The sequence below is a fragment of the Dromiciops gliroides genome, chromosome 1 (assembly GCF_019393635.1).
Source record: "Dromiciops gliroides isolate mDroGli1 chromosome 1, mDroGli1.pri, whole genome shotgun sequence".
In the NCBI taxonomy this organism is placed as follows: domain Eukaryota; kingdom Metazoa; phylum Chordata; class Mammalia; order Microbiotheria; family Microbiotheriidae; genus Dromiciops; species Dromiciops gliroides.
In genome coordinates, this window is record NC_057861.1 from 680,507,359 (window position 1) to 680,568,306 (window position 60,948).

A 60,948-nucleotide genomic window follows, 5' to 3' on the forward strand; every position below is an offset into this window, starting at 1 on the left:
TTGAATTTCAAGTTCAAGGAGCTGGGTTCAAATCCTAGTTCTATCATCCCTAGCAAGCCAAGCTTTCTGGGCCCTGGTTTCCTCATCTGAAATTCAGGATTGGATGAGATGACCCCTGAGGTCCCTTTCAGTGCTGAGTCTATGACCTGATCCTCTGCCCCAAATTCTAGGCTCTCTCCATTCAAAGACACTGGCTCTGTTGCTGTCATGTAGATTCCAGGATCAAGGGCCACTTTGTATTTGACGGTGCCTTTCTTTCCAGCCACTTTAGCAATAGCACCAGGGATTTCTGACTCAATGACTTTCTGTGAGGGCACTTGGTGAGCTGGTAGCACAAGGCATGGTATGAAGAATGTTGACAGAGCTGGAACAGACCTTATAGAGTCTCTGGTCAAATGCCTCAATTTGATCCCAGAAAGGGAAATGAATTGTTCACAGTCACAGAGCTAGATAATGACATAATGAAATTAGAATCCTTATTTTGTGGGCTAGTAATCTTTCCATGACACCAAATTACTATTTGGCAAGCAGAGAGCCCAGGAAGCATGGGACCAAGTCTGTCCTTGTACCTGGTGCCCATGGGAGTAATTACTTGGGGAACTAATGGGGAAGTTTTTCTTTTTTTTTCTATTTTTTTTTAGTGAGGCAATTGGGGTTAAGTAACTTGCCCAGGGTCACACAGCTAGTAAGTGTTAAGTGTCTTAAGCCGGATTTGAATTTAGGTACTCCTGACTCCAGGGCCGGTGCTCTATCCACTGCGCCACCTAGCTGCCCAAATGGGAAAGTTTTTCAATCCCAATTCCAGTGCCAGAAACAAATTCAATTGAGGGGAGTGGTGGGTAAGATGTGATCTGTGTATGGTTGAATTACATTGGAGACAAAGGTTGAAGAACTGGGAGACCAGGCTGTTCACGAAGGGGTAGAAGGGACTGGGGAAGAGGGAGAGTGCCCTGGTTGGCATTTCGTAGAAGACAGCAATAAGGGGCCAGACTGGGTGGGGAAACCTTGAAGGGAGAAGTGCTTACCTAGTGATCATGGCAGACAGGGGCTCTGAAAGTAGAACTGGGCATTGAGAAGTACTCATCCAATTCCTTTCCCCACTCTATGTCTCAGGATGAGAGGGAAGGAACAGCCAGCCTTGAAGAGGCTACCAAGAGATGTCCTCAAGGGAAAGACAGGTTTCTGTGAGCAGCAGACACTGGAAAGTATGGAAAGAAAAGATCTAGGAAGAAAGGGAGCTTTTTAGCAACAAAGGAGTTCAGAGGCCACAGTGCAAAGGAGGACAGAGGAGGTTCAATCAATCACCAACTACAGTTATCCCTTCCATATCCCTGGGGTTAGGAATGCTGTGCCCTCTGAAATCCGGAAAATCCGAGTAAAATATTTTGGCCCTCTCTTCAGATCAGAGAAGTCTGATTCTTTTCTGTTTCTTTTATGGGCTGTTTACAGGACCTTATTGTCAAATTTAGGTTAAGTATTTGGTCATATTTGGCTCTGTGGCGTCTATGGCTTCTGCAAAGCTCCCCCCAAATTCCCGTTCAGTTTCTTATGCTGACCCAGTATATATCAAAACCATGATGGAGAAAGTTGCAATGTGGAAGGGATAACTATGTACTAGGCATTCTCCTGAGCACCTGAGATAATAGAGGGCTAGGGATGAGTTGTAGAGGGATGAGAGTGTGGGGAGAGAGAACTGGAAGGGGTTTTTCAGAGTTACAGGACTGGGAAAGCAGTCTGACTGGGAGCAGCACAGGGCAGTGCCCATTTGCTCCTCACCTCCCCTGACCTCCCACTGACCCTGCTCCCTTGCTCTCCCTCATCTCCAGTCCACTGGGGGCACAGGAGAGCAGAAGTCTGTGAGATGTGAGGCTGGAGAGGATGGATCTCCTGAAGCAAACATCACACCACCCCAACTTCACTCTGACAATTTAGGAAAAGCCTTGTCCTAGTTCCCTCTGAGCTGGAGGAGGGCTAACCTGGAAACTTTCTTAGGGGCAGGGAAGTATTAGCTTGGCGTCACCTTGCTTTATAAGTAGACTCCCCGGGGCCTGCTGGGAGTTGTAGTGCTACCTTTAGGATTACTGGAGCTGGACGAGTCAGGCAGCGTGCATGGAGCTCTTTAAAAAAAAAGGATGTGCCTTCAAAGCCAGGCATCACCATGGCAACAAGGCTACCTGGAGGTTACCTGTGTTTTATGGACCACTGTATGTGGGAGCCAGCTGGCAGGGAGGGAAGCAGCTCTGCATTGTGGATGGAGGGCTGGGGCTGGAAAAACCAGCCTTGGGTTCCTGGCCTGGCTCCAATGCTCATTAGCTCTGTGCCCCCTGTTGAGTCACTTTAATTCTCTGATCCTCAGTTTCCTTGTCTGTAAAATGGACTGACAAACAATTGGGGGTGGGAACAAGAAACAGGCTTAAATGGATTCCCCTGCTAGAAGAGGCCAGTCTTCTTAGAGAAGGTGAGGGGAAGGAGGCCATGGATCAGAAAATAGCAGCAGCAGCTTATGTAATTGAAGAGCACTTTCCTCACAGGCTGGTATAGCAATGTAATTAAAAGATATATCGGTGATGGGGAAACTCACTAGGCTATTACATTAATCCAGGTAAAAAAGGATGGGGTAGGGGCACCTAGGTGGCACAGTGGATAGAGCACAGGCCTTGGAGGAGGACCTGAATTCAAATCCTGCCTCAGACACTTGACACTTACTAGCTGTGTGACCCTGGGCAAGTCACTTAACCCTCATTGCCTCACCCAAACAAACCAAAACCAAAACCAAAAAAGGATGGGGTAGCAATGGGCACATCAACAAAGGGTTCATCTAAGAGACTTCTGGAAGGAAGAAATGACATAATTTGGTGAGTAACTGGACATAAGGGATGCAGGAGGGGAAAGAAAGATGAATTCAAGGCTGTGGTTCTTGTTATCTTAAAAAATAAAGATGGAGCGTGTGATGTGGGCTTTGTCAGCCTCCCAGTACTCTCAAGTACTCAGATGTAATCTCTCCTGCATGGCTGTTCTCTCTAGTGACGCAGATGGTAACTCATCCATGCCTGCTCATCTTGTAGTTCTTTTGTCTGTATTCTCCCATAAGGTTGGCACAGGGGGCAGTGTCTTTCTCAGCTTATCTTGACATGAGGAGGATATCAGTGGAACACATAGGACATCTAAATATTATTTCTCTGACCCCTTGATATATAATCAACCCATCTTCATTCTGATCATATATTTCTTTCATGATGTTCTTTTCTCCACTTCTTTTTTCAGAGTTCCTTATTCATAGGCTGCCGGAAATATTTAATAATGTGTGTTTAATTGACCTAATAGGACAGGCATTTTAAGGCAAGGAGTCAGGAAAAAGAGAACCAGGATCAAGTTGATAATCCACTTTAAAAAATATTTATCTATTTATTTTGATAATCCACTTTTAAGAGGAATTAGCTCCTTCTCCACTGCCTGCCCTCCACTTTAACTGGAAGGGAACAGTTGTTTTCTCCCTGTGCTACTCAGGGACTTCCCTGCAAGCAGGATACCTCCTTGCCCTCTCCAATCCACTTAAGGGATTCAGGTACATTCAAAATATCTCCTCCTCCAACAAGTTGGGGCCTTTGCAAAAGGAGATAATCACTCTCCAGAAGGATTTATTTATTTATTTGTTTGTTTATTTTTTTGTGGGGTAATGGGGGTTAAGTGACTTGCCCAGGGTCACACAGCTAGTAAGTGTTAAGTGTAAGAGGCCAGATTTGAACTCAGGTACTCCTGAATCCAGGGCCGGAGTTTTATCCACTGTGCCACCTAGCCGCCCCTCTCCAGAAGGATTTAGAGGGAAATATTTTTATTAAAGTGATAGATTTTGTCCAGGGGTTGGGGGGGGCAGGCATGAAAAAGGGGATTTTAAAAATAAACTTAGACTAAACCTCACCTTTAATTATATTAATCTGGTCTAAGGTTATGTACATAGAGAATACAGTGCTGTGTAAATGTGATGTTCTCTTCATTATTAATGCAATAATTCCACATGTAAGGGTAACAACCATTATACTAATCTACTGTAGGGATGGAAATCCCCTAGAGTTTATGCAGACTAACACAGTATTTTGCACATAGTAGGTACTTTATAATTAATAAATGTCAGTTGAATTGACTTGAATTAATAAAAGGCAACATAACTGGTCTCTGACATCATGATGATGACCCTTGTTCTCCTGTAGGTGGCGCCAATTAACCACCTGTTAAAAACCCTTCCCAAATGAAATGAAATGAAATTTGGTTAGCTGATTTGATTCAATGAAGATTTCTTTAAATGCTTACTACGTTCCTTGTGACAGGTGCTAGGGATACAAAAATTAAAAGTCCCTCCCCAGGGAATTTACACTTTCTAAGAAATGTATAAAAATAATCAGCACATAACTTAGAATGTTATAAGGGCTTCCAGGGGATGGAAGGGATTAGGGAAAGCTTCATGTAAAAGGTGGTATTAGAGTGGGCTGGGCCTTGCAGGAAGGGAGGAATTTGAAATTATTATTATTATTTGTTTTATTATGGATTTTTTGTTTTGATTTTAAATTATCTTGTTTTTATTACAGCCTAGACAAATATCAACAAAAGCACTTCCATATGCAAAAAAAGGATTGCATGTGAAATTATGAATATTATTATTGTTGTTATTTTCTTTAATTCTATTTTAAGCATATGTTAAATTTAACACAACAGAGTATGCTTGTCTCTATTCCCTTCTGAACTTACTTTTCTCTTCTGTGTGTTCATTGAGACCCTTTTCTTTTCTTTCTTGTCTTCTCTTTTCTTCTTTTTTTTCTTCTTTTAGTATCACAACCTCCACCTTACACCACTTCCTAAGTCTACACCCTCACCCAATTAAAGCCCTCTCTTGTAATATATAGTCAAGCAAAACAAACCCACAAGTTGTCCATGTCTGAAAGTATTTGCCTCAATCTGTACCTCTAGTCTAGGCCCATCACCTCTCTGCCAAGAGGTGGGAAGCATGCTTCATCATCGGTCTCTGGTGTTGTGATCAGTCACTTCACTGATCACAGTTCTTGACTTTGGAAGTTGTTTTCCTTTATGATGCTGTAGCCATTATGTCAGGGCAGCTAGCTGGTACCATAGTGCATAGAATACTGGGCCAGGGAGAGTCAGGAAGACTCACCTTCCTAAGTTCAAATCTGGCCTCAGACACTAGCTGTGTGAACCTGGGCAAGTCACTTCATCCTGTTTGCCTCAGTTTTCTTATCTGTGAAATAAGCTGGAGAAGGAGATGGCAAACCACTCCAGTATCTTTGCCAAGAAAACTCCCCATGGGGTCATGAAGAGTCATACATGACTGAACATCAAGAAGCCATTGTATTAATCTGTTCATGTTACTTGGCATCAGTTCATACAAGTCCTCCCAGATTTTTTCTTGTTCTTTTTTTTTTTTTGGTGGGGCAATGAGGGTTAAGCAACTTGCTCAAGGTCATACAGCTAGTAAGTGTCAAGTGTCTGAGGCAAAATTTGAACTCAGGTCCTCCTGAATCCAGGGCCAGTGCTTATTCACTGTGCCATCTACCTGCCCCCTCAGATTTTTTAACCTATCCTTTTCATCATTTATTATGGCACAATAATATTATATTACATTTGTATGCCATAAATTTAGTCATTTATTCCCCAAACTGCTAGGCACCCCCTTTATTTTCTAGTTCTTTGCTACAACAAAAAGGGTTGCTATAAACATATTTGTACACATGGATCCTTTCCTTTTTACTTTGATTTCTTTGGGGGTATATGGCAGAGGTATCACTGGGTCAAAGATTATGCACAGATCAATGACTCTTTGGGTATAGTTCCAAATTGTTTTACAGAATGGTTGGACCAGGTCACAGCTCCACCAACAGTGCATTAGCATGCCTGTACCCTCAATCTTTCCAATAATTGTAAATTTCCTTTGTGTTATCTTTGCCGATCTGATGGGTGTGAGGCAGAGCCTGGGTTGTTTTCATTTGCATTTCTTTTATTATTAGTGATTTGGGACATCCCTTGATTTTCTTCTAGATGAACATCTCCTTTGGCAATTCCCCTTCATGCACTCAGTTCCAGTCACAATGGCCCTCTGGCCATTACTCCCAGACAACGTTCCATCTGACTTTGCATAGGTTGTCCCCCATGTCTGGATTTACACGTGTTCTTCATCTACACCTCAGAGCATGCCTAGCTGCTTTTCAGAACACAGTTCAGGTGCCATGCCCTCCAACAAGCTTATCAGATCCTCTCCTCCAGTCATTAGAGCTCTCTCCCTTTTGAAACAACCTTGTGTAACTTCGCATAAATGCCCGGTATTTGCTTACCTCCAGTGGAATGGAAACTCCTTCAGGGCAGCCCCTTAGGGCTGTTTCCTTTGGGGATGGCTCTATGAAATGTCCTCAATTCGACAATGAGGACATTTCATAGAGCTATTGAGAAAGGCTGTCAAATGGCTGGCTTGCTGAAGTCAAGATATGCTGCCTCTAAGATAATTGATATCAAGGCTTCTTAAACTGTGGGTCAAGTCCCCATATGGGGTCAAATAACTGAATGTAAGGGTCATGAATAATTTGGCAGTGGCAAAATGGGCAAAAAGGGGTCAAGAGTGGAAAAAGTTTAAGAAGCTCTGATCTATACTACACACTTGACAATCACATGTTACTCTCAGCCTTCTATTGTCCTAATAGCATTGAACTTTTCATGTGCTTGTCTGGGGACCCCATAGTGAAGTTTCCTCTGACCCCATCCAACATCCAGCACAGGACCTGGTGCAGGGGAGACAGTCATCATTTCTTCATTAGTTTGGATAATCACAGTCAGTAGCATTAATAATTTTAGTACTTAATTAGATATTCTTTGGCTCTCCAAGGAATTCCTCTATTGATGTCTAGTTTTCAGAAATTATAAAGTCCCTCAAGATCTGAAAACCAGCCTGCTGTCTCATTTGTATGTATTCCCCCTAATGCCTAGCACTTAGTGAACACTTAATGACCAGCATAGACTCTTGCCCCACTTCCCTCTAGTTACTATATCTGGAGCCATTTGATCTTCAGCTGTGGATTTAGATCAGGGGACTAGCCCAGCATTTATACTAGACCCACCCAAGTGTAAGGGGCTAAAATGACCTACCTATACTACTGTCTAAAATTATCTAATGAGTGGTCGCCAATAAATTAGAAGCAAGGATCTATTGTTCAATCTGATCAATCAATCAATCCAAGGCACTGTGTTAAGCCTTGGGGATACAAATACAATTAATAAAACAGAATCCTTACTACCAAGGAGTTTAGGCAGCTTGGCATTCTTAACCTTTCTATTCTTCCTTTGACCTTGGTATATTATGTTCATGTCTTGGGTTCTTTCTTGCCTTGTTCTTTTTTGTTTGTTTGTTTGTTTGTGTGGGTTTTTTTGTTTGTTTTTGTTTTTTGCAGGGCAATGAGGGTTAAGTGACTTGCCCAGGGTCACACAGCTAGTAAGTATCAAGTGTCTGAGGTGAGATTTGAACTCAGGTCCTCCTGAATCCAGGGCCAGTGCTTTATCCACTGCGCCACCTAGCTGCCCTTTGCCTTGTTCTTCATGCTCCAGCATTCACTTGTCCTTGCAGTTTGAGCAAACTGGAGTCATGTCTCATTCTCCCATGCCCCAGAAACCTAACTTGTTAGCCTGGGATCCTGGCCCTATCTTATTCAGATCTTTGCTTCCTGTGGAACCCTAGTCGCCATGTTTGGATTCCTGTTCCCAATTGCCAGATACCTCTGACCCCAGCAACCTGCCAGTCCCAACAAACTTAATGACAACCTAAGTATGCTACTCTACTCCACAACTGTTCTACTTGGGCACATTTCTTTTCTTTTCTTTTTTTTTTTTTCAGAGCAATGAGGGTTAAGTGACTTGCTCAGGGTCACACAGCTAGTAAATGTTAAGTGTCTGAGGTCAGATTTGAACTCAGGTCCTCCTGAATCCAGGACCGGTGCTTTATCCACTGTGCCATCTAGCTGTCCCCACATTTCTTTTCTATGATCACTGCTGGGATCGTGCCAGGCTCACTGCCATAACCTGGCATATCTCTCTAGTCTCTGGATCCCATTCATCCCTTTTCTGGCCTGACTAGCTGCCAAATGAGCCCTGGTACTGCCAACACTCAACAAATATTCAGTAAATTGAATTCAGTTAAGGGAAAACACTATTGACTGTAGAGAGTAGTTGGTGAAGGTGTCATAGAGGCTTGACATGGGCTTTGCAGGGTACTTATAATTAATTAAGTTTGGGAAGGAGATTGGTCTAGGCAGCATGAAGAAAGTTGAAAGAGTATGTCATGGTGAGGGAAGGAAGGGAAAGCAGAGGGATCTTGATAGAATGCAGACTGCATGTTGAGATAGAGTGAGCAGATGATAAATTGTATAGGTAGGTTAGAGATGGGTTATGACAGGCCTTGAACATCAGACAGGAGAATTTGGATGTGATTCAACCAGAACTCATTATTAGGCTGTAAGAGTGCTGGGGTAGGGACATCGGAGCAGTTAGTAGCACTAAGGCAATGTTTGGCCAATGTAGGTGTGTGTGTCAGCTTTAAATGGTGACATTTGACACAGTCATTCTCAATCTTCTGGAATGTAACTGTTACATCATTTCCCTTCTACCCATTCCCAGTGTTGAATGTAGCTTTTTGAGTTTTAAAAATTTTTCAAATTTTATATTTTTTTTAATGTAGTTTTGTGTGTGTGTGGGGCAATTGGGGTTAAGTGACTTGCCCAGGGTCACACAGCTAGTAAGTGTTAAGTGTCTGAGGCCGGATTTGAACTCAGGTCCTCCTGAATCCCAGGCAGGTGCTCTATCCACTGTGCCATCTAGCTGCCCCTGAATGTAGTTTTTTTTTTTTAAGTTTTTTTTTCCCTGGGTCAATGGGGGTTAAGTGACTTGCCCAGGGTCACACAGCTAGTAAGTGTCAAGTGTCTGAGGCCGGATTTGAACTCAGGTACTCCTGAATCCAGAGCTGGTGCTTTATCCACTGTGCCACCTAGCTGCCCCCTGAATGTAGTTTTAAAAAAAAGTGAATCATTGAAAATCATTATCAAGATTCTTTGGCGATCATGATTCTCCTTGAAAGAAATTAATAATTTCGGGTGAGTTATGAACTTGGACTAGGTGTCCATACACTTTCCAGCACTTTTTTTTGGGGGGGGTGAGGCAATTGGGGTTAAGTGACTTGCCCAGGGTCACACAGCTAGTAAGTGTCAAGTGTCTGAGGCCAGATCTTAACTCAGGTCCTCCTGACTCCAGAGCCCGTGCTCTATCCACTGCGCTACCTAGCTGCCCCTCATACACTTTCTAAAGTCTCCCTTCCCTAGTGAAGAGACCTACTGGGATTGGGGGTGTTCAGGTTGGTGAGTTACCTACTGAAAACCCTAAATTTCTTTGAACCAGCTTAGGCTAAGTTTAGAGTTAAGAGCATCTATCTGCATTTCTATTTTCCTATTTCCTTATCTTTGATTTTTATTAGTTTCACCTTTGTTGTTTAATCAATTCCCAAGTAATAAAATCTGATCCTTTTGTGAACTAAAACTTAGAGGCTCCTTTCTTAATGGCCTGGGAGAAATATCTAAAAAGAATAGTTCAGAGGGGAGATTAAACCTAAAAAGGTCCCTCATATTTCCGGAACCCCAATATTAAGGCGAGTCACCCAAATAATGCTCAGTATATCTAATTTTGGCCTTCACAGGGGAAAAGGTGAAGATATTCAGCCAATTCAGGCAAATGCAGGGATCTTGTTGAATGTCCCAAGAAATTATGATAACCACATTATGACCCTAAATATGAGACCTACAGAAAGCACAGTGCAAACAAGATAATAGTCTTAAGAAGTGGAAGAGACCATAGAAACATCTAGTCTAACTTCCTTCCAAGCCTGCTGGGTCAGAGAGTTACTGTAGTATACCTTCTTTTCTTAGGAAAATCTTTAGGGTTTGTCGACCTCCTAGAGAGAAAATGACCTTGCTTCTGAATCTTATTCCATAGTCTGGTTGTGCAGGAGTTCTCAACCTGAAGTTCATGATTTTTTTTTTTTGAGGCAATTGGAGTTAAGTGACTCGCCCAGGGTCACACAGCTAGGAAGTATCTGAGGTCAGATTTGAACACAAGAAGATGATACAGCCTAATAACTACTTCATCTTCCCCAGATTATCAGGCATCTTGTCCTGTCCATAAGGTAGGGATTTTTTTTTCTGAACTCTAATGAAGAGTCCCTTTTATTTTATAATAGCCTATACATATTCCTTGTATTTTGTTTCCCTAAATTCTCCTTCTATAAGCCTCATTTTTTCCCATTTTCCTTCACCAGGAGACAGAATCAACTCTTTGCTGACCATCAACAAGTTGAATATCATGTCTTAGGGAACTTCTGCCCACAATCCTTCTTCCCAAGACATAGCTTTGAATCTAATAGAGTCTTGATTAGCTCTGGATAGAGATTGATATTTGTGACATGAAAACATTTCTCATTGGATTACTAGAAAGAAATAATCAGCTACAACCATGCCAAGCCCAAATCACCCTAGTGGATAATGATTTTTATGACTCTCATTCTACAAAAACGAACACTCATTTGGCCTTTAAAAGTTCACAATATTCTGGGTTCAGGTCTCAGCTCAACCCCTTAGTAACAGTCTAACTTTAGAAAAGACAATTAAGCTCTGTGAATCTCAGTTTTCTCATTTCTTAAATGGTCATTATCATACTTCTACTACCTACTTTGTAGGAGAGTATCAAATGAGGCTGCATTAAGTGATTTGTAATACCGAATCACTGTATGAATGGGATACAAAGTTGTAAGAAGCAGCTAGGTGGCATAGTGGATAGAGCACTGGGCCTCAAATCTGGAAGACCTGAGTTCAAAATGATTATAATTTAATTGTACTTAATGCAACTAAAATGAATTTGGGCTTTAATCAAGAAGTATTATCATACTTTTGTGTTGAACTAAAAATTAGAAATGAATCATGATGAAAAAAACAGACTAAAAATGGGATGGAGAGGGGCAGCTAGGTGGTGCAGTGGATAGAGCACCAGCCCTGGAGTCAGGAGGACCTGAGTTCAAATCCAGCCTCAGACACTTAACACTTACTAGCTGTGTGACCCCAGGGTAAGTCACTTAACCCCAATTGCCTCACTTAAAAAAAAATGGGATGGAGAAGAAGCTAGACAATCTAGCTTTAACATAGGCACGTAGGAGAGGAAAAGCAATAATCTCTCCCAAAGAAGGAAAAATAGCCAACCTTAATACTGTTTTCTATCCAAAGAGATTTTCTGTGTAGACCTCCTTTCTCTCTGATCTTCCCTTCCAATTAGGGACAGAGGATCAATACCTTTGTAAAAAGAGATAAATAATTGGCCATCTACCATGCTGCAGCAAAACTACCCTTTTTGTGACTCCCTCTACAAAATGGATGCTCATTTGGCCCTCAAAAACTTGCATTATTTTGGGCCAATTCTCAGTTCAACCACTTACACCTCAACAAAGGAGAAGTCCATACAAGTGGAATTCATCTTTCTATTAAGTTTAAAGATTGACAGAAATAGACTTTATAGAGAAGGGCTGACTCTCTCCTTGCTATCTCCTTCCAGATAGTTTGAAGTTTTTAGCCAGAACTAAAAAGGAACCAATCCTATTCTTGAGGCCACAAGGTCTAGAGTTGGATTAACTCCCTGTTTCTGTTTGCCTGTGAGAGGGACATAGGGATATGACCCTCCACTGAGATGGAAAGTGCCCCCCCTTTGGCCTAGTGATCTGATCTCAAAGTCTTAAAGCCCTTTACAGCCCCCTATTTCTCTCCCTCTATTTTTTTCTAGAGAGAGGCAATAATGGGAAGCTACTATCCCCCCTTTCTAAATATAGGCCTATCAACTTAAAAATTGTTTCAAAGAGTCTGCACCGAGACATTACATAGACATGATAAAGTTGTTGCAGAAACTGAAAATGTTGCAAAATAAGTAATCGCTGAACATTCCAGGAGAATGATTTATTGCTGAACCCAAGTACCGCATTTTGCTCAAATTAGATGTCTGTAAAAAGTATAAAAACTGCTTGATTTCTAATCCCGGTGTGTCACACCTCCTGGTTGTCCCAGTGAGTGTGGTGCACCTTTCTTTCGAAAGAAATAAAATTAATGCTTCGGCCTCCTTTCTCCTCGAGTCTCTATTACAGGGGTCAGTGGGTGTACTTCCCATCCCACTCACCTGTGATTACAAACCCATTATTCTTTTAGACTATTTTCCTAAGAACCAAGGGACAGAAACCTAAAGTCTTATAGAGAACTATCAAATATCAATGAACTAATCTCCTCATCTTTTCCTATCTTCTTTCAGCAGAAGTGACCACAAAATAAGCAGCTAAAAATAAGTCAGTAAATTCAATATGTTTGTATAGTTGCTTTTAAAAAGTGAAATATTTCATATTTAATTTTCCCTAGAATTACCATTCCATTCGACCCATATAGATTACTTTCATTTATTTAATCATTCATTCATTTATTTATTTATCTGTTTATTTATTTGCGGGGCATTGAGGTTAAGTGACTTGCCCAGGGTCACACAGCTAGTAAGTGTCAAGTGTCTAAAGCTGGAGTTGAACTCAGGTCCTCCTGAATCCAGGGCTGGTGCTTTATCCACTGTGCCACCTAGCTGCCCCTCCACCCCCCCAATATAGATTACTTTTAAAAGCTGGTTTCCTTACATTCACATGCTAGACAAGGTTTCTTCCTTGGAAGGGATTTGTGACGCAACAGCCAGTCCTTTCTGAATGCACTTCTCAGATTCATGGCAGGTAAACCGAGTGAGTTCTTAAGTGGCTGGGGAGTCTGGGTTTTTCTGTGCCTTTCTCACAATGTGTGCTTTTATATGGTTTCTCTTCTGTGTGAGTCCTTGGGTGCAGAAGCAGAGCAATGCAGCTGCTACCATTTCTTCCACAATCAGAGCGTTATGTGTGACGCACTCTGTAGTTGCTGGTGAATATTTTGGCCTATTTAAAACTCTCTCCAATGTGCAGCTTTTTCTGAAGTCGGGACGTGCATTTGGCACTTTCTCTGTGGAAGCAGACAGCCTTTGACCCGCGCCACCTCCCCCAGGCTCAGTTCAGCTGCCCACCTCTCTTTCTAGGGAAATTAGCTGACTGTGTTTCAGACTTCCTTCGGCTCTCAGATCGATACCCTCACCAGGGAGGGGCAAGTATGTTTCTTCTGACTTTTCTGAAAATAGCCCACACTGTGGCGGGGATGGACTATCTTCAACACAATTCTGAACTTCAGTTTTGATCAGGGTGCCACCATCTGTTAGAGTACATTGATCAACGAAGGGTCCTCTGTCCTGTCATTCAGTCAACAAACATTTATTTATTTATTTAAACATTTTTATTGAAAGTTTTGGGTTCCAAATCCTATCCCTCCCTCCTTCCGTTCCTCCCCTCCCTGAGGTGGTAAGCAATTATATATAGGTTATACATTTATGCAATTATGTAAATTATGTAAACATTTCCATATCAGTCATTTTGTAGAAGACTCTAATAAAAGAAAAAAATGAAAGCAAGTGAAAAATAGCATGTTTCAGTCTGTATTCAATCAATATCTGTTCTTTCTTTGGAGGTGGATAATATGCTTCATCATTAGTCCTTTGGGATTGTCTTGGGTCATTGTACTGCTGAAAATAGCTAAGTCATTCACAGTTCTTCGTCGAACAGTATTGCTGTGACCGTGCACAACGTTCTCCTGGTTCTGTTCACTTCAATATATGGCTTTTCTGAAATCATCCTGCTTGTCATTTCTTATAGCACAATAATATTTCATCACCATCATATACCACAGCTTGTTTAGCCATTCCCCAGTTGATGGGCATCCCCTCAATTTCCAATTCTTAGCCACCACAAAAAGAGCTGCTATCGATATTTTTGTACAAATAGGTCTTTTTTTTTTTTTTAAAGTGAGGCAATTGGGGTTAAGTTACTTGCCCAGGGTCACACAGCTAGTAATTGTTAAGTGTCTGAGGCCAGACTTGAACTCAGGTACTCCTGACTCCAGGGCCGGTGCTTTATCCACTGCACCACCTAGCTGCTGCTCAAATAGGTCTTTTTCTCTTTTGGGGGGATGCCTTTGGGATATCATCCTAAGCAGTGGTATTGCTGGATCAAAGGGTATGCACAGTACTATCGCCCTTTGGGCATATCAGCAAATATTTATAAAGCACATTCTATGTGCTAGGCACTGTGCTAAGTGCAAGAAAAAGTACAATCCCTGCCCTCAAGGAGCTTACATTAAAATGGGGGACACAATATGAAAGCAACTAGGTAGATGGCTATACATAGAGAGTAGATGGAAGGCACTCTGAGAAGGGACATCAGGGGACTGGGAAAGGGCTCCTGGAGCAGGTGGGATTGGAGCTGAGTCTTGAAACCAGGGAAAACAGAGGCTGAGGTGAGGGGATGGAGTACTCCAGGCATGGGGAAGGCATGGAGCAGGAGGGGAAGTGATAACCTTTCCTGATGACCTTCTAAGTTGTCTTTGGCTGGAAAATTATTTCTCCATCCTTTTGTGGGTTCTGTTGCTCCAGGAATTGTCTTATGGCATTATTTGAAGGGGTCTTGACTCTGCTCTCCTCTAGAGGCATATAAAGTCAGGAAAAGTGGGGCTTACCAGAGGGTAGGAGGTGTCTTGTGAAGCACTGGTGTTTTATATTTTCTGTGATATGTAAAATGTTACCCAGTGTTTGAATGAGGGAGACGTAGGACCCTTCTACTCCTCTCTGTGGAGAGTAACATGAGCTAGGTGGGGGCAAAACAAACTAACAAGATAAGATTTATTGGGCAGTCCCCCAAGGTCAAACTCAGTTCAGGGAAATCTAGATTTAAAGCCTTGTATTGCTTTCTAGTTTCCTGGATGTCTAGTGGTTTCCCCATCAAGATTATAAGCTAGAGAAGAGCAATGTCTTCTACTTCTGTGATGGCTCCCATTCATACAAGGTTAGAGTCTTAGTAGATGCTAAATAGAGACTTATTACTTGGTTGATGAATAGTCCTGTTTATCTGTCTGCCCTTACCATTAAGAGCTATTCTGGTTTACAAATAAGCCTCTGACTTCAGTTAATTAGATCTCTTTCCTGCTTTTTCTGTGACGCACTGGAAACTGCTGTGTCTGGAACTATTTATTTCTCAGAAGTTATGATCTCCAGCTATGGTTCTCACCTCTGTAGTGGCCTATGGATGCATCCCTCCTCAGAATCCTGGTGATTCCTGAAAAAGAACTCTTCCTCTTGTTTCATCTGGGGTTTAACATCAAGTGTGGTGGCTGCGTAGCCTGTTTCAAGATCAAAAGTCAGAGAAATGAATGTGTAATTTTGTCTAATGGTGCTCTCAATGGAGATGAAGAAATAGGTTGACAAAATCTGTGTTAAGGGGAAGTAAAATAGCTCCCCTTACTGTAATAAAAAAACCAATATGAAGACTCACATGAACATGAGTGTCAATCATTGTTCTTTCTTATTTTCTAATCAACTATTTTTTTCCCCCCATGAGGCAATGAGGGTTAAGTGACTTGCCCAGGGTCACACAGCTAGTAAGTGTCAAGTATCTGAGGCCAGATTTGAACTCAGGTCCTCCTGAATCCAGGGCCAGTGCTTTATCCACTGTGCCACCTAGCTACCCCCTTAATCAACTTTTTTTTTTTTTAAGTGAGGCAGTTGGGGTTAAGTGACTTGCCCAGGGTCACACAACTAGTAAGTGTTAAGTGTCTGAGGCCGGATTTGAACTCAGGTACTCCTGATTCCAGGACCGGTGCTCTATCCACTGTGCCATCTAGCTGCCCTGTTTTTTTTTTAATCAACTTTTTATAGGAGTGTAGGATTGCATAATTTGTGGGAAGGTATAGGATTTTGCATACAGGGAAATTTAACAGGTGGGGACCTTCTTCCAGATAATACACTTTGGGGACCAGCCTGAGTTGAACAGGGGTGTCCAATAACACAGATTGGAGATAGGAAGGGCTGAGCTGGAGAATAAGATCTTACGAAGTTAGTTCAATCAATTTTCTAGATGTGCTTTCAAAACCAAGAGGTTGGACACCAGGACTTGATATATGGTAGATACTATATGTGAATGCACATCCTAGCTTCCTCTGCAGGTGAGAAGGTAAACAAATTCAATTCGATAAATATTTATTAATCACTTACATCTGGAGCACTGCACTAGATGCTGAAGGAGATACAAAATTTGGACAAGATATGGTCTCTGTCCTTATGGTTGAGGAGGGAAATTAGCCAAGTACACATATAACACTAATACAGAGTATTAATGGGGAGTGCATTAAAGAGTTACAAAAGGGGGCAGCTAGGTGGCGCAGTGGATAGAGCACGGGCTCTGGAGTCAGGAGGACCTGAGTTCAAGTTTGGCCTCAGACACTTAACACTTACTAGCTGTGTGACCCTGGGCAAGTCACTTAACCCTAATTGCCCTGCCCCCCCTTACTCCTCCCCAGAAGAGTTACAAAACAAGGTGTCATGCATCAGAAAGAAGAAAATATCATGAATGTCATGTCAGGACAGAAAAGGGCTCTGGGATGATTTACCACAGCCAGCCTACAAAAAGCAAAGGCAGCAATGGCAAAGTTTGAGAGGAATAACTAGAAAAGGCTAAATCTATAGATACAGCTCAAAACAAATAGAGAAGTCAGGAGAGGATCCAGGGACAGAGCAGTTATGAGTTCAACATAGAGTAAAATAGGAAGGAAGGAGAATATAACTTATGGGATAAGATCAACAAAGTGAACAACACCAGTGGTCTGGTTTATTCATGGTGTTTGCCGACTTTAGTTAAAGAAGCCTGTCTGAGAAAGCATCAACAGTTACCCTAACCCTTTACAGTAACTTTTTAGATGAAACGTGATCTGTCATCCAGGTAGTACAGGAGTACTAGGAGAGCTAAGGTTTGCCATGATGACAAGAGGTGACCACACACACCTGTGTGTGTGTGTGTGTGTGTGTGTGTGTGTGTGTGTGTGATTTGCTTTGTAGGTTTCTGTCTATAAGGCAGACGCCTTACTTCTACCTGAGTGCTTTGTCAGAAATGATAATGGTGGTGCTTTGGTTATGTTTCATGCTCCTTCTATGGGCATGGCTGAAATCAATGAATACACTTTTTTTTTTGTTTTTTTTAGTGAGGCAGTTGGGGTTAAGTGACTTGCCCAGGGTCACTCAGCTAGTAAGTGTTAAGTGTCTGAGGCCGGATTTGAACTCAGGTACTCCTGACTCCAGGGCTGGTGTGTATATATAAATATATAGTATTATATAGTACATAGCATTATATAATGCTACATGGTAATATAATATTGTATAATACATTGAATGTTATGGACATATATGTATGTGTGTATAATGTTACATATTTTATATAATATATGTATGTGTGTATATAAAGCCTCAAGTATAAGATGATAAATAAAACCCGATGCTCTATCCACTGAGCCACCTAGCTGCCCTGAATACACTTTTATATTCACTTAGGCTTACTAAAATACAGAGCTCTGTATAACAACAGTGAAGCATAAATATGAGTGAAAATGGTATAAATAATTCACATGTTTCTTATAAAGGTGATGTCGTAACTGAGTAATATCTAACCTTGACATGCAGCTGGACAGGCAGCTAGCTCATCCAATTAGCATCTGAGTGTGTTTATCTTCAGCAAGTGTTGTAGATGGATGTGTTGGCCTAGAATTAAGTGGGAGGAAGAAGGCTAAAAGCTACTATACAAGGCTCTTTCTCTTTAGCACCAGAACATCACATGATACTTTAAAGCACGGAACATCATGTTCTCAGAACTCAAATTACAAAGAAGCTGAAGCTCTTTCTTTTGGGATCAGAACAAAGAGTTACAAGAATCCTCGCTGAAGATGAAATGATCACATTTTATTAAAAGGAGAAATGTCAAGTTCAATGATATGGAGAAAAATTTGTTCCTGTGTGCCGACTCCCACAAAGGAACAAGGTCATTCTACAGAAAAGGCCTTTTATAGAAAAGATGAGGGGATTGAGATGCTATCGTGCTTTTTGAAACTCAGTGTTCCTAATATCTAAGAAATTGTGCTATGAAATCTACTTTGAGCCACTTTCAAATTAAAAAAAATCATCAAATTTCTAACACGTGGGTGAAAACTGACCTTTTCCAAGCAAGATCAAAGATTTTAATGATCTCTAACCACTTTCCTGTACAGATCCTTCTGCCATTCATCTAAGGTTTTTCCTTCTTGGACTTTATGTCAAGTATGTGTATGCTGAAACAAACATTACATGCTCAAAATACTTATATTTTACCACCCCCTGCTTACTTTTGTTTTGTTTTGTTTTTCCAGGCAGTAAGGGTTAAGCGACTTGCCCAGGGTCACACAGCTAGTAAGTGTTAAGTGTCTGAGGCCAGATTTGAACTCAGGTCCTCCTGACTTCAGGGCCAGTGCTTTATCCATTGCTCTACCTAGCTGCCCTGTCCCGCTTACTTTTATTAAAAGTTTCTAATGTGCTTAGAAGCTAGAAGCAATATGATTTATGGAAATAAATGGGCTAAAAGTCAAGAGATCTGGGTTCCAACCTTGGCTCTCTATTGACTAACTCTGTAACCTTTGGTCAATTCACTTATTCTCCATACTTAAGTTTCCTCATTTGTCAAATGGGGATAACCTCAGCCCTCTCTGCCTCTTAAAATTGTTAAGAGGATCAAGTAAGATAACAGATGTACAAATGCTTTCAAAAAGTTAAAAGCCCTGTAAAAATAACATCTTCCCTAAATATCCACAAGCCTGTCCCCACTGGTGGGAACACTACCATAAGACAGATAGGAAATGACTACATGGGGATATCTGGTTTCCTCATTGACTCACTGCCATATTGCCAAATGACACAAAATAACAAGGTTAAACAAAAGCTGAAAAGAAGGAAAAGTAGAAAGAGGGATATGTAGGGATAAGAAAAGGAAGATACTAAGAGTGGAAAGATAAATTTTCATTAAGCTCTTATTTCATCTCAGTGCTGTGGAGAGAGAGAAAAAAACCCCTACTTTTCTTGGTGTATTCCAGATGGCCTTTTCTGGTACACTCCTTAAAAGACTCTCTGGACCACTAATTACCTATCTTCTACCTCAAATAACCACTTCCAACAATTAAATTATCCACACAAGTCTTTTCCTGAGTCCTTACTGTGTGGATAAAGCTGCACTAGAAACTTCTTAGCCAACAATTAATTGTTTGCCAGCTTCTGAAATTGAGAATTACAGTGGAGGGGCAGCTAGGTGGCACAGTGGATAGAGCACTGGCCCTGGAGTCAGGAGGACCTGAGTTCAAATCCAGCCTCAGACACTTGACACTTACTAGCTGTGTGACCCTGGGCAAGTCACTTAACCCCAATTGCCTCACCAAAAAAAAAAAAAAGTATGAGGAGAATTACAGTGGAATGAGACTCTTAGTAATATCTAAACTAAAGAGAAGTAAACTTGACGTTATGATTTAAGGGCTGAAGATTCAGCTCTCAAAGAACAGGGACAATTTTATTCAGGGAGAGGAAGGCTATTTCCCCCATAGCAGAAGGGCAGAGCACTCATGTGCTGTGTAGTGACACCAGTGTTCTCCAATATTTAGGGACATGATGTGAGACTGAGAAATCACAATAATAGTGATATAGTGCTTTAGGTTTTCAAAACACCTTAATAAATCATCACATTTGATCTTAACTATACCTCTGTGCGTCAGTCTAAATATTATTATTCTCACTGTACAGATAAAGAAACTGAGGAGCCCAGAGAGATGAAGTGATTTGCCCAAAGTTATCCAGCTATTTAATGGAAGGACAGGAACTCAAATCCAATTCTTCTGAACCCAAATCTGGCTTCATTTCCAGCCAAGTTATTTGTGCAACTGGTCGTCCTCCCAAGTGAGTGAGCAAAACAGAAGATCAGTGGGGCCAGTAGCTACAGGTAGTCACCACATATATGGCCTGTTGTTCTCTAAGCCAAACATGGCAGCTAAAAGGATCCAAAAGGACAAAATGCACCTGGATTCTCATCTCTAAATGATGACGACATGAGAGTAGCATAGAGGCCAAAAGGGCATCCTAAATTTTTGTACTTTAGCTCAAGGCTTTAAGAGCAATAATTGAATGATAGAGTTCACAGAACAATTAATCTGTGATGGGTCTTCAAGAGATCATTTGGTCTAGGCCACTGCCTTCAGGCAAATGAAGTATTATATTACCATCATCTGCCTAGGCTCATCTCTGGTGCCAAGCCCTATGGGAAGTCTTTCCTCATTCCCCGAATAGTTAGTGATCTCTCCCTTCTCAAATTATATTCTACTTACTTATCTGTTTAAATTTTATATATATCCCCCAATAAACTACTCAAACTAATTTTGTCTTGTATCCCCCGTGCCTTGCACACAATTATTGTTCATTTTTCAGTCTTATCGGACTCTTTGTGACCCCATTTTGGGGTTTTCTTGGCAAAGATTCTAGAATGGTTTGCTATTTCCTTCTCCAGCTCATTTTACACATGAGGTAAACTAAGGCAAACATGGTTAAATGACTTCCCCGGGTGGGGGGGGGCACCTAGGTGGTACAGTGGATAAAGCACTGGCCCTGGATTCAGGAGGACCTTAGTTCAAATCTGGCCTCAGACCCTTGACACTCACTAGCTGTGTGACCCTGGGCAAGTCCCTTAACCCCAATTGCCTCACCAAAATAATAATAATAATAATAATAATAATAATAATAATAATAATAATAATAATAATAATAATAATAATAATAATAATAATGACTTCCCGGGGGTCACACAGCTAGTAAACGGCTGATGCCAGATTTAAACTCAGAAAGATCTATCTTTCTGACTCTAGGCCCAGCACTCTAACCACTGTGCCACCTAGCTGCCCCTTTGCCCACAGTAGGCACTCAACAATGCTTGGGAGCTGGGACTATTTTTTGCCTTTCTTTGTATCCCCCAGCACTTAGCATAAGGCTTGGCACATAGTAGGTACCAAATAAAAGCCAGTTGACTTGACTTTTATAAGAGGTGGCAACTGAGATTGAGAAGCTTGTCCAAGGTCTTGTAGCTCATGACAGAGAAGAGTCTTGTACTTTCTGGTATACCTTCTGGTCCAACACAATTCTGCCTTATTTTTAAATCCTGACATTCTCCTACCACCTCCTTTTCTATTTTTCTCTTGCTCAATGGGGATAGAAAGCTGAAATCACAGATAGAACCCATGACTGTTACATAATACCCATACCCTTGTAGAAAATTTTGTAACTACATTAATTGCTGCCATTGAAAATTTCTTTCCAATAGACAAAAAGAACATTTCAACTAGGGTGCTTTTCATGTAAACTAATCACACACAAGCACAGTCAGTTCACCAAATATAAATAGCAAGAAATAATGGCAAAGAAAGGACAAAAATTAAGTGTAAAGTTGCATCAGTGTTTAGCCAGTCATAGGTATTACTTTAAAAAAAATTATTATTATTATTTTTTGCAGGGCAATGAGGGTTAAGTGACTTGCCCGGGTCACACAGCTAGTAAGTGTCAAGTGTCTGAGGCTGGATTTGAACTCAGGTCCTCCTGAATCCAGGGCCGGTGCTTTATCTACTGTGCCACCTAGCTGCCCCTTAGATGTTACTTTGACAAGGACAATAACATAGAAAATAAAAAATGAGTGGCAATCATTGATGAATTTAGTGATTCCACAGAGATGCATTAAGATGTGGGATTAAGACATGATATTGGGGGCGGGGCAGCTAGGTGGTGCAGTGGATAGAGCACGGGCCTTAGAGTCAGGAGGACCTGAGTTCAATCCAGCCTCAGACACTTAACATTTACTAGCTGTGTGACCCTGGGCAAATCACTTAACCCCAATTGCCACACCAAAAAGAAAGAAAGAAAGAAATGTAACAAGATGTGATATGGGCATCCCCAAATTCAAACTAAGTTGAATTTGAAATGAGTGCACTCAGGGAATAAATATAAAGAAAAGTGATACCTTTGGAGGGTCACGGGTTTGAATTTTTTTGCATGTCTTCCCTTGAAGACCATTATACAAGCTCTGGGGGATACCAATGAGCCAGTCTCTGTTATCCCTCAAAATGAATTTCATCAGAATTGTGCCCTTGAGCAGTTGGCTCTTTTTCTTCATTTTCAGAGGATCAATTTCAAAGCAGCAGTCCTCAAAGTATTTGGAGCAGAGGTTCTGGTGTTTGGATGGGATTTCCATATCTCAGCACAGGTTGGGAATCCACTGTGCCTTGTAAGAATGGCCGGTTTTGCAAGGGGAAGCCATAAAAAGTAACAGTCCAATTCTTATAGATAACACTTGTGGCATTTTGACAATTCAAAGCTGAGCAGTAAACCATTTTGAAGGGAGAATTAGGAGCCAGTATCTTCTCAATAACTTTTTTCTGCAAAGTGGCCTAGAGTTTAATTTTTAGAGCAACCAATGACCAGAGACTCTTGATCCCAATAAGCAGCTTCTACCATCTGCCCATCTAATTAGCTTAAGTATTCAGAGAAGTAAGTGTATGCCCCTGAGCACAGAAGACATGAAACATGATCAGAAGCAAAGTTTCAAGTGAGAGGGAAGCAGCACTTGGTAGGGAACATGGGGTTTCCACGAATGAGATACCTGCAAGCTGGGAAGAAAAGGAAAACGTTTCTTTAATTTTAGATTGCTCTGCAGCTTCATGAGGTGCCCTACCAGACTTGTGTATCTATTCGATGAAAACTTCACAAGAGTACTCTGAATATCTTCAGTTATTGACGAGATATACTTCAAAGAGATCAGGACACTGTAGTAGCGTTGGTGATATCATTGGAATGTTTTTAATTTAATCTTAGATCAAGTTCTGATTATTGTCTTAGCACAGTATTAGTGACCCTACTGATAGGTCAGGGGATCACAGATTTAGAAGTGGAGGGGATCTTAAAGGTATATTCCAACCAACCTTCTCATTTGACAGATTGAGAAACTGAGGTATAGGGAGATTTTTTTTTAATATGACTTTCCCAAGGTCACACAGAGGTCAGAGTTAAGATTCAAACCCAAGTGCTCTGACTCCAAATCCAGTGATTTCCACTGCACCTTCCTTCTACTATTTAGCCAATAAGGTCTGTGAAAGTTTACAAAACATTGTAATTGCTTCCAGACTGGTAACTACAAGCAGAATTAACAGAGCCAGCTGGCCATGAGCAAACTTACAGGGTCTCTGCAGGATTTACAGGAACGCTAAGTTCCTATTGCTCCTTGTCACTTACGGCAAAGTACAAGTGACCCAGAAGACCATCTGGGTATGCCTGGGGGATCCCAGGAGAAAGCCTGACCTTGAATATGTTACATGGATACAAGTGGACAGATGGATGAATAAATGTTATGTTACTGCAACATTAATTCACCAAGAACATGAGCAACAGGTATCATGATTCAATGGAAAGGTCCTGGTGTCCACCACTTACCTGTAGACCTGGGCAAAACACTTATCGACTTCCTGGTCCCCCTTTTCCTCATCTGTAAAATGAGGAGGGTGTTGTATCACATGACCTCTGACTTTCTGACTGTAAATCTGTGATCCTCTGATAACCTTGTGTAGTGAAGACTTGCTAATTTCCTGATAAGGACAATTTTGTCCACAGCTTCAATTCTTTATCTCCTTTCTTCATTGACATTTAAGAGTGAATGATCTGAAAGCATACTTATTAGATCTGATCTTCACTTTGGAGGACACGGGGACCAGAAAAGCAAGGACCTTTTTTTTTTTTTTTGGTGGGGCAATGGGGGTTAAGTGACTTGCCCAGGGTCACACAGCTAGTAAATGTCAAGTGTCTGAGGCCAGATTTGAACTCAGGTCCTCCTGAATCCAGGGCCGTTGCTTTATCCACTGTGCCACCTAGCTGCCCCATGCACAGACCTTTACAGAGAGTTAGAGGAATGGTATTTATGGACTGTTTCTGGAAGGGACTTCAATAGGGATTGGAGGAGAGGAGAGGTTCTTAGAGTGGGTATAGAACCAGTGTTTTTAACTTGGTTTAATAGTAATAACACTATCATTTATATGTAAATATAAGATAATATAAGATACATAAAGAGTACATCAAAGGTAATGTTGGAGAAGGCACTAACAGCTGGGAACATTGGGAAAGGTCTCCTGTGAAAGGGGACATTTGAGCTAAGTCTTGAAGGAAGCCAGAGCTGAAGTGTCAGAAATGAGGATGGAGAACATTCTAGACAAGAAAGGACAACCAGTGCAAAGGTTAAGGGCCTAAACTGGGATTTGAATTCTGTTCTCTTTACTCTAAGCCCATAGAATATCTTTGTTTTGCAGATGGGGAAACTGAATAAGAGAGATTTATATAAAGACATGATAGTATAGTTCAAAATTCACTTAGACACTTTTGGAATAAGAGTAAAGGTATCATTAGAGTGAAGTGAGGTCAGTCAAGGAAGTTCTATATTGAATCATTTAAAATGGGAGTGTAGTTTGGGACTATGGGAGTAGTTATATAGCAGAGGACTATAGAGTGATTGTGAAGGTGGGGGTCATGGGGAGAGGGAGGATAATAAAGGACAGCTAGAGAAGTCAATGTGGGGGATGGGGATGAACACACAGGTAGGGTGTGCTAGTTGAATCTAGAAATGGGGTCAAGAAGTGGGGGCACTTACAAATTGAGGGCCAGCGGGCAGAAATAAAGGGGCTGGGGTGCCAGAATCATAAGACTCTAGAGTAGAATTTATGGGTGCTGGATTAGGAATCAGGTGGCCTAGGGCCCAAGTCTTGGTTCTACCCTTCGCTAATTGTGTAACCTTGGGTAAGCAAGTCACTTACCCCCTCTAGGTCTCAGGGCTGTCATCTGAAATATACTGGGGTTGGATTAGAAAATCTCTAAGGTCCCTTTCATCTCTGACATTTTGTTTTATACCAGCTTTTTAAAAACCAAGAATTCAAAATGTTTAGGGAAGAAAAGACGGGATCAAGAAAAGTGAGGAAATGGGGAAGAGCAGTGGAGGAAAAGCAGGATGAAGGACTGTAGTGGCTCAGAAAGGGCTTCATAGTCTTGTAAAAGGGGGTCTTAAAGTATGCAGACTCAGAACTGAGATAGAATTTTGAGACCCTTTAGACCTCCCCTTTCATTTTATGGATAGATGATGAACAAGATTGAGAAAGGTGATGTGGAGTAAACAGAATAAAACATCTCAAAGAAAGATGGGGCATTTGAGGAAAGGTAATACTTCTCAGGGTCTGGTTAACTATAAGTTAACATATGTAAAGCACCACAGAGATGGTGCTCTGGTTCAGGGTAGGACTAGTAAAGATGGATGTCAACAAGCTAAAGGAATGGGACCCTGGGGGGTTGGTGGGGGTGGTGGGTCATATGGAGGAAAACATCTGTTTAGAGTTGGAAGGGACCTCAAAGCTCATCTATTCCAACCTCTTACTTTACTAAGGAAGAAACTGAGAGCCAGTGAGTTGTCTCAGATCCCATAATGGGTTAAGTGGCAGGAGCTGACATTTCAACTGAAGGCTTCTCACTTCAAATCTAGGCATGCCCTTCAATGCTCTACACATATTGAGAAAGATCAAGAGGGAGCAGAACTTTGGAGAAAAGGGAATCTCTTCTTTGGACCTGCTGGGGGGGGGAGGGGCTGGAAGTAGCTTAGAATGGCTTGGCTGAAGGCAGTGTGAGAAAAATGGGGGTGGGCTCTGGGGGGGGGTCAGTGTAAAGACTTACTACATTCTGGGGGCACGAGGTGGTCTCAGGGAGAGGAGTGTAAAGGAAGGTTAGGAGAGGAGTGGGATGGGGGTTGAGGAACAGTGTAAGGGAAATAATGGAGGGAAGCCTACAGGGCAGTGAAAGGGACAGGTCCACATTTGGGAAGGCAGAGAAGAGGGAGCTGAGGGAAGTTTGGGGGAGAGTAAAGGGGGATGCAGGAGGGGCCTAGGGGACAATGAAGGGACAGAGAAGAGGGCAGGTGGACTTGGTTCTGGGGGGCAGTGTAGGGGGAGGAATATCAGGGGTTTGGGGGCAGTGAAGGGGAAGGGTGGAATAGGGTGGGAATCAGTATAAGGGAGCTAGTCAGAGGAGACCTGGGGGGCAGTGGAAGGGGAAGGCAGGAGGGGATTGGGGTAAAGTGAAAGGGGAAGGTTGCTTCTGGTCCTTGGCACAGGGAAGGTCAAAAGAGGGTCTGGGGGGTAGTGTAAGAGAGTGAGAGGGAGTAGGTATGTCAGTGTAAGAAGGTAGGAAGGTGACTGGGTGAGAATGGAGGAGGGTGAGAGTGCAAAGTGGGTATAAACAGGTGGGGATCTGAGGAGCAATGTAGGGGGATGTTGAGGGTCTATAGGACATAGATGGAGGGGCAGATGGGAGGGGTTTGGAAATGTCAGTGAAGAGGGCTGGGAGGGGATCTTCCAGGCAGCTTAAAGTGGGAGCACTGTAGGGGGCATGGGTCTGAATGGGAGGTTCTGTAAAGGGGCAAGCTAAGTCTGGGGAGGCAGGGGTTTGGGGGGGTCACTGGGCTGAGTGGGGGGGTGCAAGGACCCAAGTATGGGGGGCACAGAGCTGAGTCTGGAGGGCACTGTAAGGCGCACAGGGCCATGTATGGGGGCATTCTAGGGGACATGGGGTCAGGTGTAGGGAGCACTGTATGGGACACCCCTCGGTCTAGGGGAAATGAAGTTGGGTGTGGGGGGAACTGTATATGGGGCTGGGGGAATGAAGCTGGGTATAGGGGGGGCACTGGCTGGTGCAGGGGGGCATTATACATGGGGCTTGCTCTGGGTGGCACAGTATGGGGCATTGCAGCCTCAGTCCCTTACAATGTGTTCCCAGACCTGGTCCAGTGCCCACTATACCCCGGCCAGGTCTGGGGGTGGGGGGCCAGGGCTAGACATGGGCCTAGGTTTAGGGAGTACAGAGCCAGGTGTCGGGGTACACTGTACACAGGGCTGGGTCTGGGGGGCACTGTACATGGGGCCGGGTCTCGGGGGCACTGGCCCAGGTGTCAGGTGTACGTGGGGCCCGGTCTGGGGCAGCACCGTAGGGACACGGCCCCTCTGTGGCGGTACGCCTCGGGGAAGGCGGTGTCTATGGCCCGTCCAGCGGGCACAAAGCTCAGGGAGGCCAGGGCAGCCTAGATTGAGTTTTTCGTCTGCCAGGAGTCACTCAGTCCCGGAGGCGACTCCAGCAACCCCGAGAGATTTCCGACGGCTCCGCCGCCAAGAGGCCAATGGGGAAGGAGGAGGCGGGGCTAGCCATAAGAGCGTCCGGCCTTCGGAGGATTGTGTTGGCGCTCTCAGCTGCCTCTCCATTGGGTTCCCTTCACGTCAAATAAATCCCAACGAACCTATCCGATCCTTCCTCTGAATTAGTACCGGAGGCCAGAGTGTTTGACGAGGCTTCCTACTGTGCGCAGTCCCAGGCCCGACTCCACCCACCCTAGGAGGGGCCCATATAGCTATGCTGGGGGTCCGGGTCCTTCCTGTTGGTCTTAGAGCCTCCTGCCTCTGACCCTTAATAGCTGTGTGACCCTTGGCCAGGCCTTTATGAGCCCCGAGTCTCAATTTCCTCATTTGTAAAATGTACCTATTTCGGAGTCATGAGGCCCCGCCCCTTTGCCATCAGGATCGTCCCACCCCTCCCAAAGATTCTGGGGACAAAACGACCAGAAAGACCCAGGAATGTCAAGAGAAAACTACCTCACGGCTTGTCCTTCATGTGTGGGAGTGCACAGGTCATAGGGGCAAACCAAGTCGTCTTAGGGCACCCCGGACCTCTAGAAAGAGAATAGAACCACCTGCGTTGGGTTGGGCACATCCTCTACAGGGCATTTATGCCAAAGGGTGGACAAGAACTGTAAGGGGATGGATGAGAAGGAAGGCTTGGTGTCTGTGGGCCTTCGCTGCATGGCCTGATACAAATCAGACACACCATAGTCTCGATGTGCACATTCTATTAAAGTTGTTTGGAAAGGCGATTCTGAGAACTTCCTGCAATCCATCTTTTCTACTTTGGCCAAAAGTGATCTTCCCAAGGTGTAATTCTGTCACCCCCTGCTCAAAAGCCTTTGCTGGGTCCCTATTCCTTTTAGGATAAATCAATCCAGCATTTCGGACCTTCTGCCATCTGACTCTTGCCTTATTTCATTTTATTCTCCTTCCTACAGTTTTATATTCTAGCCAAAATGAGATACTACTTATTTCTTGGAAGCAACATGCCATCTTCTGCTTGCACCACTTTGCACAGGTCACCCAAACCCCATTCTAAGAATGCACTCCCTTTTCATCTCAAACCTTCCCCAACACAACCAAACAAAACTGCCAAAGCTTTTAAAAGGATTTAAAAAAAAGGATTCTAAAAAGAAATCTTGTAATAAAGATCTTAAAATCCTTATTTGCTTTCAAGACTAAGCTCAGGTATATCTTCTTCACATCACCTTCAATCATCCCCTAACCAGAATGTATTCTTTCCACATGAGCTCCTTGAAGGCAGGGAATGCTTTTGCCTTTCTTTGTCTCCCCAGTACTTAACAGTGCCTAGCACACAGGAAGCATTTAATAAATGTTTGCTGACTGCCTAACTCCTTCCTAAATTATTCCTAGAGCACTTTGTTTATCATTTGCTCCTAAAATTTCCTACCTTATCATATACTTATCTGTACTATGCTCATGTAGGGCAAGATCTGTTTTAAAATTTTTGTATCTACAGCACTTAACATAGTGCCTTGCACTTAAATGGTATTTGAAATGAATGTTTAATTCCTGAAATTTAGCAGGGTAGAGCAAGGGCAAATTCTTCTCTATGGACACTCACGTCAAACCATGTTATTGGCTTCTGATCAGCACTGGCACACGCGGACAGCTCCTACTTGCATACAGCCCAAACTACTGGCACAAGTTCCAAGTGGCTTCAAATCTTACTAACATAGAATTCAAGAACTGCAAGGGCTGCTTGAAGATAAATTAGAGCCCAAATGATTTATACCAATATTAACACAGCTAGCAGCAGTTCCTTATTCTAGGACTCCTGAATCTCAATCCAGTGCTCCTTCCTCTAAGACAGAAATTGAGCCCCAAGTCGTGGAATATCATGAGTAAATCTAGCTACATTGTGAATCTTGTGAGAGTTAAAGGAGGTGAGTTTTTAACTAGGTTAGTTAAAAACTATGCTAGACAGGGAAGGAAAGAATATAGATAAAGTAAGGCTGTGAACAGGTAGAGATTAGTGTTGCTCAAAGAACCGCATTAATTGTAGATGTAGACCCTGCTAGATGAAACGGGAATATTTAATCCTTTGGTAAATCAATTCTGATCTTGGAGGTTATTGTTCATGTGATGACCATGAAACCCTATCCCTGATCACACCTACAAGTGGTATAAGTGAGAAGGCTGAAGAGGTTAACAGGGATGACTGCTTCAAGAGAAGCAGCATAAAAGACACAGTGAAGGCCAAAAGCATGGCAGGGTGATGAAGACTTTGGCCATGGTGCCAAAATTTAGAGGGTGCTGACAACATTGACATTCTAGCAGCACCTAGTTAGCAAGAATAATTAGTTAAGGGGGCAGCTAGGTGGCACAGTGGATAGAGGATTGGCCCTGGATTCAGGAGGACCTGAGTTCAAATCCAGCCTCAGACACTTGACACTTCCTAGCTGTATGACCCTGGGCAAGTCACTTAACCCTCACTGCTCCACAAACAAAAACAAAAACAAGAATAATTAGTTAAAATAGGAAGCTATGGGGCAGCTAGGTGGCGCAGTGGATAGAGCACAGGCCCTGGAGTCAGGAGTACCTGAGTTCAAATTCAGCCTCAGACACTTAACACTTACTAGCTGTGTGACCCTGGGCAAGTCACTTAACCCCAATTGCCTCACTAAAAAAAAATAAATAAATAAACTAGGAAGCTATCAGATAACAGGTATTTCCTTCCCCTTGTATCATGTTGTTGAAGTCTCATTGTGTCTTGGGCTTTCTGTCCCCCACCCCTAAACTCAACTGAATTATCTTAAAAAGTGATTTGGGGGAAAAATACAGAAATACCAGAGAGGAAAAACCATACATAAAAATGTGGGGGGGAGTGATTTGAGTTCACTTTTTATGCTGTTTGCTCAGTTCATTTTGTTCAACTTGCTCAGATGAGAAACATATCAGTTATATCTCAGCTACTCAATCCCTTTCTGGCTTGCTGTGACAAAGCCCAAAATAGCATCATAATCAGATTTATAATTTCGCTTTTGTAGCCTACAACTACAGAATCCAAAGTGTAATCATTCACTATAACAGCAACTCTATCCCCTTATTATGAAATTTCTTTGCTTTACTTCTCTTTTGTACTGACCTTGGGCAAGACATTTGACTTACTACTCAGTTCCCTCATCTGTAAAATGAGCTTGGACTTGATGGCTTATAAGGTTCCTTTTAGCTCTAAATCTGTGATCCTATGAAGACGTATTCCTAAGAACACACAGCCTCCTTTATTTTTAATTTTTTTTTTTTTTAGTGAGGCAATTGGGGTTAAGTGACTTGCCCAGAGTCACACAGCTAGTAAGTGTGTTAAGTGTCTGAGGCCGGATTTGAACTCAGGTCCTCCTGAATCCAGGGCTGGTGCTCTATCCACTTCACCACCTAGCTGCCCCTCAGCCTCCTTCTTTAACCAAATATAAGCTAATTATCATGTCCAAGTGGAAATTTTGAAGGGCAAAAATGAAGTCTGCCCTTGTGGAATGGTGTGCTTAGGTTATACCAATGCTGAAGGGCTGATGCTGGGCTCAGAGGGGAAGAGGTGGAAGCTAATGGATTTGAGGGATTGGAGTGGGAGTGTTTAGGGGACAAGGCCAGGTGTTGACGATAAACCCCACTGGCTATTCATGGGTGGGTGGGGTGGATCTATCTTCCCATTGTATGGATGATTACACATCCATTTGGGTTAGGCCACTGCTCCCTTGGCATGAAACCCTGGCCCCTACTTTAGAGACCACTGCTCTCGCCTGTCAAAATCTTTTTGGACTCTGCCATGTTGACATTGGTAAGAGATGGGTACAACACTGTCATGGTGGATGAGGACTGATGCTGGTGAAGATCCTGCAGGGATTCTGCTTAGTTACTCCCGGGCACCAGGCCACTCTTTTCTTTTTATTGGAAACAACTAACCTGCCTGCTTCTCTTTCCACTGCTGCTCCCACCCCGTGACTTGTGGCCAGGTTTCCTCTCTTCTGCTTTTATTTGAAACAAGCAAAGAGCTTTTTGGCAAAGGGCTCCATCCTGGATGGATGGAGACTTGACCCTCTTATTTTCCTTTTCCTCTCTGTCTTTTTTCCTCAGACTTCATAGGGAAAATTGTAAATAATCCTAATAATGGCACCTCCCTGACAGGGTTGTTGTGAGGAACAAATGATGATGGATATGAAGTGGTGCGCAAATCCCAGGGAGGCCCTGTGGTGCAATGGAAAAAGAAAGGTTGATTCTAGAGTCAGAGGCCCTAGGTTTGGGTCCCTCGGACAAGTCAGTTACCCTTCCTGGGCCTCAGTTTCCTCGACTGTAAAATGAGGTGAACTCAATGGCCTCAGGTTCCTTCCAGCTCTAAGTCTGTGAACCTTGAGAGCCCAATGCTGCTAACAGGGAACCAGGAAGGGGGTGAAGAGCCCTTAGCCACTGGTTTATTCTGAATCACAGAAGATACACAAAGCACTTGACTCACTACAATTCCCTTGGCTTTCCCTCAGCCCTGGCCATCCTTTCCTTCTTTCTTCCTTGAATTGCTTTGTAGAGGCCTGCCCCTGGCTCCCTCCTTGACCAGACGCCACCTGGGAGGGACCCTGACCACTCAAACAAGGGCTGACATCTGTGGTGCTGGAAAGCAGGGAGGGAAGCAGGACAATGACTCAAGACTAACTTGAAGCTTCTCATTGCAATTAATTTTCCTTCATCACACACTTAAAGGAAAGACATCTCCTTACCCCTCTCCCAACTGCTAAGATGAAAAAGACTTGATGATATGAGAACACTGACCAGGGGTCTGGAGGAGACATAAAAGATAATGGAATCCAAGCTCATTTTACTGTTGAAGAAACAGGCCCCAAAGGGTGTTTATTGCCTTTTGTCATTCTGTCAAGCTACAGCCCAGAAAATGAAAAAGGAAACCAGATAGAGCAAACATACTCACCGTCCTCCACGATTCTCAGCCCAGGTGAGAATAATAGCTAAAATTTATACAGCGCTGAGGAAACCGAGGCTGAGAGAGGTTCAGTGACTTGCCCAGAGTCACACAGCTACTGTGTGTCTGAGGCAGGATTTGAACTCAGGTCTTCCTGCCTCTAAGTCCAGCATTCCTCCCTCTATGCCACCTACCTGCCCCATTCTCTGCACACAAGTCTTGTTGGCTTTAGTCTGCCTATAGCCACATCTCTGTTTTCACTACTGGAAATGTGGTTTGGGGGCTGGACTTGGAGGCTGGGGAAGTCCACAAAGGACACAGAGCTGTTCTTTGTGTGCTCTGCTGTGCTGGTGGAGGATCTTGGTCCCCAGCTCCCGTCCATGGGTAGAGCAGTTCCTCCACCTGGGGCCTTGAAAGAGGCGGCCCCAACCAGCCATTCCTGCCTGGAGGGCTCCATGTGGAACTCTCCTTGGTCAGGGCTGACAGATGGCCCAGGAAGTCTGGTGGGCAGCCTGGAGGCTTCTCCGTTTTCCTCATATGTCTTTGTTGGTGTCTGATGAAACTCCTTTTCAGCATAAAGCTGTGGCCACACTGAGCACAATGGAAGGGTTTTTCCCCTGTGTGCAGCCGCTGGTGGTTCAGGAGGTATTCTTTCCGGCTATAGCACTTCTCGCACTCAGGACACTGGAAGGGTCGCTCACCTGTGTGAAGGGTACGGTGCCGTTTGAGCCAGGAGTAACACACAAAACTCTTGTCACACTCGGGGCACTGGTAGGGCTGGGGTGGGGGGTGACCCTGGGGGTGTCTGCCCAGGCCCCGCCTCCCCGGACATCGCTTTCCCCGTTCGGCATAGGCATGCAGTCGTGTCCGGGGCAGAAGAGACGCCCTCTGTCGGGAGTTCTTGGCCTGAGAGGGCTCCCATGGCAGAGCTGCCCCAGGGCCCTGTGGCCGGCTGCTCCTCTGTGCTTCCATGGGCTGGGAGAGCAGCTCCTGCCTGTGGCTCCTTTGATGCTTTGTCAAGTTCTCTCGGAGCCGGAAGTTCTTACCACACTCGGCACACGTATAGGGCTGCTCTCTGGCTGGACAGGGCCACCAGGTGGCCAGCTGAGGCCGCACAGGGCCTGACTGTAGGGCCTGCTCTGGGCCTGGGCTCAGGAGGAGGGGCTGTTGTGGCTGGAAGCCCACTGGGAGGGTAGGGCTGGAGCTGCACTCAGGGGCAGGGAGAAGCGCTCTGGCTACTCTGGACAGTGGCGCAGGGAGCTCTGGACTCTCCTCCGCTGCCAGAGGATGCAGCTCCTTCACTGGCCTCAGGGCCCAATCAGCCTCTGAAACAGGAGAAAGCACACAGATGTCATTTACCTGGATCAGCAGGAGCACAGCCCTAACAGAGGCCGTTCTCACTCAAGGCCTGATGGTTTTCTTTTTTTTTTTTTAAATGAGTTTTTGTTAATGTTCTTTTTTACATCCCCAGAAATTCTTTGTTTCCCATCCCTTCCCCCCTCCCCAAACCATCCCCTAACAAATATTTTTAAACTAAAGAAAGAAAAATATGAAGGAAAAAAAATAAGCAAAAGAGGATCAACACAGATAAAGCCTGAAAACATATGCAAGGTACCCTAATTGTGGACCTCCCACCTCTGCCAAAGGAGTGGGGGTGAGGGCGTCTTCTCTTTCTCTTCTTTAGGGCTTTCTAGTTATCAACCATCTATTCTGATCTTCACAACAACCCTGTAAAGTAGGCTGAGCAGGTGGGTTTTTAAAATACCTGTCAGTGCGCCATCACTCATTTTCTGTGATTTTGTGACTGTAAGTGAATTAGCCTGTGTCCAAATTAATCATTAATACAGTGATACGGGAACAGTCTACATAGGAAACTGAGGCACAGAGAGGTTAATTTGCTAACTTATGTTATTCCCTTGCTCAAAGAGCTTTGTTGCTTCTAGAATAAAACAGATTTCTCTAGAAAAGAAGTTCAAGCTCTTTACAACCTATCTCCAGTCAGAGGAGGCAGTGTGGTATAGTTCTTAGAGTACCTTACATGGCATCTGAAGACAGGGGTCTAAATTCTGCCTCAGAGAGTTACTAAGTGAATAATCTTGAGCAAGTCACTTAACCTCTGAGTCTCAGTTTCCCCATTTGTAAAACAGAGATAATAGTAATCACAATACCTACCTTATAGGGTTGTTGTGAGGATAAAATGAGATGATGTATCTCATTTGATGTATTTGCAAACCTTAAAAAAGCTCTCTGTAAATGTTAGCTACTTCAAGACTTGCTTTGCAGTTCAGCTGAGGCAGCCACTGTCTGTTCCTCAAACACAACAGTCCAATTTGGGCTTTCCTGCTTCTGCCTCCATGACTGGAATGTACTCTCTCCTCTACGCTGACTCTCCAAATCACTGACTTCCTTCACAGGTGCTCAGGTGCTCCCCACTACAGAAAGCCCATCCTATTGTCCAGCTGTAAGAGCCCCTCCCAATTTAAATGATCTTGTTCCCTGGATAGAATGTAAGCTCTTGGAAAGCAGCCAGAGCCAGGCTGGTTTTTGTCTTTGTAACCCCAATACCTGGGGTAGAGCAGGGGCTTATTAACTTTGTTGACTCATTCCTATCAGGTGACTGATCAGAAAAGGTCATTCCACTGTTAATTTTAGGCCTGGTACCTTTATTAGCAAGGCAAGCATGCACAGGAAGGTGTTGCTGGGCTCAGTTTGTGCCTTTTTAAAATTTTCTTTTTGGTTGCAAAGTTCACCAAACCACTTAAGCACCAGTTACTCCCAGGCAGGGGAGATTCCATCACTTCTTTTGGGGCCAATTTTGATGCCTATGGATGTATATAGTCCAGAGTTAAGAGCCCAAGAGTTGCTGCACTGAGTTCCAGTCGTCAAAAAGCATTGATAAGGACCAGCCTTCAAGAGGCTCACATTCTAACTGGGCAAAGAGAGGGATTAGTATTCTAATGCCAGAAGAGGAGCCAGAGGACATGCCAGGATTAGGGGGACTTGATCACCCTGATGTCAATACAAAGACAAGATCTCCTCTGAGAGGAAAATGACCCCTGCTCAATAATCCTCTGGAACTCAGCAGCAAAGTGTCAAAGGCTCTTTTATTTTCATTCTCTCGAGAATGGGCACTTGCAAGTAAGGGTTACAGCCAGCAAGTGCAACATAGGGGTTCACAGGCCCCTTTTATCCCTAGTCCCTAATGCAAGATGGACTCTCCCCTTGTTCATCATTGGCTGATTACTTAAGGGTTAAAATCGAAGCATGAAAGCGAGCTAATTGGAAGGCAGTATTCTTAACCCTAATTTCCACATTTATTCTTTGAGTTCTTAGCTAATAGGGTGGTGACACAGGGACATTCCTTCAATCCTCCCTTATATATGGACATAGCCCAGGAGAAGACCTACTCAGGGCTACTTGAACCATGTGATCTGTCTGCCTAAGGGGAGGGCAACGGAGACCTAAGTGCTCAAACAGGTCTGAAGGAGTACAATTTGAACAGCACTGATGTGGTGGTTGTGTCCTATTGAGATGAGACCATTACTCCTTTCCTCACATCCTCCCCCTCCTCTCAGCACCATTTATAGCACTGTTATTCATACATTTTGGATCTATTCATACTTTGTGCCCAAAAGCCGCCTGTAGTTCTTTCTGCTCCGCACCCTAAATTCTTTTTGTTGCTGTAGCTGCCAAGGTGATTTTTGTAAAGCCCAGGATGTCTGGTGCAGCCCACCCGGCCCCTGCCTCCGCTCACCTGCCATCTGGTGGTTCCTGATCACTCCCACAAGTAAATGACATCCTGCTTGGCACGTAAAGCCCTTCCCAGCCTGGCCTTTTCTGCTTTTTCATTCTTCCTGCACTTTCTTCCCTTCACATCCTAGTGATGCAGCAGCCCTGACTTCTTGCTGCTTCTTGAACATGACATTTCTGATCTCCTTGGGGCCTTTTCACAGACCCCCCTTTCCCCCCATGCTTGGGACACTTTGGAAGGAAGCTGCCCCTCTTTCCCTATGTTGTGGCTGCCTTCAAAACTTAGATCAAATCCCACCTCCTGCAGGCCCTTCCAGGCTCTCCTCCCTGGTCTCTTGGCATCAGTGCCAATGTCTTCCTGAGATTACTTCCTATGGACGCTGTACTTTATCTTGTATGTACTTAACTGTTTGTAGGTTGTCTTCCTCATTAGAACCAAAGTGCCTTGAGGCTGGGAGCAGGTTTAGCTTTTCTCAGTTTCCCCAGTGCTTAGCACAGTGCATGGCACATAGGAAGCCTCTGATAAAAGTTTGCTGCCATACTAGTTCTATTCTCAGTGGATCTCATCCTCTGCACATTAACTATTGCAATCAAGTCATCCCCAGGTGGGGTGGTCCTGGGTTCCGGTTAAAGACCTTGCAGGTGCTCGGGATCACAATGTGCTAGAAACCCCAGAGCTTAAGGAACACCTCAGGACCTGTGTCCTAGTGACAAAGAGTCAGCAGCATCCTCATTATACCCACATGTACACCCCGTAACCAGCATAGGTTCTTTTTACCCTTAGGATACTATCATTATGAAAATAATTTCTGTTTCCAACACTTAAGAGCTGGGAATAATAAGAGCACTGAGTCCCCCAGGCCTCCCTTAGAAGCTGGTCAAGCCACAATGAGGAGACATTTGAGCAGCCATCAGGGAAAAGACTGTTCCCAAGCTCCTCTGTCCTTTCCTCACCACAGCCCAGTGAAGGAGCAGAGCGGGCATCACTATATCCAGCTTACAGGAAAGGAAGCTGGGCTCACAGAGCTGAACTGACTTGTGTGGCACCAAGTGAAAGCACCTCAGAGTTAAGATGCAAAACTGTCAGACTGCTGAGTCCACACCCACAGCACCACGCTTACCATGTGATGAATGAATGAATGAAAAGAAGCATTTATTAATGGCGTACTATGTGCCAAATGCTGTGTCGAGTGCTGGAGATACAAAAAGGATGAGACGGTCGCTGCTCTAGGATGGATGGAAGAGCTTCTGGGGGGTGGTGTGGGGGGGTCCTCAGGGAAGAGATGAAAAACCAGCTCTCAGAACCAAGTGAGTCAGGTCTCCTGAATCTTGAGATATCAGACCACTGTTAACAGAAGCCACCTGTATATGCCCAGCTTTCCCCTTGAGATCTAGAGAAGCTCAATTTTTGATACTCACCTTTGTTCAGTTCTGTGATAGGGACACTTCCCTCTATGTCTTCTTGATCCCTGGGCCCTTGCTCTTCTTGCTTAATACATGGTTGGACATCATTAGTAGAAATTGGAGGCCCTGTCCCTGGGAAGGGAGATCATATTCGATGTTTCTGGCAGCCAGTGACCACTCCATTACAGATCTCACAATGGAGAGCAGGAAGTTGGAGAGGAAAGGAAAAAAATCTCAAAGCTGAGTCAGCTGAGAAGGTATTAGGGATTATAAAAGCAGCACATCAATGACAAGAGTTCCTGAAGAGAATGGAAAAATCAGCCCCCAAACCCAGAGTTTTCTGCATCATTAAGTGAAGCTTTGGCCTTGAAAGTTCAGAGCAGTAAGACTCACCAGGGTCAAGGTTTGCTGCTATTTCTGTCTCTTCTGAGTCCAACTGATTCCGGATACATGGTTCTTCCCCTTGTTCAATTCGGGTCAAAAATTCAGGTTTGGAAAGAGCATAGTCTGTTTGATGTAGGAAGAGAGAGAGGCCATGTTACCATTCATGTCACAAGGTAGTAACTCAGTTTCTGTCATGCTGTGAAGGATGCCATTACCAAGTGCTTTCCTGTTTTAATTTCTGACATCTTATAAGAAATGCCCAAGGAATGGGTAATACTCATGGCTATAGACAGCTGGGCCAAGATGTTATCTCAAAGGGCTGGGAATATGTTGCTAAGCATCACTACCTTTCCTTACGATGTGATAGTCCTACAGTCTCTTTGTCATTGAGCCCGTGCCAATTGGAAGGCAATTTAAGTGTTTTTACTACTCATGATATAAAGAAGGATTTCATTTTAACTTCAGAAGATCTGCCATCTTGATATGGGTACTTCCTTTACCAATGCAGACTGCAACTCCTCTACTTCTTAGCAGGAGGTTTTGCATGTTGTTTTAGCCAAAAAATAATATTCAAGTGGTGGCCAGTCTTCTGCAGGACAACTAGGCAGTATAATGGACACAGTGCAGGACTTAAAAACCAGGAAGACCTGGGTTCAAATCTGCCTCAGACACTATGCTTCAGGTTCCTCATGTATAAAAGGGGATGATAATAATAGCACCTACTTTATAGAGTTGTTATGAGGAACAAATGTGTTAATAGATATAAAGTGTTTTGCAAACCTTAGAGCATTACAGCAATGCTAGCTATTATTATCATTGTTACCGTTACCACCACCACCACCACCACCACCATCATCATCCTGGTGATAAGCCTGTAGAGACTAATTAAACTTGGGTAGGTCGTTCTTTGGACAAGAGTCTGTGCCCGGGCCAGGAAAGGCCAGTCCTGGAAGCTTCTCCAGACAGCAGGGAAGGGTCTGCCAGAGCCAGTGTCCCTTCTCCGGGGCCCTGCTGTGGAGGCTGCAGGGGCTTCTAGGCTGAGAGGGAGGACAGTACTGGGACAGAAGTTAGAGGTGGAGGAGGGGAAGGAGGCATTCATCCAGGTAACTTTCCAGCTTTGAGAGGCCTCTTCTGGCTTCAGGTGTCACCACTTCACTTTCTTGCTTCCACCTGGCTCTTGTTCCCCCTTCCCTTTCCCTGGGAAATCCCCAATTTCAGTTCTTGGCCCTTTTCCTTCCTCTCATTCATTCAACATATCCCTCCAAGAGAGCCCCCCATTCATTTCCTCAATGTTGGCCATAGGACAGGGATGGACCTTGATGAATTGCTGCATCGATTAGGGAGCTCCTGGAGAGAATATCCCCAACCAAGCAGGTCATTCATTGCCTCTTCTGCGACTCTGGTCTTAGAGAGCTCCCTAGACAGAGGTTGTAGAACTGGCTGGGCAACATGGGGCACTCGAGTAGCAAACCACATGAAATATAATTGGGAAATGTTTAACAAAGTAAGTAAGTACACAACTCGATGCAGACCCCAGGGTCAAATAACAAGTATGTTTCAGAGACAGAACTTAAAGCTAGGTCTTCCTGGCCCACTCCCTACCACCCCACACTACTTCTTTATTTATACTGTTGCACTTTGTAGGTTCCTTGTTGCCTTTAATGGTAAATTCCTGTGACTCTTGTATCCATGACTTTATTTTCAAATAGACAATAAACACGAAGCGTGTGTTTAAATGACTTGTCCCAAGTCAAACTACTAGGAGCTGTTGGGGACAGTATTTGAGTTCAGGCCTTCCTGACTCCAAGGTTGGTGCTCTGTACACCACACCACATTGCCTCTACAGTCTTCTAACAAACGATTAAATAGGAAACCCTTACCCAAGGAGACAAGCATCTCATAGTTGCCTGTCATCACGTGCTTGTAAAGCTCTTTCTGCCACTTGTCCAGGTTCCCCCACTCCTTCTCTGAGAAATAGACAGCCACGTCATCAAATGTCACCGGGACCTGAAATCACAAACAAATACCCCACATGTTATCTTTGGGGAAAGAGCCATCATCCACGGCCCATCTGCCCTGTTCATGCTATTCCTACCTTCTTCCACCTAAAACTCCTACTTTCCACATAGCTGTCCACCAGTCTATATCCCTGGACTTAGGTGGTTCTTAACTTGGGGTTCATGGACCCCCAAGGGGCCTCTGGATAAAGTTCAAGAGGGCCGTGAATTTGTTTCATAAATTATTTGGATAACTATTTCTTTCTTTTTTTTTTTTTTTTGCTGGGCTATGAAGGTTGTGACTTGCCCAGGGTCACACAGCTAGTAAGTGTCAAGCATCTGAGGCCGGATTTGAACTGAGGTCCTTCTGATTCCAGGGCTGGTGCTCTATCCACTGCACCACCTAGCTGCCCCTGGATAACTATTTCAATATAATTGATTTTCTTGGCAATCCTATATAATCCTTTCATTTAATGCATTTAAAAACATCATTTGGAGGAGTCTATGATGCCAAAAAGATGAAAAACCTCTACTCCACTTCAGCTTGCCTCCTCTGCAATGCCTTCCTTTACTATTCCCATTTGGATCCAATCACTTCATTCTCCTCAGATTCTCCTAACCATTTGGTTAAGATGACTAATAGCCAAGTTAGTTTCCAGTAGCTCTGTATAATTCTCTATTAGGTCCTTGTCAAGAGTACACAGCCTTCTCCATTAAAAAGTGAGTTCTTCAAGAAATGAACTCATTCAATGAACAATTATTAAGCACTAGTGTGCTGGCTGTCTCATTTACAGAACTGACACAGAGCAATAGCTGTTCAATGTGGTTTTCTCCTGGGATCTAGATCACTCTAGAGAGAATTTCTTTATTAAGGGAATAAGACTGTTATGTCTCTTGTCAAGAAACAATCTTTTGAAAATACATATTTGTATCAAATATTTCTTCTACAAGTTTGGTATCAATTCTCCAAATCGCCAATAAGAGAAATATGAAAAACAACACCCATCCAATTAGCAGAGGGAAAATGAGATGCAGCTTAGAGGCCACTGCCTCCAACCCCCTCATTTGACAGATGATGAAATGAAGACAGCAAGAAATGCCACATATATGCCAGCTTATTCATAGCAGCACTTGTGCTGGTAAAACAACAAACAAAACAAAAACGACTGAAACAAAGTGTGGGGGTGGGTGCCTGCTGACTGGGGACTAGCAGAGTGGCATATGAACATAATGCTGTAAGGAATGAGGAAGGTGAGAAATTCATAGAAACATGTAAGGCATATTATAAGTAATAATAACAGCTTGCATTTTTCTAGTGCTCCGAGGTTTGAAAAACTCTTTACAAACATTTTATCTTCGCCACAGCCCTCGGAGGTGCTAACTTCCATTTTGCAGGTGAGTTAACTGAGGCAGATCGAAAGGGGATTTGAATTCAGATCTTCCTAACTCCAGGTCCAGGGCTCTATTCACAGAGCTACCTAACTGCCTCACCTATGATGCAGAGAGAAGGGGAACCCAGGGAACGTCTGTACACACACATATATTCAGATGAGGACCACAATCATGCAAAGGAAAAGGAGTCTGAAAGACACCACGATTTGGACGGAACAGACGGCCCGATCTGGGTGGCCCAGGACGTCTGTGGGTTTTGAGGAGGCAGGTGTTGGGGGTGAGGGGCGGCGCTAAGGAGAGGTGGCCGCGGTGAGAAGCCCAGACGCGTCCATCAGAGTGGCCCGCGGCGCACCAGGGGAGGCTTACCTTGGGCACTTCGCCTCGGCAGCCCGGCGGGAGCCGCAGGATCCAGAAGTTGCGGTTCTTCAGCAGGTTCTCCATGTTCTCCAGCCTCCTCTGGAGCAGCCCGTACTCCTGTAGCACCGTCTCCAGCGTGGCCCATTTGCTGTCCAGCTGGTTCCCAAACTCCACCGCCGTCTTCTCACAGTCGATGACCTTCTTCTCCACGGCCCCTGTGCGCCCCTCCAGGGTCATGAGCCGGCTGGCATGGGAACAGATGGTCCTCTCCACCGTCTGCATTGCCGCCACCACGGGCCACAGCTCCGAGGCCTGGAAGGGGGCGTCTGGCTGAAGGCCCCGGAAAGGCTCGCTCACGTCCCACTCTGGAGCCTGGAGGAGGGGGGGAGGAGAGGGGCTGGGCCACGAGCACCAAAGGCACCCCCAGAACCAGTTATCCCATCACCCTCCCTCCGTCTCGCGCCGGAGGCACAGGCTCACAACTAAGATCTGAAGGGACGTCCCAGCCCCCCGAGTACACGCGGGAGGTCCGCGGCTGGGAGGCTGAGGAGGTGGGTGCAGCCCGCGCGTGCTCTTTCCACGCCCCCCCCCCCCGTATGGGTTCTCCTTGATGACCCCGAGGCGCTCCCTCAGAGAGGCTCTTACCTGAGCAGGAGCGGTCTCGGCCATGGTCGAGCCGCTTTCTTCCCTGCCACCCTCTTCGGGAAGTGCAGCGCTCCCTCGGCCGTGGCCCCCGGGAAGCGAGGGTGGCTGCCGCGCCTGGAGCCGGGAACCAGGTAGCCCAGGTTGTGCTCCGCGCCGCGGGAGGCCGAGCCTGCCCCTGCCCGCTCCTGGGTCCCCGTACCCAGCTCAGGGGATCCCTATACCCAGCTCCGGGCTTCCTCGGGGCTACTCCTGGGTTGTTTCCTGTAGCTTCCCGGAAGACAGCGGCTCCTACAGATTGGAGGAGCAAAGGTGGCTGGGACGCTTCTGGTCCAGGACCACCCCGCCCCGCCCCGCCCCGCCTACAGGACCCTAGAACCGCCCTCCCACCTCCCGGAGATTGGCACCCCTGCTGCCCAATCTGGCCCTTTCACCTTTTCTGGACGCTGTGGGCAGGCTGTAAGGCAGGCTGGTATGGAGCTTGCCTGAGGACTTGGCCAAAGAAGTCGAATGCATTCTTTCTTCCTTGCAGCATCGGACAAGTCCTTTCCTCTTACTCTTTCCTTAATTCTCTGCAATTCAGCGTCTGACATCATTCAACCGATGCTCCCCTCCCCACAGTTAATAATGGTCTCTTCTTAATTGCAAAACTAATGAATTTTTCTCACCCCACATCATTCTTCAACTCTCTGAAGCCTTTGATGCTGTCCATCAGCCTCTTCTTGATACTCTTTTCTAAGTCACGCAGTCTCTTGGTTCTCTTCCTACCTGTCTGAACAGTCTCTTACTGGATCTTCGTCAGCTCACACCAGCTAACTTTTAGTTAGCGTCTCACAGTTCCTTGACCTCAGCCTTTTTCTCTTCTCCCTCTTTTATTTAATTTGCTGGCCTCTTCAGCTTCAATGGATTCAATTATCATCTCTAAGCTGATGATTCTGGAGTCTACTTATCTAGCCCTAACCTCTCTGCTGACCTTGTCTCCCATCTCTAACTGCCTATCATATATGTCCTGTAGACATATAAAACTCAAAAGTCCCAAACGGAACTCATCATCTTTCCCCCCAAACCCTCCCCTCTTTTAAACTTCCCTTTTACGGCCCCTACTACTATCTTTCCAATCACCTAGGCTCACAATCTAGGTGTTATCTTCAACATCTCATTCTCTCTCACCCCTATATTCCATTTGTTGCTAAGGTCTGTCTTTTATCTTTCTACTGTCTTTCAATAAACCCCTTCTCTCTTTTGATATTGCTACTATCCAGGTACATCGCTCCACAGATAGATTATTGCAATAGGGTGCTGGTGAGTCAGTCTACCACCAAGTCTCTTCCCATACCAGTACATCTTCTACTCTAGCTGCCAGATCTCCCTAAAGTGAAGGTCTGGCCATGTCATCCCCCTACTCAATAAACTCCGGTGGCATCCTATCACCTTTAGGATGAAATATAAAATTGTCTCTTTGGTGTCCAAAGCCCTTCACAGTCTGCATCCCTATTCCTCAACTTTCCAGTCTTTTTACGACTTACACAGTTAACACCACCATCCCAAGTTACTGCACTCTGCAGTCGTGACACTGGCCTCTGTTCTATTCCTTGAACAAGAAATGGGAGTTTTTCACTGGCTGTTACTCATGCCTGGTATGCTCTACTTCATCTCTGCCTCCTTGACTTCTCTGGCTTGCTTCAAGTCCCAACTAAAATCCTATGTTCTATGGGAAGGCTTTCTTAGTCTCTCTTAATTCTATTGCCTTCCCTCTGCTGATAATATCCCACTTATACTGCATATAGCCTATTTGTACATAGTTGTATATAGTTGAATGTTGTCTTCCCATAATAAACTAAGAACTTTTTGAGGGTAGGGGCTGTCTTTTGCCTTTCTTTGTATCCCTAATGCTTAGCACAGTGCCTGGCACATAGTCAAGTGCTTAATACATGTTTATTGGCTGACTATGGACCACTGGCTCTTGGAGACTTTGTCCTCCCTTTCCTGCTATGACAGGACAGGGTCCTGGTTATACATTTAGACCCACTACTTCTTATCTCCATTACTGGCTCCAATTTATCCTTCTACCTGTTAAAAAGGATGTTAGCCCTCTGCTCTCTTAAATCTCCCACTGTTGCTTCTCTGCAGATGACTCAAGAGTCTACATATCCAGTCCAGTATCTGATCTGAATTTCGGCTCCCCCATCTCTAAATGCCTGATAGATTATCTTCACTTGGATGCTCTGTTAGCTCCAATTAATCAAATCAACTTTTCCTTCAAATTCTTCTAGATTTCTCCATATTTTTAAAAGTAGTATACAGTATTTGACAGTGTGCTGGAATGGAAGTTAGGAAGACCTACAATCAAATCCTGATTCTAACACTAGCTGAGTGATTATAGGCAAGTGACAACCTCTTGGAGCCTTGGTTTCCATTTATAAAATGTAGATGGTATGTGTAGTACTTGCCTGTTGGAGATACTGGGGAGATCCAATGAGATTATGTATGTAAAGTGCTTTGCCAATCTTAAAGTGCTAAATAAATGCCAGTTATTATCATTCCCAATCAGGCCAGAAACCTTAGTCCCTTTTAATACTTGCCTTCGTTCAGTGTTAGGTGAAAAGAACACTGGACTAAGAGTTAGAATCTTTGAGTTTTAATTTTGATGCCTCTACTAGTCATATGTCTTTGGACAAGTCAGTCTCTGACCCTCAGTTTCTTCATCTGTCATAAGAGGAGCTAATAACTTAAGCTGGCTTAACTGTTTCACAGGGTTGCCTTCAGAAATCAAAAAAAAGATGCGTGTTAAAGTAGTTTATGGAATACTATACAAATGCAAAGCATCATTCGCTCAACAAACATTTGGTTGATATCTAACATTTTACTTTGATCACATAACTTATTCTCTTGCTCAAAAATATTCAATGGTTCACAACAGCCAAAAGGCTAAAGTTGAAATTGTTTAGCAGGGCATTCAAAGCTGATCTTGACTCCAATCTTTTCCTTCAGTCTTGTTTTCTACATCTACTCCTGAGGTGAATTCTTGTTTGTGTGTTCGTTATATGGGCTCTTGATTCGTTTCCTTTCTACAGCTGTAACAAGTTATCAACTATTTGGCCGATTGTACAAAAGATAATTCTCAAGCTGCAGTGCATCTATTCAAGGATGCTGTGGATTGCTCTATCCAATCAGAGGCTGTGCCCTGCTAGATCTTGGACTGTACAGATTTATCTTGTATATGTCAAAGGAACTTAAGGCTTTGCTGCTGCCCTCCAGGGCGACTGCTGCCAGTTTGTCAGCTTTGTCCCTGGCCCTTCAGTTGTTTTCAGGGATTTCTTGGGGCTATTCAGAATAGCAAGGATTTCTTGGCCCAAGCTCTGCACTTGGATCATGAAGAGGGCTATGGAAGCCTCAAAGCACAGTCGCAAAGTGTGACAGCAAACCTAGACTTTGCTTTTTCACTGATACCTGTAAGTGATGTCCAACTCTTCTAACAACCCGAGATCTAGCTCCATTTTGGGGGAGGGGGACTCCATATAACTAATACAACATAGCACCCTCAATTTGGAAAGATTACACATAGATTCCTGGGGGAACAGGGGTTCACTTGAGGGTTATGTTGCTTGAATTTCTAGAAACCCCAAGTTTTTTTTTTCTCATCTGGTGGAGGAATGTAGGTCTTAACTTTAGGGTAGCAGTGTAAGTCAGAAGGGACTGACTGTCCCTGGGGAAGGTCCCAGATGGTAATTAAAAAAAATTATAATTGGACTTGGGCTTGGGTACTTTTTGCTTTCTTTGTTGTATGAAATCCCATATTGCTGCCCCAGGCAGCTAAGAAATGTAGTTTATTCTTAGCTAGAAAGTGAGAGTATGGAGGGCAGATTCATGCCACTGGTGGGAGCTGGCAGCAAGTTACTGGCACTGAATCCTGAAGCGTGAATGAAATTTTGGGCGGTTGGAACCTTATCTGGCTCACAGATCTGCATAGGGAATGAGCTGTGTGGACAGAACTTGCTGTTTTCTGGTTGTGCCTGCCTGGCTGCTCAGTGACTTTATCCATTCTCCAATTCCTCAGCCTCATTGCTTCAGGGTGAATATGCCTTAGTGTTCACCCTTTGGAGCTTCAGATTCTTTGTAAACCTGGTTTGTTATGTGTACTCTTAAAATGGGCTTTGTTTCCAGATCTAAAGGTAAGCTGACTTTTACTGTGTTCTGAGCAAGTTATGGAGGTTTGGAAGCATATTAAAAAAAACACCTTTTTAGTTTCTCTAGACTTATTAACACTATTTCCCAACCTAAAATCCCTTCCAGACTTTTCCCTTTAGGAAAAATATGAAGAACAAAGGCTGGGGCCTTCCTTTGAAATGGAAGAGTAATGACCAAATCGATCTCATCTAGATAAAATATTGCCGTATCACTCACCTGGAGTTATTAGTGCTTTGACTGACCAAAGCATAGTTTTTATTGTAATTTGAAATTAAGGGTTAAGATGTTGATGACAGGAACTCTTTCCAATCTATCTCTCTTTAGAATAGTCCTGGAAGGAACTCAGTTCTGAAATCATAATAACTTTAGTATTTAAATAGCTTTAATGATTGCAAACAGCATGCCATATTATCCTCACTTCAACCTTTGGAGGTAAATGCTATCATTCCCATTTTACAGATGAGGAAACTAAGGAAGAGGTTAAGTGACTTGCCCAGTGTCACACAGCTACTGTGTCTAAGGCCTTATTTGAACTTGGGTCTTCCTGACCCCAAGTCCAAGAATGTTAACCCCAAACTGTATTTTAACATATTGTGATCTTTTCCTTATTCAAGATTCCTATAAATGTTATTTGAAACTGTTGGGACAGTCATTTTGGAAGGCATGTGAGACTATGACAATTTGAACATCTCTCTATCCAATCTAGAAGTTATTTAAATGTAGATTCAATAAAATTGTTTCTGGCAGACTTGAGTCCAAATCACAGAGTACATTGGTATCATTCTGGGGGACACTTTAGTGGTAATCTTTTACTCAGATTACTGACATCTAATAGAAAGACAACACTGGGTACAGGACCATTTCTCTTTGAAGGACTTCTATGGCCAACTAAATAAAGGAGAGGGACCTTTTAAGTCATATAGGAAGTTTTTCCAAGGAGAACAATTCCAACCTTGCCGACTTCTGAGTAAGCTCACAAGATCCAACCATTTTGAGAGAGAACACAAGTCTGTCAGACACAGTGAGGTGTACCTGGGCATATCTCTTTATGTCTGTATTGGTGGCTACCTTCCCTTGTACAGTATGTTGCATGTGGAAAGCCTTTTATGAGCAGCTTTAAATCACCCCCTGATCTGGGACTAAGCTAGTTTTGAGCAGCAGAGACTGGGCCTAACCTGGTGAGCCTGTTGACAGGGAAGTTTCCCTACCCTCTCTGCCAAGGGCAGTGCCAGTTAGTCCACATGAAGAGTTCAGACACTGCCACTTACTGACAGTGACTCTGGTCAAGTTATTTAAGTACACCAATCCTCAGTTTTCTCATCTGTTAAATATGACTAATAATGCCATCTCCTTTGCAGGCTGTTGTGATAATCAAGTGCTTGGCAAACCTTAAGGCTAATGATTAAAACTAGAAGTAGAAGGAACAGGTCTTTCGTTTTGTGCTACTGTCAAGCTGATTTTATCAAATTACTAAATGCTGTAAAGATAGAAATATTGTTGTAAAGATTTTTTTTTTTATAAAGAATGGAATTTTAAAAGCACACTCCAAAACAAGAAGGGAAACTGCTGAATGCCACATTCTTCCAAACCGGTTTCCATAATCTACCATCAATGAGCCTCTGCTTCTCTGGGGCTGGAGGCAAATGGCAGAGTGACTGGGCTGTCAATGGCCCTTCAGGTCCAAGAGGGAAAACTGTGCTACTGCAGAGCAAGGAGCTCTGTCTGGTGAGAAAGTATATAGATCTCCCAGCCTAACCATGGTGCAATTAATTCCTGCTGAATGCCTTTCTAGAAAGAGCTGGGAAAGGTTTAAGTGGCACTTCAGGACGCCACATCCCTCTGACTAGAGTGGGAGCTATAGGTGCAGCATACACAGTTGCCTCTGTACAGAGGAGACACTCAGTAGGCAGGGTCACACTAAACAGAAAAGGTCAGCAGGACCAGAAGTCAGACCAGTTTCAGTTTCAAGCAGTTTTCCTCCTTGATGGAAAGTGTGTCTTCTGAGTCCTGGCTCTTTCAAGGCCCTCCGTGTAACTAACACAAGGCGACTGATGGGTCCACTATGAAGTCACACTAACTGCACCTGGGACCTGACCGTTGGGAAGCAACCTTTTGCTAATTTTTTACTAATCGACAATTGTTACTAAGGCTCTGATCCCCTTCTCCATCCCCCAACCTGACCAGGAGTGATCAGGGCCTTTTCAGGTTTTATGAACATTGCCCTCAACAGGGGTTTGGCAGATTTGGGATCCCAGTCAGTGGCAGTGCTCCTGTCCGGTGAAACTGCAGAGTGAATAAATACTAGGTCAGTTCAGTCTTCACTGCTCACTATGCAGAGCTGCTCAGATTCTAGAGTGACTCCATTTATAATTGCTGATGTTGACAAACTACATTAAGGAAACAGACTTACCAACTGTGCTTGTGGCTGCATACTCTCAAAGGATTAAGCAATGAAATCAGGACCACATTCTGCTGGGTCACCCCAACCTTTTTAACTTGGGAATGGCAGGGGAAAGTCTTCCATTCCATATCTATGGGTCTGTCCCTCTTCTTCACTCAGGCTCTGATTGGTCCTCAGTATCTGAGGGTCAATATCTCAAGTCTTCAGATGGTACTACAGGAAGAATGAGGCTGGGAAGAGGAGGGAATGAGCATTTAGATAATGTTTAAGATATGCCAGGCACTGTGCTAAACCCTTTAGAAATATTATCTCATTTGATCCTCACAAGGACCCTAGCAGGAGGTGCTCTTACCATCCTCATTTTACAGGTGATGAAACTGAGGCACAGAGGTTAAAATGACTTGTCCAGGGTCACATAACTAATGTTTGAAGCCAGATTTGAACTCAGGTCCTCCTGACTCCAGGCCCAGGGCTCTATCTACTGCTCCACCTGGCTGCTTTTGGTGGGCCCAAACTTTTAGCACTTAAGTATGACTGTTAATGTGAGGTTTGTGGAAGGCAGACTCTTCGAGTCTTCTGATCAACATCTTTGCTCATGAAGGGACTGAGCCTTTTCCTAATTCCTCCCCATCAAACTTGTCTGTCTACTATGAGGGCAGCTTGCCTGGCTATAGCAGGAATCAAGAGATCTGGGTTCTAGTTCTGCCTCTGCTACTTACTAGCTATGTGACATTCGGGCAAGATGCCATCTTAGTTGTAAAATGAGCAGATTGTGGATAAGTGATTTCTAAGGTCCTCGCATCCCAGGATCTATGAGCTCCAGTCTTCCTCTATTAGCCTAAAGAGCTGGCATGGCTTTGCTTCTTTAGCAGAGTCCTTCAGGTCATTATGAGGCTTCTCCCTGGTGTGCACTCTGATGTGGGTAGTGAGTCTAGACTTGTGAATGAAGCCCTTCCCACATTCACTGCAGGAGAATGGTCTCTCCTTATGGTGTAAGCGCTGGTGGTAATTCAGGCCACTCTTCAAGCGGAAGCTCTTGCCACACTCAGGGCACTGAAAGGGTTTCTCGCCGCTGTGTACTCTGAAGTGCTCAGTCAGTTTATATTGGTGAGTGAAGCCTTTGCCACATTCCCCACAAGAGAAGGGCCGCTCCCTGCTGTGCACACGCTGGTGGACCTTGAGAGTGCCCTTCAGGCGGAAGCTCTTGTCACACTGGGGGCACTGAAAGGGCTTCTCCCCTGTGTGCATTCTGAGGTGCTCTGTGAGGTGGAACTGTCTAGTGAAGCCTTTGCCACATTCACTGCAAGAGAAAGGCCATTCCCCACTGTGTGTGCGCTGGTGGGCTTTCAGAACGGCCTTCAGACGGAAACTGGTGTCACACTCGGGGCACTGGAAGGGCCTGTCCCCCGTGTGTAGGCGCTGGTGGCTGAGGAGCTGCCCTTTCAGGCGGAAGCTGATGTCACATTCAGGGCACTGGAAGGGCCTGTCCCCCGTGTGCAGGCGCTGGTGCCTGAGCAGATGCCCCTTCAGGCGGAAGCTCTTGCCACACTCTGGGCATGGGAAGGGCCTCTCCCCACTGTGCACTCTCCTGTGTTCGATGAGCTTAGATTTCTGAGTGAAGCCCTTGCCACACTCTAGGCAGAAGAAGGGCTTCTCCCTGCTATGTAGGTGCTGGTGGGCCTTCCGGAGGCCCTTCCTGGGGAAGCTCCTGCTGCCCTTGGGGCAGGAAATGTGCTTCCTGCCCTTGTGCCATCTGGTGTGTTCCATGAGCTGGGTAAGATCTGGGACACATGCTCCCTCCTCTCTGTCCGGGCTCTCTCCTGCCTCCGGGGGATTCTTTAGGCAGAAGTCCTTTTCATTGCTCTCATTCCATGGCAAGTGCCTTTGCCAGCCACGGATGCCCTGGTGCCACTGCCTGAATGTCTTCTTGCCCTTTGGGCACTGGCACAACTGGTCTCTGGAGTGGCCTCTTTGGTGTTTCCCCAAATGGCTCTTTAGGCAGAAGCCTTTACTGCAGTCAGGGCAGGGGCAGATGCTCTGCCTGGTGGGAACTTTCTGGAAGGAAGGCGATCCCTCAGTTTTGTGGTACAAGTCTCTCTTGTTTGACTTGGATTCCTTGATGCTGTAGACTTCTGGAGCTAAAGACCATGAATCTTGGTGACGTGAGCTCCTTAAGGAAGAGCCTTGTTGACCATATGTAGAGGAAGCTTCTCTTCTTTTTCCTGATAATAATAATTCAGGTAAGTCCTGGTTTTGAAAATCACAAAAATATTGCTTTTCCTTTTGTGAACTCACAGATTCCTGGTCCTCTGGAATTAAAAACAAAAATCCAGTCATCATATATCCTACGTGCTTTATGGTAGAGATCTTCATTTCAGCCTCTGATCTGGGCTAATGAAAAATCCAATTTTCCCTGAGCCTCACTTTTAGAGAAGCCATCACTATCTTTCTTCATTAATTTAAAAGACCTCTGATTTCACTGATGTGGGTTCTCTTTCTCCTAACACAAAGCAAGCCTTTCACTCCCTAGTGGACAATGTCATTAGCTGCTGAGGCCTTCCAACAGTATCATTTGGCAGTTGACCTTCTGGAAAGAAGCCCTTGAAGTTAGCTCTCTTGTCAATTGTATGTCACTAGGTCAGTATATCACTCAAAGCCTTTCCAGGTTAGTAGGATCTTCCAGAACATGTGCTCTGCTGACCCAGTCTTTGACGTTAGGTCAATATACTGCAAGGTTAGCCATATCCAACAATGGAGTATCTCTCAAAGTGGGACTTTGGTCTGTACTAACATAACCAAAAATAAATAAACTGCTGAGACTCAGTTTAAATGTGATAGACAGACTTAGGGAAATAATAGAGAGCAATAAGGTCATAAAAGCATACATGTGGCTGTTAACAAGACCTGACTCTGTGAACAGAGATTCTTCCAGAGCACTCAAGGAAGAACAGAAATTAGATTGCTTGGTAGGCTAAGTAAATCGTTGTTCAATGCAGGGCACAGAGAAGGTACTTAATAAATGCCTGTAGAATCGAAGTACTGAATCCCTGTTACATTTTCTCCAGTCTAACTAATGTAAATCCTCCAGAGGTGAGGCAGGGGAATTTGAGGACCATGTTCATCTACCATTTCCAAACAGCCCAACATGGGTTACTGACAGAAGCAAGATTTTGAAGGGTATGGGTCTTCAAGAAGGGGAAATACTAGCCTAAGAAATGAACTCAAGGAATCCCCAAGGAACAATGTAGCTGGACTTTCCAAGGTACTCTTGTAAGGTAAATAGATGGGCAACTGAAAATGAAAAATGCTGTTGCCAAATTAAAAACCAGAAGAGAAGGAAAAAATATATGGAAATAGGGAATGAAGAGCTATATCTTCTCTACCTTCAGATTCTGAGCTCTCTTAATTTAATGATACCCTAGGGTGAAGGCCCATTTAGGTTTGCTGTTTTCCTCAAGTTCTGACCAGAACAAATGGTTCTTTATTCCATTTTTTAATCTTGCAGAAAATATGAACCATTAGGCTTCTACTTCCTCGTCTGTAAGATGATCATGTCTGCTCTAACATTCATGGTTGTAATGAGAATCAAATAATCCTAATAATAATTTCTAGCATAACACAGGAAAAAGAGTTCTGGAAACTATACAATGTTATATGGAGAACTGTTATGATGAAGTTTCAATCTTGGAAGTGAGCTCATCTATGTGTTCAATTGGAGAAGACAGTCCCCCGCATGACAGTGAAGTGCTTTGGGGGCTGGGGCCTTGAACAGTTGGTCTCTATGGGCTCTCTTGAAGCCTATTTAGTGTCTCTTTAGACATCAGACCCCAGCTCAGCCCAACAAGAGAGGAAGACAAGTATCAGAACTAGAAGAATATCAACTATCTTTAGTTTTACTGCCCTCCTCCTTTCTCACTCACCCCAAAACAGCTGCTCCTCTGTGCTCTTCAAGTGCAGATGCTCATTAGCTCTAGGACCGACTGCCAGGTCTTTTCTCTCCAAGTTTCCCAGATCTCTGATGAATGGCTCTTCCCCCTGTTCAATCCAGGTGATCAAGTCTGGCTTAGGAATGGCACAGCCTGAACAGAACCCACAAAGAAGAAATCATGTTTACATAAATTGAATGTCCTTGAATTGAAAAGCATGTTGATAATGATTCAATTACACATGATTTCCTAGGAGAACAATAGAAATGTGAAGCAACATGGGGAAGATTTCTAAAACAAGGTCCCTGGGGTATACTACCCCAATACTATGCTCTTCAATCTATTTGAATTCCCATCTTAGTTTCTTCTCATGCTCTTAACTTCTTGAAATGTGCTATGTGGTACATTTTTTTTTCCCTTTTGATTCCATGCTTATGGTTTCATTGGTATGAAGGAATTCCTGGTGTGTAAACTCCCTCTACTGATGCAAATCAACACTCTCTCTGTAACTTAGTCTTAGAGAGTTTCTTAGAGCACAGGAGTAAAGCCGCTTGCTCATGTATGGAAGATTCAGGATGATTTGAAAACAAGATTTTTTTTTGACTCTAAAGATGGTCTTTCATTCCACAGACCATACTCGTGTCAATTGCATGTCACTAGGTCAGTATATCACTCAAAGCCTTTCCAGGTTAGTAGGATCTTCCAGAACATGTGCTCTGCTGACCCAGTCTTTGACGTTAGGTCAATATACTGCAAGGTTAGCCATATCCAACAATGGAGTATCTCTCAAAGTGGGACTTTGGTCTGTACTAACGTAACCAAAAATAAATAAACTGCTGAGACTCAGTTTAAATGTGATAGACAGACTTAGGGAAATAATAGAGAGCAATAAGGTCATAAAAGCATACATGTGGCTGTTAACAAGACCTGACTCTGTGAACAGAGATTCTTCCAGAGCACTCAAGGAAGAACAGAAATTAGATTGCTTGGTAGGCTAAGTAAATCGTTGTTCAATGCAGGGCACAGAGAAGGCACTTAATAAGTGCTTGTAGAGTTGAAGATTCAGAATGATTTGAAAACAAGATTCTTTTGACTCTAAAGATGGTCTTTCATTCCATAGACCATACTGCCCCCTATATGGTATGTAGTGGCTTAACAAGTAAATTTAAATTGCTTTTGTAATTCTGGCACCTACATTTTCTTAGTTTCCTGAATTAAAGAGGTAGAAGTTGTTTAACTTCTCCTTCTTTATCCCTAGTATCCAACCAATCAGTCTTATTACAAAAACAATTTCAAACAAACACCAAAATACAATTAATATTTCCATATATAAAGTATTTTGGAAAAAGAGGATTGTTCATGAAACTGTGAATCTTCATCATGCAGATTGCTCTTCCATTTAACTATGGAATACAATATATAACTTTCTTATTGTTTGTTCTTCTTTACTTTCTTCTGATCACTTAAAATGCCTCAATGATTTTCTTTTCTTTTATTGGGGGGAGGAGGGAACCCTATTTCTTCCTGACCTTTCCCTTCCACCTCTTCATCAAGGCTGGGGACAGGAGGAGAGAAGAAAAAACAAAATCTTTGTAACAAATAAGAAAATTGGAAAAACAAATTCCCACAATGGCCTTGACCAAATATAAGTGCTCTTCAGTCCATCGCTTGACAGAAGTCAGAAGGTATATAGCATTCTTCATTGTTGATCTTTTGGAATTGTGGTTGGGCCTTGCATTGATTAGAGATCTAAGTGTTTCAAAGTTGTCTTTCTTTACAAAAAGAAATTGTACAATTTTTTTTTTCCACCTGGTTCTTTTCACTTCACTCTGGATCAGTGCATGTAAATCTTCCCAGGTTTCTCTGAAACTGTCCCAGATGATATTCACAATTCTTCCTTTACAGTGTTTCTTTGGTTTCTTTCTCTCTTTTCTCAATGCTATTCTTCTTGTTCATTCTTTTATCACCTCATGCTTCAAATATAAATGACGTTGCCTCTCTCTTTGTCTCTCCTCCTTCTTCTAGGAAATACTAAAGGAATCTTTCTAAAATATGCTTTTCCATGTCATTTCTCTACTATAGAACCTACCGACGTTTTCCTAATGCTGATCATGCCTCACATAAAATCTTTTTTTTTTTTTTTGGTTTTTTTTTTTTTTTTTAGTGAGGCAATTGGGGTTAAGTGACTTGCCTGGGGTCACACAGCTAGTAAGTGTTAAGTGTCTGAGGTCGGATTTGAACCCAGGTACTCCTGACTCCAGGGCCGGTGTTCTATCCACTGCGCCACCTAGCTGCCCCACATAAAATCTTTAAGATGAGAATTCAAGGCTGTACACTAGCTGGTCTCATCTAATAAATCCAACTTTAATTTTCATTACTCCCCAACATGAACTCTCTCCTTAAGTTAGTTTTATTTCTTCCCAAGCAGAATACGCACATTTTTAGTGCAGTGACTTTTTTTTTTTTGGTATTCTCAATGCCTAGATGCCACCTTGTCCTTAGCACATGCTTAATAAATGATTCTTGGACTGGATTGTGCCTCATTCGCTTATTCCTGCCTTTATACCTTTCCTCAAACTCTCCCCTTCTATCTCAAATATTCTTTCCTGTCCTTATCAACAATAAGGATCCTATGCTCCCCTCAAAGCCCTCTTGAGATCCACTTCTTCCTTGAAACTTTCCCTGACCAGTCCAGCTCACATTATTTTAGATTATGCTTCCTTATTTGAACTCCTGTAGGACTTCTAGTCTGTACCACCAACATGTAGCATTTCATAATTTACTATCTAGTACCGTTCACCATAGATTCATGTATATAAATCTGTTTTCTCTAAAGAAAGTATAAGTTTTTGGACAGAACCATACAATGACCACATATGGTAAAGAAAACGACTGTGAAAGATAAGAACTATGAACTATGCAATGATCAATTATGACTCTAAAAGACTGATGATGAATCATGCCTCTCACCCTGGGGCAAGATCAGTGATAGACTAAGAGGTGTAGAATGAGAAAGACATTTTCAGACATTGTTAAATAGACACTAAAAAGGAAAAAAATAAAGAAAAGAGTCAGTGGCTCATTAAAAAAAATTAAACAGAAGGTAGCAGAAGGAAGCTCAAAATAGATCATACACAAGAAGAGCAGTGTTGAAACTACCATGTTAAATTCGAATTGAGCAATAAAAAACCCTAAGCTGTATGAAGTAGAAAAAAACTGACCTAGCTGAAAGTCCTTCACTTTTGTACTTTTATTCATTATTGTTCATTTGTTTATTATTTATTAAATTTATATTTTATATTTTATTTTTTACTTTATTTTTATTTAATTTGTTTATTGAACCCTGCTTATTCATGATTGTTCCTTTCATCTCAAATACCCATGATGCTGAAGAGACCAAGCTGGGAGGAATGGGGAAGGGGGAAAATACACTGGATAAAATGGCAACAATAATATGATGGGTTTTTTTTGTGAGGCAATTGGGGTTAAGTGACTTGCTCAGGGTCACACAGCTAGTAAGTGTCAAGTGTCTGAGGCCAGATTTGAACTCAGGTACTCCTGACTCCAGGGCCTGTGCTCTCTCCACTGTGCCACCTAGCTGCCCCAATAACATGATATTTTTAGTGTCGTGTACTTCCTAGTAAATCTCTTTGGTTCTATTTACACCCTCAAAGTGATTGATCAGTTCTCTTCCTCAGACCTTCCCTGTCCTAACAAGGTGGCTGTGTTCCTCTCAGTTCCATTTTTCCTGGCACTATTCTCATCTGTTTCTTCTTTACACAGTACAGAACTTAGAAAGTAGAGGAGTACAACAGCTGTGATAATGTAAGAGGGAGCAGGGTCTGAGCTAACCCTCCTGCTTGTAGGTTAGATTGAGTGCTGTGTATGTAATGTGCGTGGTACATGTATGAAAACACCTGCTAGTTATAGCTTGGACAGATCTGTCTTCAAGGTAATTGAGCAGAGAGTTCAGGCTACCATAAAAGTTTTAAAGTTCCACCAAAAGAGTGAACACAATCATATGATACTGAGAGGTCAGAAAACACAGCCCCCAAGAGAAGCGGCTATTTAATGTTACTAGGCACACAACAGAGAGTACTTGAATTTGACTGAATATAGCAGCTCAAAAAGAAATGTAAAGAGAGAAAACAGAACCTCTAACTCCCTGATCCTGAAGGTGATAAACTCACAGATAAGCATTCCAAAAGACAGACAGGGAAAGGCTTAAAAATCCCTGGCTATGGGGCAGCTAGGTGGCGCAGTGGATAGAACACCGGCCCTGGAGTCAGGAGAACCTGAGTTCAAATCCGGCCTCAGACACTGAACACTTACTAGCTATGTGACCCTAGGCAAGTCACTTAACCCCAATTGCCTCACTAAAAAAAAAACCCCAAAAAACCCCTGGCTGCTATACAACATTTCATTTGTAATATATCTGTATCTAAAGATGTAGATAGATATATGTATATATGTGTGTGTACAAGATATATATTATATATATGTGTGTGAGCAAGTAGATATATACATATTACATATATTGTAGATAATGTATGGATACATACACAAATGGATATACACACATATATTACATCTAACATATAATGTATGTATGCATGAGTGGAAAGATATATTAATATTACACATGTCATCTATGCACATACAAGTAGATCTATATTATTCTACATATAACATATATGATATGTTAAGGGCTAAAATTCTAGCTAAACTGTCTAAAATATCTAATGAGTGGTCGCCAATAAATTATAAGCTTTAGCAAGAGTTAGACTTTTAAGCATTTATTAAGGAGAATAAGAATTTGGTAAAGAGAGAAGAAAAGGCCTAGATTCCTATCTATTAAAGAGAGAGCGCATTTCTAGCTCCCCTTCTCCACCAGGGTCCTTAGGAAAGAGAGCGAGACAGAGCACCAGGCTCCCCCTTCCTCCTCCCACCAGCAAACGTCACTTCCTGATGTCAAAGAAAAGACCCATGGTCTTGCCCTCAGAGACGTTCGCCTCATGGCACAGCTTTTCTACAGTAAGTCTCCAGCAGGTGGCGTCATTCCAATCGTTACAGATATGTGTATGTATGCAATAGTGGTTATACACATAACATATAATATACAAATAATGTATCTACCTAGATGGTGCATTGCATAGAGTGTTGGGCTTGGGAGTCAGAAGACTCATCTTCTTGATTTCAAATCTGTCCTCAGACACTTACTAGCTGTGTGACCTTGAGCAAGTCACTTAACCTCGTTTGCCTCAGTTTCCTCAACTGAGCTGGAGAAGGAAATGGCAAATTATTTCAGTATCTTTGCGGAAAAAACCCCAACAAAACAACAAACCCAAATGGGATCACAAAGAGTCAGGCATGACTGAACAACAACAAAATATATCTATCCACTGAAATATAATATGCAAATAATATGTATATGTGTACATGAGTAGACAGACACTTATGAATATTATATAAAATGTATGTATGCATAAACAAATAGCTATAGACATTTATATATTACATTTAACATATTTAATGTGCATATGTATATGAGTAGAAAGATATATGAATATAGAATATTATATACAATGTATCTATAAACAAGTAGGTACATTATTATATACAAGTAATGTGTCTATCCACTTATATAATATATACATAATATATCTATGCATGCATCAGTGGAGACACATTACACATACACATATACACATAAAATTCCTTGAGAATAGGAATTGTTTTATTTTGTCTTTGTATCCCATTACCTAGCTGTTGTTTGTCCTTCCTTTTCAAAGAGGACCATAACAGATGTCATGACTTGCAATGAATTGGATTTAAGTGAGGGAAGGCTGTGCAAGGTAACCAATCTCACTCCTCCAGAGTCATCTGTGTCCAGTGGTAAGACGTATCAGGACAACTGGAGATGGCCCCAGATGTTTAAGGCAATTGGGGTTAAGTGACTTGCCCAGGGTCAACTAGTCAGTCAGTGTCTGAGGTGAGATTTGAACTCAGGTCTTCCTGATTCCAGGACCAGTGATTTATCCACTGTATCACTTAGCTGCCCCCCATTCACCTAGCACAGTGGCTTGGCACATAGTCAGAAATGAATACAGGCTTGGTGAATGATGGGACACTTATCAATTGGACAAGCCTTCGCATTAGACCAGATGACTATCTTGAGAGTATTTAGTGAACATATAGCCACCTTGTGGTACAGATGACTGATGCCATATTACAAATTTTCATATACCAGTCTCAAGTGATGAAGGCCCAAGCAAAAGTACAAATATGGAAAACCATCTTTCAGGTTTTCTTATTGAAGAAACCAGGACAGGGCAAAGCAAGGGATGACTACATAAAACCTCTTTCCTGCCTCTGATTCCATGAAAATCACCCATAAAGTTCCTTAGTAAATCCTCTTACCCAGGAAGACCAAAGTCTCATAATTGGACTTCATTATGTTCTTATAAAGGTCCTTCTGCCACTCCTCCAGGTTTTTCCACTCCTGCTCTGAGAAATACATGGCCACATCATCAAATGTCACAGGTATCTGGAACCACAAATATGAAACAAATCACTTTTACTGGTCATCACTAATTCAGATAAATGCTTTCAATCGCATTCATTTCTCATAGTGTGTGCTACAAATCCATTTGCCCAAGGTCTGTTTTCAGCATTTTTAAGGCCACCTCATATAGCCTCCAAGAGATAGCCATGATAGGCATCTTCCAAGAGGGCAGGGCCTCTTTTCCTATTCAAATACGACTCCTGGGGGCAAAAGCGCAGAGAAAACCTGATAATCAGGCCCTAGGGTGTCCAGGTTCTTGGGAGTGACAGACACATTTTACCCTAATACTCTGACGTTTTAGGATGCTGAGCCTCTGTCCTGAGAAAGTACAGTGTTGGGTCCTCTAACACTGAACTAGTTACGCAGTTTCAGTTGGACCCTAAACCTTAGTTGTCTCACCTCGAAATGAGGAAAAGAAACCCTAACGGACACACGTGGATCCATCGAACGTTATTTTGGGGCAAAGCGCTCGGGCGACATTGACCTGTTACAGAAAGGTCGCTAACAAAGAGTGCAACAAGACCCCAGGGCCGAGTCTGTCACACCCTGTCCCCAGGTCCCAAAGCCTCGGCCCGGGACTCCCACGGGCTTCTGGGGCACCCGGGGAGGGGGGGGGGCACCAGCCCACGTTCGTGACTGGGTCCTCTCGAAGGGTCCGGAGGCCGGGGTGGGGGTGGGGGGCAGCCTGGAACATCGGTCGCTTCTGTTTTGGTATTCCAGCCCCGGCCCCCGGGGGGGGGGCGAGGCGGGGCGCCGGAGAAAAGCCGGCGGGCGAGATCGAGCCCCCCAAGCCACTGGGCGACGAGGGCTTCGCCTCTGCCTGCCTCGGCTTCCTCGTCCATGGCGGGGGCTGGGGTCCCCACAATCACTAGACGTAGAGCTGTGGATGACCACTGGCAAACTTTAAATCGCAACGCAAATGACTTAGGACTAACGCGGCTCTGGCCCCAGCCCCTCGCCCGAGCCTCCTGCCCCGCCTCCGGGAGGCCTGGGACCCGGGCGGCGGCCGCCCTTACCCGAGCAGGCACCCCCGGGGCCATGGCCTCCTAGCGTCCTCCAGTCCGAGCGCACCGAGCACAGAACTCAGGACCGCTGTGTGGGGGCACCGCGGTCTGGGCCACGACCTGCATCCGGGGCACTCGCCCCGCCGGCCTCAAGAAGGGGCCGCCCCTTCTCCCGCGCTCCGCCCCCACAGCGCCGCCTGCGGGCGGGAGGGGGAACGCCTCGCCCCGCCCCTCCTGCCCTGGCTTCCCTCGGCCCCGCCCCTCCAGCCCGCCCTTCCCCGTTCTCCGATGTTTCGGAGCAGCCCGCCGCCCCCTAACCCGCTATGATCTCCCTCCCTCCCTCGGGCCGGGAGGAGCAGGTGTCCGGTAGCTCCGGGCGGGGCAGGGGCGGCTCTCGCCCTGACTATGGGCTCCGCCGTTCTCTGGGCACGTTCTTTTCCATTCCCTCGGTGACCGCGACCTTCCCGATTTTCTCCTAGCCTCCGGCGGCGCCCCCCCGCCCCCCCCCCGTCAGCCCCTCACTGTCTTTGAAGTCCTGTGCCAGGCTGGCCGGACCCCAATACCTGCATATTTTGCTTGCTTTCATTCATTGCATTCTCCTGTACTTTAAATTCTATCCAGATTTATTTTGAACCCTCGCAGAGCAGGCTGTGCTCCTTGCTCTATGTTGGAAGCGTTAAGTCACTGAGCGCTCTGCTGATGCTCATGTAATTAATGT

The 60,948-nt window shown here is 43.9% G+C and overlaps 1 protein-coding gene across 6 annotated transcripts; it reads right to left on the reverse strand.

The window, feature by feature from the left end:
• Nucleotides 1–30,654: 30,654 nt before the first annotated feature.
• Nucleotides 30,655–60,373, reverse strand: LOC122729228 (zinc finger protein 398-like). Of its 6 annotated transcripts, none has more exons than XM_043967986.1 (8): nt 52,656–52,794; nt 42,581–48,965; nt 42,150–42,437; nt 41,514–41,876; nt 39,639–39,765; nt 37,768–37,881; nt 37,390–37,506; nt 30,655–33,545 (listed from the first exon to the last, which is right to left on the reverse strand). In XM_043967986.1, the coding sequence occupies exons 3-8, from the start codon at nt 42,171–42,173 to the stop codon at nt 32,458–32,460; spliced, it is 1,833 nt and encodes a 610-aa protein (XP_043823921.1). In that variant the 5' UTR covers nt 42,174–42,437; nt 42,581–48,965; nt 52,656–52,794; the 3' UTR covers nt 30,655–32,457. The 6 variants fall into 6 exon arrangements, 4 of the variants coding, with proteins under 4 accessions (XP_043823921.1, XP_043823929.1, XP_043823912.1 ...); XM_043967994.1 differs by lacking the exon at nt 52,656–52,794 and having other exon boundaries at nt 42,581–44,906; nt 48,745–49,535; XM_043967977.1 differs by lacking the exon at nt 52,656–52,794 and having other exon boundaries at nt 42,581–48,617; nt 48,745–49,535.
• Between the last annotated feature and the right edge of the window lie 575 nt (nt 60,374–60,948).

What these genes read in the sequence shown, in the direction of transcription:
- LOC122729228 (XM_043967986.1), bottom strand. Translation starts at nt 42,173, where the DNA reads ATGGCCGAGACCGCTCCTGCTCAG. An exon ending in CCGAGACCGCTCCTGCTCAG is followed by an intron (nt 41,877 to 42,149) that starts GTAAGAGCCTCT and finishes CCCCTCCTCCAG; the next exon opens with GCTCCAGAGTGGGACGTGAG. An exon ending in TGAGATGCTTGTCTCCTTGG is followed by an intron (nt 37,882 to 39,638) that starts GTAAGGGTTTCC and finishes TACATCAAACAG; the next exon opens with ACTATGCTCTTTCCAAACCT.